Below are 72,089 nucleotides of genomic sequence, written 5' to 3'. Positions count from 1 at the left end.
TTTGTGCAAATCAGATTTTGCATACAGAATATTTTTTAAAGGTTAGAAATACTAATTGTAAAAACCTGCAATAGCAATCCCATTGGCTCATTACAGCACAATAAGCTGCTTTAACATTTGTTAAAGTCTGACATAACACAAGTAGTAAGACGTTCGCATTCAAACAATGGGCAAAGCCTGCTGTGTGAACGCAACACCTGAGTTTACTAAAATGTATTCATTTATTCATTCCATTTTTGTGACTGCCTGCTTCATAGCAATGTCATGAGGAGATTGATTTCAACATAGACAAGATTTGAAGAAGAAATAATAGATCCTAACTTTTAGTGTGTCATTGTGTAATGGGGACTGTTATTCCTGCACTCTTGCTGTGTCATTTGCAAGAGTGCAGGAATAACTGCCCTCATCACATTAGCGTGAGTGTTTTTATTTCGAGGTAGGTAGTCACACAATTTGGAAGATGCTTGGAGCTGAGTAGCCTGGGGTTTAGTCTGGAATTTAAGAATTGCTTTTCTCCTTGATTAATTTGCGCCCATTGCTTCTTGTCCTGGGTGCTTTGGAGAATACCTTGACTCCCTCTTCTTTGTGACAGCCCCTGAGATATTGGAACACTGTTATCATGTCTCCCCTAGTCCTTCTTTCTATTAAAATAGACATACCCAGTTCCTGCAACCGTTCTTCACATGTTTTAGCCTCCAGTCCCCTAATCATCTTTGTTGCTCTTCTCTGCACTCTTTCTAGAGTTCTCCACATCTTTTCTACATCGTGGTGACCAAAACTGAATGCAGTATTCCAAGTGTGTCCTTACCAAGGCATTATAAAGTGGTATTAACACTTCATGTGATCTTGATTCTATCCCTCTGTTGATGCAGCCTAGAACTGTGTTGGCTTCATCTGAGGCAGAGCATTCCATTCACCTAAATAACCTAGTTATCTCCTGGCTAAGTGGAGTTGGATCTTCTGTTGCAACGCCAGAACTCCATGACAACAAAATTCAATCATGGTTTGTGATATGGGAAAAAATCATCAAGGCTATGGGTCCTCTGTAATCACAAAAATCTCCTAACATGAGCTAAGGGTCTAATACCTTTTTAGAAATCTCATGTGTTTTCTACTAGTTGTTATTCAATTCGAAGGAAAAGAACTTGCTTCAGAAGTTGATTTTAAATAACATTGATGAAATCCTCTTGTTCTTTTGTATATGTTAGTCCAAGCATTTTTCTAAGTGTCTTGTGATCTGCAGCTTCTTCAACTTCCTATGTTTCAGTAAAATTCCAGGAAGGACCTAATAATGAAGGAATTCCTCTTATACTATAGGGATGTTTCAATAACACCATTATTTCTGCTGAAGTAAATCTTCTTCTTGAAAAATTGTTGGAAAATTTCTGCTTCCCCCTGGAGAAATTCAGAAAAATGCATCCATTTTCGCTGCCCACAAATTGGTAGTGAAATTCCAATGTGTTCAGTTCAATTTCAGAACCACCTGTGCAAAGTGGAATTGAGTTGGGAACTTGTTTTATGAATTATGGCAGAAGGAATATACTTTTGATGCTGCTTCTAATAGGAAAAATAATTTCTGGAACTGTACTGCTATAGGTCTATGGAGATTCTCAGTCATCCTGGTCATGGTTGTCCCAAAGATGTTTTTTCAGGAGGCAACTGGACTTCCTTGCTTTTTCTTTGAAGAAGTTTTGCTTCTCATCCAAGAAAACAAGAAAGTCCAGTTGCCTCCTGAAAAAGCACCTTTGTACTTCTGTAAGCTACTTGTCAGGGTTTCAAATAGCATCCCAAAGTAAATCAGAGTCCAAGGCAAAGTATTGCTCAAAGTTCCAATTTATTAAGAGAGCCATGTTGGCACATCTGGGAAAACCCGAATATGAAAGCTTCCTGGTTTTCCCCACCTAGTTGAAAGTTCAAGATCTTGCCCCCCACACCCACAAGTCCATCACGTGGTCCAATCTCCCACTGCCATGCTGGTAGTTCCACCCATCCAGTTCCAGTCAGGTGCAGAGGCAAAGGATGACTTTGACTTTCTAGAAATGATTTTGTTGTGGCTACATAGTATGTGACTCCTTACAATCCCCCCTCCCATTTTCCCACAATAGAAAATGCATAGCAGAATAATAGAAAGTGTAGCAGGCCAAAGACCCAAAAGAAAAGATGGCTGCAGGCCTGACACTGCTATGCAATTTAGATTAGATGTTATTTGTATCTTACGTTTATTATTTTTACAAACAATTCAAGGAAGTGAACATATCCAGTATTACCTTTCTCTCCTGTGAGATGGGTTGAGGGGACTGGCCCAATGTCACCCAGCTGGCTTTCATGGCTAAGGTGGGCTTCAGCTCATGATCTCCTGCTTTCCAGCCTGGTGCCTTAACCACTGGCCCATTCAAAAGAAGCTCATGTCCACAAAAGGCATCAAAGTCACCTTGACCATCTAACTGAAGAATGTTCAGACCATTTGTGCTCTGCGGAAGCATTTCCTCTCTGGATTTTAAAGAGTCCCCTTGGCTGTCTGTGACTAACGTGACTGCAAAATAGCCCATATCGTATAACTGTAAGATTCTGTTCTTTTCCATTCACTTGCTGAAGCATCAGCTGAACCTCAGAAGAGTAAATAGGGCTTTGATTGTCACCTAATCTGTTGCTAATATACTAAGAGAAAAGAAGACGGGGAGGTGGGAAGAATATTTGCCCTCTAATAAGGTTGATTTATTTTTTTTCTTAGTGGGTTATTCTAATCATTGGCTCCCATTAACTGCAGACCCTGATATTTATCAGAATGTATATGACTCATCAGCTATTGGGAAACGGGAATGAGGAGTAATGGGAAATGAATGAGAAGTAGGGAGTGGAGTGGAACGAGGTGAAGCTGTTCAAATCATTGTTTTCTCAGAGCCGTCACTGATGACTTTATTTTTAGTATATTTTTTGAAAATAGCAATAGACACACAGAAACCATTCACATCCAGGGAGGGGCGAGAAATGAATCTATGTGTACAACTCTGCCTCGTCTACGTGGCCTAGTTAAAAGGCACCAGGTAGCGAAGCTGAAACGGGCCTGAGGCAAAGAGAGCTAATGAGACTAACCGACCCTCAATGAAGTAATCTTCAAATTTGTGATCATGGTAAAGAACTACAGACTTAGGCAGGAGCTCTGTAGGTTTAGCAGGAGGTGCAGTTCAGTGGTAGAGCATTTGCTTTGCCCATTTAGACATAAAATGTATTGGCCGCCCCTCTTACCATAGGGTAACTCTGGGTGGCTTGCAGTTACATAAACTGTAGATCTGTTCCTGACTTCTTGCCAAGTAATTGCTGCTACAGCATGTCATTTGGAAGATATCGGCCAGGCAACTCTCCAAGCCTGGTAAAGGTCTGTAGTTATGAAATCTCACGAAAGACTGTTTATCGGGACTTTGCTGGAGAGGAATCCCCTTTAGCCAGGGGTGGGTTCCTACCGATGGTTGGTACCAGTTTGCTTTGCACGCGCTTCGTGCGCGTGCGCAGTTCACTGTAAATTGTTCTGCACATGTGAAAGTTACCTGCGGGATCGCATCCTGCCCCATACATCCCTACGACCAATTCGCTCGCACAGAGAGGGACTTCTCCGGGTGCCGTCCACTAAACAGTGTCGGGGGGCGACACCCAGGAGCAGGGCCTTCTCTGTGATGGGCCCAGCCCTTTGGAATGACCTCCCCCTTGACATCAGGATCCCTTCCGATCTCCGCTCCTTCCGTGTAAAGCTCAAGACCCACCTTTTTCAATTATCTGGCCTGGCTCAACCGTAGTTTCATCCTATTCCTCCTGACAGTCTTTTTTAAATTTGTAATTTTTAATTTGGGGTATTTTAATTGTTAATTTTATTACTATTCCTCCTCCGTGTATGTGTATGCGTGTATGTGTATGTTTATATGTATATATGTATGTGCTCTTGTTGTACGCCGCCCCGAGTCCCTTGTGGAGAGGGAGCGGCTAACAAATTAAATTTTATTTATTATTATTAAAGCTAATAAAAACTAATAAAAAACATGCCTGCAATGGCAACGGAGACCGAGGAACCATTCAGGGATGTGGCCAGCCTGGGTCACTGCCGGTTCTGTGACCCAGGCCAAGTTACCACTAGTTATCACCTGAAGTGGTGCGAATCGGTAGAAATCCACCTCTGCCTTTAACCTAAATAAAAGAGGTTTTATCAGGACAAGGAGTCTGCTTCATGATCTTGGGAGGCCTATAGAACGCCTGTGTGGCACAAAATCTGCAGGATCACCTTTACCTCAGGACATCTACCAGTCCTTCCAGTCAGATAAAGTGGGCACGCCCGTGATTCCTTTCCCCAAATATTGTCAGCTAATGGGAGTGAGAAAACATACTTTTTCTGTGGCAGCCCCTGCCCTATGGAACATCTTGTCTCTGGCCTCCACTCTTTTAGCCATCCGTAAGGCTTCAAAGGCCTGCCTTTTCCTCCAGGTGTTGGGAGAAGATTAGATAATGGCACGTTAGCATGGATTGGCATCAAGTTTTCGTTGTTTTTAAGGTTTTATGTTTTACCTGGTTGTATTTTATAGTTTTAAAAATTAGTTTATGTCTTTTAATCTTTAATGGGTGCCTCCCAGAATTGGCTGAATGGTGGATGGCTATATAAATGTTTTAAATAAATAAAATAAATAAGTGCCACAAGCTATAGCCAGGGAAAGGTATCTCTTTGCCTCATCTTGGTTTAATCTCTGCCAATCAGAAGCAGCAATGTGTTAGATCAGGTCATTCATGTAGGTTTCATAGCACTTATGAGCAGCCGCCTCCAGCTAGGACTGGTTCTCAGGCAGTAAGTGGAAATGGATAATACCTGAAGGCCAGGAGTAGAGAGGAGAGCAGAAAGATTAAATTTCTAATTAGTCTTTCAAAGCACCTGCAACATTTAAAATGCAATTATTCCAATTTCGACTTCAGAAAGCATTGCATTAAAAAGACAGCAGCTAAAAAAATGCCTCAGGTACAATATAATTTAAAAGCAGCTGGAAGAAGAACATCTTCAGAGTTTCCTTTTAAAATATGCAGTGATGAGGTTATACACATTTCTCTCCCCAGGTTAAGTGAGCACTAGGCATAGGCGTCCACGGCTAGTCACAATAATAAACATATGACAATTTGCACACAAGGTGATCATGACACAACCACAAGGATGTCATTGCATCTTTGCATCCCAACATCTGATGTAAGTTGCAGGGTTTCAACTGTAGCATCATGGTTCATGTTCAATCACTTAAAACCTCCACCTCTGCTCCATACATTTCTCTCTCCATGATTCACTAATAGTGCTTCCTTCAGATAAATGTCCATCTTTCTTCTTTGTCAAGAGTGGTGAACATCCCAATGACCAGCAAAGTAATGGCTGGGAATAACATTGGCAGATTGATGGCTGCTGGTCCAGGGATGGGCTGCTGGGGGCTTGCAGAGATTTGGGAGAACCTCTAGCTAAGATCCTGTGCAGTTCAGAGAACCCCTCCCCCCAAATCCCATTCCTCAGGCTCAGGGAGGGTGAAAAACGGGTCTACTAGAAGTTCAGGAAGGCCGGAAATGGTCCTAGAGGGCTTCCAGAGCTGAGGGAGGCCATTTTCGCCCTCCTGGAGGCTCAAGAAAAGCCTCCGGAGCCAGGGGAGGGCAAAAATGTCTGTCCCCGCCCCGCTGTGCTGATAGAGGCCAACTAGGCCACACCCACCACACCCATCCCCACCCAGAGAACCACTTGCTAAATCATTGAAGCCCAGCCCTGTACTGGTCCCTTCCTGGTAGGTACAAAAAATAAGAAGGAAATTCACATTTATGCCTTTAGGATAGGATGGGATGGGATGGGATGGGATGGGATGGGATGGGATGGGATAGGATAGGATAGGATAGGATAGGATAGGATAGGATAGGATAGGATAGGATAGGATAGGATAGAATAGAATAGAATAACTTTATTGTCCAAGTGTGATTGGACACACAAGGAATTTGTCTTTGGTACAAATGCTCTCAGTTTACATAAAAAGTCAAGATACTTTTCTAGTGAACTTCCAAGTCTATTTGTAGCTCCCCACAATTCTATTCTTTCTCCCTCCCAAAACAGCAGTTAATAAACTCCATCTCCTTGGAAAAGACTTAATGACCAAAAAAATCAGTCAAGGCGTGATCACTTATACAGCAGCAAAAACAAAATGACATCTCAAAGGCTTGCAGAACGTATACACCTACACTTTCTCTGGGTATTGTTCCAAGAAATTATAGAGATAAAAATCTCTCTGCTACCAGCAGGTTTATTGTGCAATTTCACTTGTTGAGGCAAGGAAGGTACTTTTGCTGTCAATGGAAGCCATGGGCTCTTTGAAACAAGTGAAAGTTTTGAGATTGATTGTTGTTATGTTTGAAAAAAGCTGGGCAAAGTTTTTAACAGGCAGTTAATTTGTAGCAGACTTTTGTGGACACCTCATTTTGGCTGGTGACAATGAAAAATGGACTCACAAATTTCTTCCTTATTTCTAAAAAGAGACCCTGCAAGATAAGAAAATAAAGAGTTCAGTCCGTTAGCTGTTAAATTAGATAAGCATTTCTCAGTTTGGACTCTTTAAATTTGGGGGATACAATTTATAGAACTCTCAGTAAACATGACCCAAATAGCTGAGAATTTTAGAGGTTTTAAACTCAATCAGGGATAGCCACAGGTCAAAGTCGAGATGGTGTCTGCAACTGTGTGATCAAAGCTAGCATTTCTGCTTTATTAAAAAAAAACCACTGTGGACATCTGTGATTATAGCACACCTAGAGAGCACCAAGTTGCAGAAAGTCACATTGGTTGACCAACTGAATATTCTAACACTAAGAGTATTTCTGTTTTGCAGCTTATGGAAGATCTCAACACAATTCTAGCATCAGGGTGTTTCCTTCTACACACTTTATTCCAACCAGAAGCTTGATAGTGCATTAAAGAGAGACATAAAATAACTTTTCTTGGTTTGATTTTTAAACATAGTTATCCTGTGTTTCCTGAGACCAAATATTATATGAGAGACCTGTAACAACATAGCTGGAAAGCCTGGGAAAATTATCAGGGCAGACATATAATTGATATGCCTGTGATTCTCCAACTTTTCATAATCTTGAGGATACTACAGGACAGGGGTGTCAAACTCAAGGCCCAGGGGCCGGATCCAGCCCATGGAGTGCTTAGATCTGGCCCACGGGGCCACCTTTGAAACAGCGAAGGACTAGTCAGCAGTGTCTCTGTCAGTGAAAACAGAGCTTGGGAGGGCCATATGCAGCTCTCCCAAGCTGTTTTCCCTGGCAGAGGGTTGCCAGGAGGCCATCACAGTAGAAAACGGAGCTCGCGAGGGCCATGTGCGGCTCTCCTGAGCTCTGTTTTTGGTGGCAGAGGGTTGCAGGAGGCCATCGCAGCTGAAAAAGGAGCTTGGGAGCCTGTTTTCACTAATAGAGCACTCAGGCCGCCACAGGCACCCTTGACCTGAGTGACATCGAGCTGGCCATGCCCACCTTAGCCACAAACACGCCCACCCACCCCAAGGTTAAATGCAACCCTGATGGGGCCCTCAATGAGTGGAGGACCTGGTAGACTCAGTGGAGGACCTGGTAGACGCATGGAATAGTGCGACTACCGGGGCCCTAGACCGGGTGGCGCCTTTGCGGCCTCTCTCGCGGCGACGAACCACCCTGGCCCCTTGGTTTACCGAGGAGCTAAGGGTGATGAAACGCCACAAGAGACGCCTAGAGAGTCGTTGGAGATCCTCCCGTTCCGAATTCGACCGAGCACAGGCACGAGCCTATTTGAGGACGTACCTCGTGGCATTAAGAGCGGCCAAACGTCAACATTGCGCCGCTCTTATTGCGTCCGCAGATAACCGCCCTGCCGCCCTGTTTCGGGTGACTCGCTCCCTCTTGTTTGAGAGACCGCGGGAAGCCCCTTTACAGGGCAGAGCAGAGGAGTTTGGGAAATATCTACAGGACAAAGTCGCTCAAATCCGGATGGGATGGGCCCCTTTCAGTAGTTCAGTAGAGACGCCCGTGGCGAGTCTTGAGGGACCGCTTTGGGAGGAGTTTGACTCGGTTGCCATCGAGGATTTGGACAGGTTGCGTGGACGTCTGCGACCCACCACATGTTTATTGGACCCGTGTCCCTCCTGGCTTGTACTGGCATCCTGGGAGGTTACGCGCGACTGGCTCCTGGGCCTAGTGAACGCCTCGTTGGGTGAGGGGTCTCTACCGGCCGCCTTGAAAGAGGCGGTGGTGAGGCCCCTGCTCAAGAAGCCTTCCCTGGACCCAATGGACCTAGTCAATTATCGTCCAGTCTCCAACCTTCCTTTCTTAGCGAAGGTTGTAGAGAGTGTGGTGGTACAGCAGTTCCCACGTCACCTGGAGGAAAATGATTATCTAGACCCGCGCCAGTCCGGCTTCCGTCCCGGGCACAGCACCGAGACGGCCTTGGTCGCATTGGTTGATGATCTCTGGAGGGCCAGAGATAGGGGTTGTTCCTCTATCCTGGTCCTATTAGATCTCTCGGCGGCGTTCGATACCATCGACCATGGTATCCTGTTGCACCGGCTAGAGGGGTTGGGAGTCAGGGGCACCGTTTTACGGTGGTTTGGCTCCTACCTCTCTGACCGGACGCAACGTGTGTTGGCAGGGGAACAGAGATCGACCCGGAGGCCACTCACATGTGGAGTGCCACAGGGATCGGTGCTCTCGCCTCTCCTGTTCAACACATACATGAAACCGCTGGGCGAGATCATCCGTGGTTTTGGGGTGGGATATCATCTGTATGCTGATGATACTCAGCTATACATTTCCACCCCGAACCACCCCAATGAGGCCGTCGAAATGATGTCCCGGTGTTTGGAGGCCGTACGGGTCTGGATGGATGGCAACCGACTAAAACTCAACCCTTCCAAGACGGAGTGGCTGTGGCTTCCGGCCTCCCGGTTCAACCAGGTGCTTCCATCTCTGGCCATCGGGGGCGTGCAACTAGCCCCCATGGAACAGGTGCGCAATTTGGGCGTCCTCCTAGATGCCCGGCTGTCCATGGATGACCATGTAACAGCCGTGGCAAGGGGGGCGTTCCATCAGGTCTGCCTGATGCGCCAATTGCGCCCCTTATTGGACCGGGATGCCCTACGCACAGTCACCCATGCGCTAGTGACGTCTCGCCTGGACTACTGCAATGCTCTCTACATGGGGCTTCCCTTGAGATGCACTCGGAGACTGCAGTTGGTCCAGAACGCGGCCGCGCGGGTGATTATGGGGAGGACTAGATACTCCCCTGTAACACCTCTCCTGCGCGAGCTGCACTGGCTTCCTGTAGTCTACCGAGTGCGTTTCAAGGTTTTGATTATGATCTTTAAAGCGCTTCATGGCACAGGGCCTAGTTACATGCAGGATCGCATCCTGCCCCACACATCCCTGCGACCAATTCGCTCACACAGAGAGGGACTTCTCCGGGTGCCGTCCGCCAAACAGTGTCGGGGGGCGACACCCAGGAGCAGAGCCTTCTCTGTGATGGGCCCAGCCCTGTGGAATGACCTCCCCCGTGACATCAGGATTACTTCCGACCTCCGCTCCTTCCGTGTACAGCTGAAGACCCACCTCTTTCAATTATCTGGCCTGGCTCAACCGTAATTTTTCTCACTCCTCCTGACTGTCTTTTTAAATTTTAAAATTTTAATTGTACATTGGGTCTTTTACAATTGGGGTATTTTAATGGGGATTTTAACTGTCTAAATGTTGTAATTGGTTACCTCCTCCGTGCATGTGTGTCTCTGTATTTTTGTATGTTTATGTGTTTGTACACATGTTTCTATGTTCTATATGCCCATTGTACGCCGCCCCGAGTCCTGCCTGGAAAGGGAGCGGCTAATAAATTCAAATTTATTATTATTATTATTATTATGAAATTGAGTTTGACACCCCTGCTACAGGACAAATTCACCAGTCTTCCAGAGTCATCTGCCCAGTGTTGAAATTCACAATGATAACAGTTGCATGGACATAGCATATGGATCAGAGGTGGCATTCAGCAGTTCTGACCAGTTCTTGAGAACCGATAGCAGACATTTTTCATACTTCAGAGAAACGGTAAATACCACCTCTGACTGGCCCCGCCCCATCTATTCTCTGCCTCCTGAGTCCCAGCTGATCGGGAGGTAATGGGGATTTTGTAGTAACCTTCCCCTGGAGTAGGGAGGGAATAGAGATTTTACAGTATCCTTCCCCTGCCACGCCCACCAAGCCACACCATGGCCACCAAGCCACACCCACAGAACCGGTAATAAAAAAATTTGAATCCCACCAGTGATATGGATAATGACCCAGGGTTTTTGCATATTCTATGGAACCGATTATTAGGTTAAGGAGCAGTATAATGTATTTGTGCATATCATTTTATACAGAAAGACAGTAATTGGGTCTTAACCTGGGCTTAGCCATTGCAACCTCTTCAGAAACTCAAAGAAAAAAGTGAATTAAAAAGTTAATAAAAAGTTTGAAGATTCTCAAGGATTATGAACATTCTAAAGCAGACTACATGATAATTTCATTTAAAAGTGACATGCAATTATCTAAATTGGGAACCATGTGGATAAATGACAGTGATAAAGTGTGAAATGAAAATGGCACTCTTCAAAACACCCCTAAAAAGATTAATCCAAAGGAAGGAATGTGCAGAAGTCATCCATTTGATTCAGTGGAATGTGAATGGAAGAGGAAATTCAGAGAGTTGAAGCTGGAGAACAACTGGCTAGAAGAGATAAATCAGAACCAGGCTCTTACTGGCAGCATCCAGAACAGGAAAAGGGATTTTTCTCTCCTGAAATAAATAAACAGAATTGCATGCATTGAAAGGTAGTGTTGTAATGCATCCATGGACACATTCCAAGACATCTTAATTTTTAAGAATCTTTCCAGAAGGAAAAGAGAAAAAGGAATGCCAGACACAAGAACATGTCAACTTCCAATATAATTTCCCCCCCATTCAATAATCCCCACTGGTGTTATTAGTAAATAAAAATAACAAATGACTACTGCCTAGGAAAGGGAAGAGAAGGGAGGGAGAGGAGAGAGAAAGAAAGGAAGGAAGAAAGAAAGGTGATAGGAGAAGTTATAGGGACCGTGATGGCAAACATATGGCACACGTGCCATAGGAGGCATGCAGAGCCCTCTCCGTTGCCAGCTGCTCTTCTGGTTTCCAGTCTCCACATGCGCTCTGACCCACTAGTCTTTGTGGATGCCGGAGCACTGGAAAACAGCCTGAAAATGGCCAAAACCAGGCATGTCTGTGCTGGCCAGCTTGTCTTTGGGTTTCCAGTGCTCTGGCAGGCACAAAGACCAGTTGGCTGGCATGCATACGCATGCCGGAAAGTTAACCCAAAGACCAGCTGGCTGGTGTGTGCATGTGCACCGGTCAGCTGGTCTTCAGGTTTCCGGCACTCTGGCGCATGCACGTGCCTTCCACTTTGGGCACTTGGTGCTGAAAAGGTTCACCATCCCATCTTCATTGTTGAAGAACAACACCATTTTTCCCCCACCACCACTTGACAGCCCCTGATGAATAAACAATAGCCCCCATTTTGTGAGAACACCTACAATATGTTCTCAAAATCCCCAATATAATTACAGTACTAACCTGACAATTTGGAGATGGTTGTTTTAGTGTTCCCACCTGTCTATAACTGTTTGGGAAGAAATTGCCATTGCAATTGTGGTTTCAGAGGGTACAGCTCCCTTTTGTCATTTAGTCAGGGTTGCAAACCATCAAAAGGAGTGAGATACAGTACATTGTTTCCAGAAGATTAGAAGATTCCAAAAAAAAAAAAAATTCTTTTCAGAAGATTAGTGCCTGCACACAGTAAGAAGGAACATGCAAATTCCAAAACAAGAATATCCCCTCAATTCTTAGCAGGATAAGAGTTTTATTAGGACCATCCAAAATGGTGTAAATACTTGGCTTCTCTGGAATACTTAATCCTATATTAAGGAGTCAAACAGAGCTGTCCTCCTGCACCTTCCTTATTTAATTTTTATATGAATAATGTTGCAATTGCCCTGCAGTTACAAAGATTCTTCCCTTCCTCATTGAACAGGCTGAAATTTTAAGTTTTAATGTATGGCTAGGACACAGTGGTGGGTTTCAAAATTTTTTAGAACCTCTTCTATAGGTGTAGCCTGCATTGTGGGAGTGGCTTGCCAGCCACGTGACTGAGAGTGGGCGTGGCCAACTTGTAAAATGTGGTGAAACTCACTTAACAACGCTCTTGCTTAGCAACCAAAAATGTTGGCTCAGAAACTCTGGCATTTGAAGCACACAAGTCTTAAAGCTGTCAAGTTACAAGACCCTTGCACCCCTAACCCTTTAGAAACCCCCACACCCCAGGGGTGTTCAAACTTGACAGCTTTAAGACATGTGGATTTCAACTCCCAGAATTCCTCCTCGAGTCATGTTGGCTCAGGAACTCTGGCATTGAAGTGTGCAAGTCTTAAAGCTGTCAAGTTACAAGACCCTTGCACTCCTAACCCTTTAGGGAAAACAACCCAGGGGTGTTCAAACTTGACAGCTTTAAGACTTGTGGACTTCAACTTCCAGAATTCCTCCTCTTGCTCTTCATCTTAATGATGTGCGGACGGGCAAGGGTAGGGAGCTGGAACCGGTTCTAAACGGCACTGTAGATTTGTGGAACGTCTTCTATAGAAGAGGTTAGAACTGGCAGGAACCCACCCCTGCTAGGACATGACTTTCGTTTCCTCTCCTAAAATTGGCTTTAGAGGATTATACAATACAATACAATAGCAGAGTTGGAAGGGACCTTGGAGGTCTTCTAGTCCAACCCCCTGCCTAGGCAGGAAACCCTATACCGTTTCAGACAAATGGCTATCCAACATCTTCTTAAAGACTTCCAGCATTGGGGCATTCAAAACTTCTGGAGGCAAGCTGTTCCACTGATTAATTGTTCTAACTGTCAGGAAGTTCCTACTTAGTTCTATGTTGCTTCTCTCCTTGATTAGTTTCCACCCATTGCTTCTTGTTCTACCCTCAGGTGCCTTGGAGAATAGTTTGACTCCCTCTTCTTTGTGGCAACCCATGAGATATTGGAAGACTGCTATCATGTCTCCCCTAGTCCTTCTTATTGGTCAGATTAACTAATAGCTGATTACTGTAAAAGGAAAAACTGGGGACAAATTATGAAAAAGAGTACAGTAATGGCCTTTGGTAGAACCAATATCATACTCAGATGGGCTGAAGGCTAAAACAGTTGTAGGAGTTGGATATGTCTGATCTAGAGAAAAGAAGGGCCAGAAGTGACATGATAGCAGTATTCCAATATTTGAGGGGCTGCCACAAAAAAAAACGTGAGTTAAGCTATTTTCCAAAGCACCAGAAGGCAAAACAAGAAACAATGGATGGAAACTAACCAAGGAAAGAATGGGTGGGCACCTGCACACCTTTAGAAAAAGGTTAGCCATCACTGGACTAGAAGTTCTTAATCATAGTCCTGGATTTTTTCTTGTTTTCACCTCTTCGTATCATACTTTTTATTCCTTTGTTCACTAAAATGAATATCAAAAACTCAAAACATTTTTTTAGCCAACCCATCCATCCCATCTAAAATCTAACTCTTATTCAGAAGTAAATTTACATATACAAATGTATGTATTCCTGATTATTGTGATGTAAGAGAGAACCCCCATCAGAATTTCTACATGTCTAACAGTCCCTCCCCTCCTCTCTTGTAACATTTCATTTTCTACATATTTTCCAGTTCTACAGTATTCTTTGTGAGGGCTGTCAATCAGATTTGGGTATGTCAATCTAAAAGTCATTGCACTACAAATGTGTATAAAGGTATTATGACAAGTCTGAAGTCAATCAATCATTTTGCACAATTGATTGTGGTCTTAAGTTTAAGTTTTCCCAGTTCTAATCCAATACCTTCATAATTATCTGATACTGGCTCTTATTCTCTGCTATCTCTTTTTCAATTAAAGTTTGCACTATAGTTTTAGTATAAAAAACAACATTGCTGTAAGCTTTTTGAAAGTCCAAGTAAACAATTTCCACCTCTGTTTAGATACCTGTAGACATTCTAAGAAACAAAGAGCTCTAAAAGAGTATTGGCTCAGAGCTTACTTTGGCAGAAGCTCTAGCAATACTCTGTCAGCTCAATTTATGTTTCTGTGTGTGGAAAATGACATTTGGAATCCGTGTTCATAGTTGCAAATGTTGAATTTTAAAAATCCCACTAGAATAGCCAAAGTGTAAGTGTGTTTACCATATTTTTCGGAGTATAAGACAAACCTTTTTCCCTCAAAAAAGAGGGTGACAATCTGGGTGTGTCTTATACAGTGAATACAGCAAATTTGGCCTACCGAACCCCACCCCTTTTGCAAAAATGGATGTGCAGAAGGTTTGGGAGCCTTGCAAAGTGCTCCTGAGGGCTGGGGAGGGGCATTTTTGCTTGTTTTTGACCCCCTCCTGCCCCTAGGAACACTCTACAAACCTCCCAAAGCCTCTGTATGCACTTTTTTGCTCGTTTTTTTTGGGGGGGGAAGCCCCCAAGAGCACTCTACAAATGTCCCAAAGCTCTGCATGCCCCCCCTTTTTTTGCAAAAAATGAGGCTTGCAGAAGGTTTGGGAGGCCTGCAGAGTGCAAAACCTTTTTTTTTAAATTTACCTCTTCAAAATCTTATACTCTGGTATGTCTTAAAGTCCGAAAAATATGGTCCCTCCTAAAATGCTTGATAATTATTTGACACTACTCTAGTTGCAAACCGATTCCACAAACATGCCCCAATGAAGAGTATTTTTAGAACATTTTTGCCCCAATTTTAACATTCCAATAGTGACCAGAAATTGAGGAGAAATCTAGAGGGATTGACATTCTCCAAAGCAGCAGAGGGCTGGACAAGAAGTAATGGTTGGAAACTTGTTAAAGATAGATCCCACCTAAAAATTTCTGAATAAGGGGAAATTTCTGGATAGTAAATTAATTAATCAATGAGTCATGATGGCTTAGTAGTTAGAATGAAGTATTTCAGGCTGACTCTGCCCACTGCCAGAAGTTCAATCTTGACTGGCTGAAGGTTGGCTCAGCCTTCCATCCTTCTGAAGTTGGTAAAATTACCCAGATTGTTGGGGGCAATCTGCTGATATTTGTAAATTGCTTAGAGAGTGCTATAAAGCCCTATAAAGTGGTATATAAGTCTATTGCTATGGCTAAGGAAATAGCTTGCCTCCTAGCTCATTGGAGGTTTTCAAAATTGGATTTGCATTGTATGTACAATCATTGGATCAGGATGGTATAAGGTCTTCTGCCTTGAGCATGGGGTTGGATTAGAAGACCTCTTGAGGTCCATTCCAGCCCTGTGATTCTGTGTTCTATTTTGGGGTTTAGTTATAAATCACTGGTCCCTTCTATACAGGTTTGCATATCTACTTCAAATGCCCAGGACTTCCAGAGTACAACCAGTATGCTTTTCTCTGACAGAGATGGGTATTTCTTAAATACAATCAATCAATCAATCAATCAACAAACAAACAAACAAACAAACAAACAAACAAATAAATAAATAAATAAATAAATAAATAAATAAATAATAGGATAAATAAAATAAATAAATGTTTCACAGAAGGTAAAGCATCTAGATTTCCCCAACTGATTCATACCAAATATTTTAGCTAACTGACATGGTCAATGGGAATAGTAGTCCAAAACTCCTGGAGGCACCAAATCGAAGAAACTAAAGTAAACAAAGTCTACCCACCCGCCCTCAGTTACCTGTCCATGGTCCTGACCTTTTGTTGGGATTGTTTTCATGCTTCTCCGCCTGGGGAACTCAGAGCACTGACTTGAGAACTCCTGGAAGGAAGAAAACTAGGAACACTGCCATTTATTTCAAGGTACACAGAGGGACCTTTTAGGTTTCCTACTCATGAGCTCACTGATGGGAAACCTAAAAGGTCCCTGTCTATTTTTGTAACCCCCTACAGCTACTTCAGATTGAGCTGTCAGAATTTAACAGTTAAAACGGCAGTGGGTGGTTTTTTTTGGATTTTTAAAAAGATGTGATCCCTAAGATAAATATACTATATTTCTCGTTTGGCTTGATTTGCTGATTTTTAATTTGATTTAAAACTCAAAGTCCCTCTTCCTAAAAGCGGATAACCCACCAGTCTGAACATTTCAGTTCCATTCTTACCTGTGGCTTCACTCTGCTACTGTTACATCCAATTCTGGTGCAAAAAAAATTAAAATACCGTATTTTTTGGAGTATAAGACACACTCCCCCCCCCCCACACACACAAAAAAAGGGTGAACATTTGGGTGAGTCTTATACACCTAATCTAGTTTAATCAAAGTTTGTCAATCAGAAGGTCGGCAGTTCAGTGGTTCAAATCCCTAGTGCCGCGTAACGGAGTGAGCTCCCGTTACTTGTCCCAGCTTCTGCCAACCTAGAAGTTCGAAAGCATGTAAAAATGCAAGTAGAAAAATAGAGGCCAGCTTTGGTGGGAAGGTAACAGTGTTCCATGCGCCTTCGGCATTTAGTCATGCCGGCCACACAACCATGGAGACGTCTTCGGACAGCGCTGGTTCTTTGGCTTTGAAATGGAGATGACCACTGCCCCCTAGAGTTGGGAACGATTATCACATATGTGCGAGCATTTACCTTTACCTTATACACCGAATATACCCCCACCCACCCACCCCCACCCTTTGGCCATTTTCAGCTTCCGTGTATCACGTTTTAGACCTGTTCCAGGCTGCAGGGATTGCCACAAACCACTGCCACCTTCCTGCCTCACCAGTGAACCGGTTGTTAATGTTCAACTCTGGGAACAGCTGATTGGGAGTATTCCGGGGGGCCGATCCACCCGCCAATCAGCTACTCATGCTGATTCAGGCTGCGATAATGTGCTGAAGCTGACCAGGCTGTTTGCTAAGGATGCTAGCCAGATGAATTCCAATAGATGCTGGTAGGCAGAGGCAGAATTTGTTTTTCTTATTTTCCTCCCCCAAAGCTAATGTGTGTCTTATACTCCGGACCGTCTTATACTTCGAAAAATACAGTAGATCCCTTGACCAGAAGAATATTACCAAACTGTGGTTTTCTGCCTGCTCACTTCTTTAGTGGGAGGGGAGAGTTATATTGTATAATTTGGCACAAGGGAGAAGAAAAAATGAAGGGAGGGTAAGATCAATATGGGAAATACATTACAAGTATGATGATTTAAAATATGTTAGTAACAGAAGAGTGAGCTAATTTGGAGTAGTAGTTAAAGCACCAGGGTAAAACAGGAGACCAAAAATTCTAAGTCCTGTCGGTTGCGTGACCTTGGGCCAGTCATTCTCTCTCAGCCCTGGGAAGCAGGCAACGGCGAACTACTTTTTAAAATCTTGCCAAGAAAACTGCAGGGACTTGTCCAGGCAGCTGTCAGGAAACAAAAAGTAGGAAAGGAAAGGAAAGGAAAGGAAAGGAAAGGAAAGGAAAGGAAAGGGGAAAGGAAGTTGGTTAATGGATCAAATCATTATTAGGGGAAAAAACAGGAAAATGTTCTTTTTGTAGTTTGTGGTTGGAACTGAGGTATAGAATATGCCTGAGATGGCTTATTAGTATGTGAGTTAGGTAGACTTTTTCTTTGTACACAGAGATTTTCCATTCTGTTGTCCTTCATGGATGAAAGGCAGCTACAGCATATCTTTGGTTGCAGAAGATGCCAGCTCTCAGTTCCTGGGGTCTCCAGTTGAAAAAAAAACCATGTAGCTAAGTATAGGAAGGGACTTTGCCCCTCTTGTGACAATGGAAGAATGGAGTAAGAGAGAGCACTTATGGGGGAAACCCAGCCTGCCATCTCATGTCCTCGGAGTGCCACAGAAGTTTGTTTGCTGCCAGAATTTAGCTGCAAATGACCCTCTTAATAATTATCCTTGGTTCTTATTCTTTCACTCTTTTAAGATTTTGAGAATAAAGGGGCAGGCATGAAATGCTATCGTCTTCACTACCGGTTCGGACCTGGGAGCGTGATTGCGTGATTTGTGCACGTGCGGCACTTCTGAGCATGCACAGAACCTTCTGCACATGTGCAGAGCATCTTTGATGACTTCTGGGTGGGTGGGTGGAGCCTCCTGCCGCTGCAACTACCGGTTCACCCGAACGGGGGCAAACCGCCAGAATGCCACCTCTGAAGTGGGGGAAAATGTTTCTTACTATTCTTTTTTAATCATGTCCATTTTCATGTCGCAGCCACAAGCACAGTCACCTTATTGATTGCTGAATGCAACCTTTGGCCATAAACATTTAAGCAAGGCTCTGAAAAACTGCCTGCCCCAGCCTAGCTTAAGCAACCATGTGCCTGGTCTATGGCAGCTTCCAAGAGGTATGGAAGCATCACATCCTATCCAGACACCTCATCAGGGATGCTTGAGTGAGCCACTCTGTTATTATCCTTGCAGCCAGAGGTGCGAGAGTGTTATCTCTCAAACAAAGCATGCAGTAAAAGCCTTGCCTAGATGACTGTGGGCTGGCATGAGAGGGATGTGTGTATTTGTGTGCGTGTGCGTGCACATGTGCCATTGTTTCAGTTGCTTGAAGTGTGACAAACCCTTTCTGGGAAGGTTTCATTGGCGGGTGCCAAGGGGTATCCAGCTGTTAGGCAGTGTGTAAGTCAGGTGGCTTCTTCAGAGGGTTGGACTCACCGATACACATGTTAATGGGCTGGGGAGGTGTGTGTGTCTCTCTCTGTGTGCCTTCCCTGTACATATATAAGGGCCACGCTGACAGAGAAACAGTGCAAGGTTCGGACATCGGAAGAAATCTTGGGATTCAGAGCGCACCAGCAGGTAGGCAGCTTCTCAGCCAAATTGCCAGCATGCTCCTCTGTGTTCTCTTTGTCTTGGGGTGCCTTTTAACAGCTTGGGAAATGAGTTTCTAGCACTGCAGGAGCCTTGTTTTCCTAACCTAGCTCTTTGCAACTGGCAGATTTCAATGGGGCGGACTGGAAAGAGGGTGTTTTTGGGGGGAGTGCATTTTGGGGATTTTTCAATGACTTCCTCCTGTGTCCAAAATCCTTGTTTCACAGGGTTAAGCCTCTTGAAGATATTTTGGTGTGAGAATAGAGCTGAAAGGAAGCTGTCTAGCTGAATGTGAACTGCCCAGGATGGTTCAAACAGAATTTGTCTTTGTCAAATGAGTGTTTCCTTTTGAAAGAAAAGTAGGGACCAGGATAAAGGAGCCATGTAGAGAAATTTCATCAATTCAGAGAGGGGGAAATATGGCTGTGTGCATTGAAATGTATTAAGTATTGGTAGGCATTTGCTAATAAGATGTTTCTTGTGCCCCCCACCACCACCACCACCAGTAAGTGCTAGGTATTTATCTCGCCTCAGTCACCTTTTACTTTTCTGTTGCTCTTTTTTTTTCTCGCTCCTACTAAACTATTTATTTTCCAAAACATTTGATACTGAAAATCTGTTTTGAACTGATTAGAGAAAGCGTGTGATGCTTGCTTGCTTGGTCCCTTTTCCCTCCGCTTCCTTCTCTTGAAAAGGGATTATAATGCCTCCGGGAAGATGCCTTTGTAGATTTGTTATTGCTAATCTCCCTTCAATAGAGATTCCTTTCATTTTTCAATATTATCGTTTTCCTACAGCAAATGTTTTCATCCTGCATATGAACCAATTGTTACCTTCCTCTCCTCTCAAAACTTTGAAACTTTAGTATGAGTGCTAAAGCTGTATTCTAAGAAGTGATTTAACCAAGAACGCAGCTTTTTTAGAAAAAGAAAAACCTGCAAAAAGAACAGATTGCTACTTAAAGATACTGTGTAGAATGAACCAAACAACTAGAGCTTTGGTGGTGTCTACAAGGCAAAACAAAACTTCATTGGTGTCCCTTTTTCACATCTGATTTTTCTGGAAGAGCATTTCTATATCTCAGTCTCTGATTCTGGCTTGCCACTTTCCCTGCAATATGTAATATAAGCAATAATTATTAGTTTTACACACAGTGAACATTGGGGTTGTTTAAATTTCTGTTGGTATCTAGAGAAATGTGTGGCAAATACAGATTGAGAGTAATTTTCAGGGCTTTGTTGTGAAAGAATGCAAAGGCACTGTACTTGCCCAAATTTCAGCGCAGACTGAACTCACATTCCTGAATTGCATTAAAATACCATAAAAGTTTCAATGCTCTTACGGTGAAATGCAGCTCATGTTTATTATATTCTGAAGCCATAAACCTTCCCCGCCTCCATACGCAAATAAACAAAAAATGGATTTTTAACAGGATTTGGGCAATGCAGTCTGCAATTTTTGAAGGTGTCTCAATGTAGCTTCTTTGAAATAATCATTGCCAACTTGCAAATAAATTCATTGACATTTGATATGTGATAGATTGACTCTCTGACAGACAGGAAAGCTAATTGCAGTTGCGCAGGAAGGAGAGAGAGAGATTAAACATGGCAATATGTAACTGGCATCATCTAAACAACATTGTTGGACCATGCCCACCTATTAACAAAACCATCTAATTTCTTTTCCAGTTCTAGTTCCATCTTCCACTAGTTTGGCATCTTGTTTGGCAGATGTACTGTATATTTTGAAAGACTTTGATATATTGTACATAGGAAAGGAGAAATACATAATTCTAGATTTCAGGATTATTTTTCAAATGCACTCCAATATAATTGAAGGCAGAATGATTTATTTCCAAGCAACTTGTGTTCAGACTGAATGGGGCTTTTTTTCCCTGTGCTAAGAAAAAAACACACATCTAGATCAAATTGAGTCCTTTAGCAGGATAAACTGCATGCTGAATTCTTCCATAAGATCAAAGTACTTTAGCGTTCTGGAGGAAAAGGTCCTTTCATACTGCTTCCTGACCTCCCTTGTAATTAGGTATATCAAACCTTCAAGGTAGGCTAGGTCATAAGGCCGACACTGCAGAGATTTCAGGAAAACTACTATATCGTAGCAGGGCAAAAAAAAAAAAAAAAATTGAATCTTGAAAACTTTCCTAAGTTTCTCTCTGCTTTCTCTGATGGTAACCAAGATGAGGTTATTCTGAGTTTCTTTCTCAAACTTTCTTCAACTTCTGGACTATGGGATCACTTCTCCAAGTCCCTTCTGAAGAGGTATTTCATATTAAGATATCTATAAATTATTTCACAGTATGTTGCTTCTGGTCCAAAGGTTGCACTCATCATTAGTAGCTACTGATGGACGCTTCCAATCAAAGCAGTCTTATCCCCTTTTTTTTAAATTGACAGATTATGTGTTATTTTAGCAAATCCATACAGATTTTCTCCAGGATGATTTGGCCCTAACCTGGTATTTCTGATCTTCCAACAGTGCACCTATCATGCTGTTATTGAATTCTTTCACCGTCTTATTCCTTTTACTACTAATGTTCCATGCCAGCAAATTCCACAAGTCAGCTATGCACTGGGTGAGGGAAAACTCTCTTTGGTCTTTCCTGAATCCCCCTGCCACCACTTTTATTGGTTGAAGTAATACACTTATGAATTGAGATGATAGGAAAATGTTTTCTTTTCCCACTTTATGTGCCTTTTCTGAACAATTTACAGCTGTAGAAGATCACATTGATGTGACAACATTCCATCTGAGAGCAGGCAAGCGCTCAGAATTACTTTAAGCATCAATTTAAATATGCATCAGGGGTACAAATTATGACATGCCTAGCCATTTAATTGCACCTGCTGTGGATGCCGGCTTTGTGTTTTGACTATCCTGCCAATGAAAGAGGAGAATGCTCTCACATGTTTATGCACTTAATCAAAAATTATGAAAGTCAAAGAGGCAGATTCTCATCAGACTAGGAATATATAGAATGTCCCACCAAATTTCTGTAGCCTGGATGTCCTCCAAGATGCATGGATCTCAACTTCCAGAATTATCCAGGCAGCATGGAAATTGAAGAAAATTCTGAGGATTTAAGCCCATCTATCTGTAAGGTTCTCCCGGTGAGCAGATGCCTGGTGTATACAATAAATAAAATAGGATCAGGCAGAAGGAAAAATTAACTGCTTGAGATCTTGGGGTGCAACTTCAATAAGCAATGGGCTAAAGAGGCCAAATAGCTTAAGCTGATGTAAGGGAATTTCCCATGTTCTTAAGGTACAGTAAATGGTTGTCTCTCTGTTTGCCCACTGTGGCAACGTTTAGACAATGCACTTAACCAGGGTCATTTAACACATGATGCATTGTTTTCTTTGTGTCTTGCTAATAATCCTCTGGATTTTTGCAGCCCATATCCAATTTAAAAAAAAAACCCTGAAGGACTGAAGCTACATGCAGCCAATCTTGACAAATAGCCTTGTAGATCCTTAAAAATGAATGTCTTTATAGTGAAACATTCACTTCCAGGAAAGGGGGAATCTTCACCCTGTCACTTTATTACCACCTCAATCTCCTCTCGCAACCTTTGTACAACTTCAGCCATCCACAGATCTGCTCCTTCAGTTGTCTCTGCCCATTCTGTCTTATTGCTCCTTTATACCTGCAATCCCTTTCTGAGCATCCCCATGTTATCTCTTGTCATTTCAAGTCCCCAGGAGAAGATATTTTGGTAGAACCTCATCACCCTCATCACTTGCTAAAGGGATGTGTAATAATGGAACCAAACACGTAATTCTTTCAGTTGACGCTTGTTTCATTTTCCTCCCCTCCCTCTGAAGCTTTTTCCTTTACTCAAACAAATTGGTATTGACTTGGTTTGTAATCCCTTTTTTCAGATAGGTCAATGTGGCCCCCTACTTTTCCAGTGTTATCTTCCCAATGGCCCTATATAGCTGGTTAGGCTTAGAGAGAGAGAGACTGTCTGTCTCTCTGTCTGTCTGTGAGAGGGAGAGGGAGAGATAATATCCCTAGCTCAGGAATATACAGTAAACTTCCTGGCTTAGCAAGTAGTTGAATCATGGTTTCCCTAATTGTAGTCTAACTCTTTAATCATTGTACCCTAGTTAAGGACTAGTCTTCAGTCTCTACAAAATGTAATGTATGTAAATGAACTATATGTATAATAAGAATTATATGCACCTGTCTTGCTCAAAAAATATACTGCATATAATTATAGGAAAAATGTAAAAAAAAAAAAACAACCAACCCAGTATCTCTTTTTCTGTCTTATAAAGAAAATTATGTCTTTTTTCTTTGGTATTATGCCTTCAGCTGTAAGCACTTTTCAGAGGCAAAAAAGTTTTAAAAGGGAGGGCCAAAAATAGTTCAGAGGCTGCTTCTTTGAGGGTGGGTGAACAGATGTGAGTGAAAGAAGCAAATCGCATTTCTAAGTTACACTGAGTTCCTTAAGAGGAAAAAATCTTATGCCATTAAAAAGACTCAATAAGCAACACTCCTGTACACTAATCAACATTTCCCTTGGATACTGGGAAAGATGTTGTTGTATGGGCTGAGAATTTAGATAGTTGAAATTCAACCAACCTAAAGTGAAGGTTCCCCTCGCACATATGTGCTAGTTTTTCCCAACTGTAGGGGCCAGTGCTCATCTCCGTTTCAAAGCTGAAGAGCCAGTGCTGTGCTAAGCCGTCTCCATGGTCATGTGGCTGGCATAACTAAATGCCGAAGGCGCATGGAACACCTTCCCACCAAAGGTGGTCCCTATTTTTCTACTTGCATTTTTACATGCTTTTTAATTGCTAGGTTGGCAGAAGCTGGGACAAGTAACGGGAGTTCACTCCGTTAGGCGGCACTAGGGATTCGAACTGCTGAACTCCCAACCTTTCTGATGGACCCAACCAACCTAGAGAGCACCAAATTATGAAAAGCTGCTCTCACCAAAGTGACTAACAATGTTACAAACAGAATTACTCTTATTTGCAGGACCATATTTTGGGGAGGGGGATGAAGGCAAGATGTTGACTTCATGCAGTTGAATCCCCCACCTTGCTGCTTTTTTAATAAGAGACTAATTTCTACATAATGAGTTTGGAGTAAGTAGGAGTCAAAGCAGGGGCTTCCTGTTTCCAACCCCAGGCTCTTACTCTACTTCCTAGCAGGGTTCCTACAACACATGGTATGCTTCGGTTTGACTTAGTGTGAATTCTCTGTTCCTGGTAAGTAAGTCATACTCAATAGCTTAATGTACTACTATATGAACCTAATCAGTACCGATTTCTTTCATAAGTCATGGTTAAGCAAATCATAGTTCAATGTGTGGAATAAATACGATTAGTATTAAAGCAACTTCCAACCTATTCACTTAAGACATGTGTTAGCTATGCTTACGGGCACACATCTGCAATAGCTTGTTGACAAAGAAACAAAGGCAGCAGTGTTCCTTCACTTTTGTCCTATCTTATTTGTCGAAACTGTAAACTAACTGGCTGAGACTTTCCTAGGCATGGTTCAACAATCTGACTCACCAGCAATCATAAAAGAACAGGTTAGAGTCTGGCTGTGTGGAATGAAATGGAAGAGGAGTACACATCATGAAGGAAATTTGATTGCTGAGAAAGAACTGCAAAGTCATAGATCCTCTCTTCCTCCTCCTTTAAATTTCAAGGGGTCTGGACAGAAACTGTAAAGAAGGAACAGTCTTACTTTAGGTTTTAATTTATGCTCCATTGGCTTCAATTATAGAGAATTCAGGTTCTGGATAGTATTTTGTTCACAATACTTGAAAAGTGTTGATTGGCCTTCCCAAACATGGACTACCGAATGCCTGAAAGCGATTCCGTGTGAGTGCTAAAAATTGTCAGCCAGTCTCTATGTGCAGCTCAAATTTTGACATTTAATGTCTTAAACAGTTTGAGTGTGACTATTTAATGGTTTTTTGAGCTTGAATGGACCCCAGAGGATGGTAGAGGGCAGGAAGGCCCGGAGGAACGTTGTCCATGGGGTTGTGATGGGTCGGACACAACTTCGCAACAAACAACAACAACATTTAATGGTTTCTGCCGTGTGTGTGTGTGTGTGTGTGTGTGTGTGTGTGTGTGTGTGTGTGAGAGAGAGAGAGAGAGAGAGAGAGAGAGAGAGAGAGAGAACACAAAATTCTTTGTTCAGTACTCCATTTTTGCATGACCAATAAACTGTTTTTCCTCCAGATTTTTTTTTACTCTGAATGCATGTTTGTTCCTGCATAAGCTTAAAAGATTTTTTTTTTTGATAAGCTGGTTTGCATGATTTTTCCCCCAAAATGACTTGTTGCAAACTGCCTGAGCAGCTAAAAACTAGGAAAAATGTGATACCTCCTCCAGTGACAATAATCACAAGAGGACTGTTTTCACATGGGGAAAAAAATCAGTACACCATTGAATTTATGTTTAATGCAAATATCAGACTTACAAACCCTGCTTTGGCAGTTCCTTTCTCATTTGTACTTTGTCCTGCTGTGTCTATAATGAAGGTCAGAAAGTGAGACTCGGGAATCAGCCCAAGGTTTGAGGTGATTAGAAATAATTTTGCAAAAGTGGACTTTCAGAGGTTTAAAAAAATGATTGATGGAAAAGGCAATGCTTTTAGCATTTTAGATGCCCCCATAGGAGCTCACTCAACTCAATTTAGTTAATGCTGGCATTTAGACTGAAGAATGCAAGTGTTGAAGGGGGTTAGAACAGCATTTGGTACTTGCAAGGCAATTGTTGTGAATGGGAATAAATGGGGAACTCATCAAATTTGCAGATGACACCAAGCTGGCAGGAATAGCCAACACTCCAGAAGATAAGCTTAAGATACAGAAGGATCTTGACAAACTTGAACATTGGGCACTATCTAACAAAATGAAATTCAATGGTGAAAAGAGTAAGGTTCTACATTTAGGCAAGAAAAACGAAATGCACAGGTACAGCATAGGTGGTACCTTACTCAATAGTAGTAACTGTGAAAGGGATCTTGGAGTCCTAGTGGACAACCATTTAAATATGAGCCAGCAGTGTGCAGCAGCTACCAAAAAAACTAACACAGTTCTAGGCTACATAAACAGAGGGATAGAATCAAGATCACGTGAAGTGTTAATACCACTTTATAATGCCTTGGTAAGGCCACACTTGGAATACTGCATTCAGTTCTGGTCACCACAATGTGGAAAAGATGTGGAGACTCTAGAAAGAGTGCAGAGAAGAGCAACAAAGATGATTAGGGGACTGGAGACTAAAACATATGAAGAACGGTTGCAGGAACTGGGTATGTCTAGTTTAATGAAAAGAAGGACTAGGGGAGACATGATGGCAGTGTTCCAATATCTCAGGGGTTGCCACAAAGAAGAGGGAGTCAAACTATTCTCCAAGGACCTGAGGTTAGAACAAGAAGCAATGGGTGGAAACTAATCAAGGAGAGAAGCAACATAGAACTAAGTAGAAACTTCCTGACAGTTAGAACAATTAATCAGTGGAACAGCTTGCCTCCAGAAGTTGTGAATGCCCCAACACTGGAAGTCTTTAAGAAGATGTTGGATAGCCATTTGTCTGGAATGGTATAGGGTTTCCTGCCTAGGCAGGGTCCCTTCCAACTCTGCTATTGTATTGTATGTTCTGACCATTCAAATTTACTTACCTCGTATGCTTTAATCTTCCTTGTATTCCTGGGGAATTAAAAGGAGTGGAGGTGATCCACTAACCAAGTAAGCTGTTTCTATTCTTCTAATGCATTTAATTACAAGCTGAATTGGAATTCAATTAACCTGTTAGAAACAGATTATCTCTCTTTGGAGATTTGCCCAAACCAAAGATTGGGCATCCTCTTTAGGAAGTAGCATAGCAACTGCAATCTTTGCATCATTTTGCATACTGGCAAGTGAAACTTAAAGTCCTACTGATATGCTAAAGGTTTTTTTTCTCTCTCTCTAGTAAATGTGTTTAGATTCGCAGCTTGTACTATTTTTATTTCAGGGCGGTCCTTTGGTGATCACAGATAAGATGCGATGAAGATTTAATTGCTACAATCATAATTTGCTCCATGATTTCAGGATGAGGCATCACACATTATAAACAGACTTTTTCTGTTTTCCAAGTAAAGGAAGAGATTATAGCACAAGGATAGAAAATGAAGCCTTGCTTTTTGAAGACTTAGAAAGATGGGCATTTGAAGAGCCAACCGATTGGCTAAGCTCCATTTTATCTTCTTTCGAAAAGTCCTTACATAGCCTTAGTAACCTAAACCTGAGCTGATCAATGGGGATGGCAAAACAGTGTTCCTACAAATGTAATTGCTCTCACATCACATTTGGGGAAAGGGTGCCTCTTCTTACAATGGGCTCTTGTATTTACCTTATGTTGCAATGTATACATATTAGCTTTTTCTTAAATTAAGAAAAAAAATTACACAGCACACTTGGGTTATACGTGAAATAGAGAAGTTCAAACAAAGCCAAGCCAGCAGATGGCAGGGAGGATACAGTATATTTCTGTACTGTTGACAAGATAACTCCAGAAGTGTGTCTACAACATTAGACTTAAAGAATGTGAGCAAGCAAAACTGAAACCATACCTCACCCTGGTCTATGGAGAAATTGCCTTCCACCAAACTGGTCCCTCATGCCAAACAGATTGGGGACTGTTGCTATCAAAGAAAGACTTGTAGAGATCCATGCAATACACTGCACTGGACTGGGGCCCCGGAAAATTCAGGTTCAAATCTGTCTTCAGCTATGGCTGCTCACTGGATGACTGTAGATCAGTCTTTATCTTTTGGTCAAACCTACCTAACAGGTTATTTGTTGTAAAGATTAATTGGAGGAGGAAGAAATGCCATGAAAATCAACTTCAGCTCTTGGAGGGAAAGATGAATTTACCCTCCGTTGGTGATCATCTCTTCCCATCTACATGGACACAACTATCCAATTTTCTCAGCAATAATACAAAAGTAGTTAAGTCTCTGCGGTGGGACAAAAATACAGAACAGCGCACCTATTATGCTCTAGGAAGAACATGTGTTCATTGATCAAGGTTACTCAACTCTATCATAAAGCCAGAGGGCATCATTTGAAGCAAGAGTGCCAAAGATCACAGCTCTGGACAGCTGTTTCTGTGATTGCATTTTTTTAGTCATCTATTTCAACAGGACTTATTCCCAAGTAAGTGCACTGGATTGCAATAAGGAGTCTAAGCCTACGAATGCCTAGTCAGAATTAAGAGTTGTTTAGATTTACTCAGAGGATGGAAATCTGGCAGCAGATAAGGCTTATCTGTGCTCAAACAACCGGCTAAGCCATTGCAGAATATTAATAAGCTGTACGTAAAAGGGGATGAGATAGCACTGCAGTGCAGTTTCACCATAATTTATGGGCCATGCTTGCATGACATGCCAAAACACAGATTAACTAGCCATATTTTAGGCTGGGGACTTGGGGGAAGCCTCCGGCCTAGCTTGGCCAACCATGGCTAGTTTATAGTTCAGTGTTTGGCATCAAGCCAGAAAATCGAGTTAACTGGTAATGTGAGGTTCAGTTAAGCATAGCTAAACATGCTGTACAGTAGAAATGCATCCTCATGGCATAGGCACAGACAACCACGTACCTTCAAAAGGTAGGGCCCAGTTTCAAACAAGTTTGCGGAGGCTTGAAAGCTGTAGCTAAATAGCCCAGTTCCTCAGATCTTTCCTCTCAGTTAAATAGTCTTCGTAGATTGTAGAATTCTAAGCTGAAAGCAATGCTTCAATTTCAGAGTAATTACAGTGGCACAGTTATTTCTGAAATAGCTGGCAAATGGAGATGCATAACCATGAAAATTATTCCCAGAAAATCTGCTTTTGTCGAGCCAAACTTGGGGGGTGGGGTTTTCCAATTATTTTTCTTAAGTAGAGGGCTGGTGAATATCTGAGCTGCAATTCTGGTTGCCTCATTGTTACACTGCCGGCATTAACTTGTCTGCTGAAATGTATTTAAAGAAGTCTGTGAATAGTAGGCAACATATTTCGTAATAATTGTAAGAGAGGACTGGGCTGTGAGGAGATTGGCAGATTTCCATGGAATTGGTGAGAAGAATGCATTAAATTAGACACACTCTATGGACCTAGCCCAGTCCACATGGTCATTCCTACATCAGCTCCACTGAGTAAATCAAGCTCCCATTCAGTTCAGCAGAATTTAAGGAGAATAACTTTCTGGAACCAGAACAGTTGGGTGCAGGTTGTCTCCTTATAGCATTTCACAATCTCTGTGATTAACCAACTGCAGGGCAGATGAATCATGCGCTGGCCATGCCCATGCCCAAGTGGCAGTTGGAACAGAGTTCTTTTCAGGTGGGGAGGGGGAGTAGAACATCTAACTCCTTAGCATCAGAGCATGTTGATAATGATATAAGCCATACTAATGATCTGATGGTCATTTCAAAAAATCCTTTGTTAGCAAGCACCTAGAAGCCAAGAGGAACATATGTGCCAAATTTCAAGTTTGTAGACTTCAGGGTTTTGGAGATTTTGTGATGATGTATGAGTGGTATTTCGCTTGTGTGTGTGTGAATGTATGTATGTATGTATGTATGTATGTATGTATGTATGTATGTAGAGAGGGGGAGGGAGGAGAGGGAGAGAGAGAGAGAGATTTAGGGTTTGGTGTGCTGTGCAAACCTCAAGCAATTATATTAGGTAAAATAATGTTAAGATAAGCATGGGTTGTCATGTCCTTTTGACAGTCTCCATGAAGCTTTATGGACACTCTCACCATTTGCTATAAGTTTTTATGCCAGATACGTTGAACAAATAGCAAAAATCCATTTACTGCTAGAATAACAGGAAGATCTTAGTGTTCATGGCAGTTTTCAATGAACTGAAAATATACTAACCCAAAGGGTTTATAATCCAAAATAGACAAATGGAAAAAGAATGGATGCTGGGGATAAACTGGAGAAAGGTATGCGGCTATGTCAAAGTTACTTGTATTTAAGCTCCAAAGGAATAGACAGGATGTGTGTTGGTTGAAAAAGTTGGGTGTTGGATTTTATGAAAGCAAGGGAGGTGGCAGTGGCACCTTCTAGGATCTAGAGCAGTTCCAGATATAAGTATGATCAAGTGGAAATCTTCAAGGAAAGACAAAATTGGATGCCATACTGGCAAATATTCAAATATAATAGAATGAGGAGCCTGTGACTCTCCCGAGGTTGCTGAACAGAACTGCAACCTCCAACTTTACTATTTGTCATGCTCACTTCCACACAAACTTGGGAGTTCAGCACCTTCTGAAGAGCTTCAGATTGAAGATTAGACTAGAAGAGGAACAAAATAAGCCCTAGGGCAGTGTTTCTCAACCTTGGTGACTTTAAGTCCTGTGGACTTCAACTCCCAGAATCCCAGAAGCCAGATGTCAGAAGTCAACTCTTTTTGAGTTTTCTCTTCTCTAATAGTGAAATTCAGCTCACCAATGTCAACACACTCTCTCTCTGCTCTGCTTCCGTTTCAGGGGGCTGTCCCAACCTTCTGCAGCTTCATTAGCTGCTTCTCTTGTAGCTGGAAAAAAAGGCTTTTCCTGGATCAATCAGGGGCTTTCTCTATCACCGTCTCTACGGGATGGTTTAGGTCCAAAAAGGACTGTCCAGCAGCAGAGATATAAACAGTAATCCTGGAGCCCCAAGATTGCATGTTGTGTCGTAGCGACGCCAGCCCCGCCCTCCAGCAGTCCAATCTCTTCTTGAAAGTCTCAAGTGATAAAGCTCCCACAGCTTCCAAAGGCAAGCTGTTCCATTGGTTGATTGTTCTCACTGTCAAAAAAATTCTTCTTATTTCTAGGTTGAATCTCTCCTTGGTCAGTTTCCATTCATTATTCCTTATCTGGCCTTCAGGTACTTTGGAAAATAGCTTGACCCCTTCCTCTCTGTGGCAGCCCCTCAAATATTGAAACACTGCTATCATGTTTCCCCTGGTCCTTCTCTTCACTAGACCAGTTCCTAGATATGTATATCCTTCTGCACAAATACCTGTGCATTTGTTGTTTTCTAGGTATAGAACTTTGAATTTATCTCAGTTACATTTCAGGCTATTATATTTAGCTCATTTCTTGAACCCATGAAGAACATTATGAAGAACATAATCATACTATTTATGTTTTCTAAGGTATTAGTTATCCCACTCAATTTTATGTCACCATGAAAGTATTCCGTCCAATTCTTTATCTAAGTCATCAATAAAAATATAATAGAGAACCGGCTAATCATTGCCCCCCACCCCCATTGAGTCTTCAGTGTCATGTGAAATCATTGAGGAGGTCTCTGAATACAATTTTAGTGACAGCTGGGTATACATTTACTTGTGATACCATCCTACCCAGAACTGCTAAATCAGAATGTAATGGGATGCCTTCTAGGGTGCTTTATTGAAGTCAAGATATCATGTGTGCAGGTGTGTGAGAGAATTATATTGATTTTGTATACAACCCAGATTCTTTTAGATAGGGTGATATATAAATGTTGCTAGATAAACGATACCTGACCACACAGGAGATAACATTGGTCTTGCAAGATTTATTCTTGACAAATCTATGCTGACTTCCAGTAATTTTCTTCAAGGTGCTTATTGATAAAATCTCATTATAACCTGCTCTAGAATCTACACAGGCACTGGTGTGGGCTGGTTGGTTTGATTGATCTTTTGTTTCCCTCCATTTTGAACCTAGGAGACATTCAGCTCTCAATGCTTTCATCACAATAAATAGTATCATAGTGTCATGGTGCAATTTCCACTTCTGGGAAGCACACCGTGATGCTCTTAGAAAAGACGTAGGGTTTGCATCACAATGATGCAATTACATCGATCTGACTCCCTTTATCTCTCCCCGCCCAAGAGATGCTGTTGTGGACATTTAAAGATAAGAACATTTGCTCGCCAGCTAGTGCCAAGATTTCTTAAAGAAATTTACATAAGGAGTTGGTTAGAAAATTAACTTCGAGATCCTAGGGTGTGCAGTTATTTGAAGTAAAGAAATAATCTTTGACCCTGTTTGTTCCCATCTCAATCCAGCCCTTCATTTTGCTCTTCACAATTTCTTGGTGCAAGACGTAACTTTCTGTTGGAGATGACAGAACCACAAATTGGGTAGAATAGCTCTTCCTTTTCTTGGTTGCTTATTAACATCTTTCCATTTTTATTCGCTAGATTTTTTTTGTCTTAAACGCATCTAAATTAGCCATTTTTGTTATTCCTAACACCCTTTGCTAACTTATCTCAGTCTGAATTGTCTTGGCATAGTTCTACAGTTCTGAACTACCTATGCATATTATTTCTTTGTAAGTCCCCCGCATTCAGCACCATTGTAACATTGAACAGTTGCTGAATGAGTAGTCATTAAGCAAGTCATCTTTTTCTCATTCTCAGCCTTACCTAATTGGGTTTTTCCAATAGGACATAGAATGAATGTTTTCTACCTTTCCCTGTTGTAAGTCTTGTCGTCTACACAATTTGTGTGAGTTTAGCAACAATTGCTGCAGTGGCTGGAATCTGCCCAGGTCCTATTGGCTCTTTTCACTGCTGTAAACACAGCTATTCAATCACTGCAACTTCCCTGGATGCCCTTTTTTTTTTCTTTCTTTCTGCTGGAATGAGATAACACCTGAAGAGAAACAAGGCCACTCTCTCTAGAAGAAGTGGTAGGCCAGGATGACACTATAACAACCTAGCTGTCTGAGATACCTTGCTGTGTAGCTTTCTCTAGGGCAGGGGTGTCCAAACTTGGAAACTTTAAGACTTGTGGACTTCAACTCCCAGAATTCCCCAGCCAGCATGGCTGGCTGGGGAATTCTGGGAGTTGAAGTCCACAAGTCTTAAAGTTCCCAAGTTTGGACACCCCTGCTCTAGGGGGTTTGGCCCCGCTTTAAGAATTTAGAGTTCTGCTTTGCCTGGTATCATCAAAGTACCAGCAGATTGATAAAGAAGGGAATAGCCCAGGATCTTTCTAAACTGACCTCTCAGTGCTCTGTGATGTACACTTTTTCCTATATGGATCTGAGAAGCAGTTACATCAGCATCATTAGTCTCTGTCACAGTACATGCTCTTTGTTGATGCAGCTGGCTTCCCATAAAGACTTGAAAACCTGGTTATTCCCCCAGCACTGGAATTCTCAGATGCAAAGAGTAGGACCGTTTGTAAGGTTATAGCATAGAAGATTTATTCAAGCCTATATACAAGAACCTGGTTAATTAAATTTCAATATTAAACTGGCACCAGATAAGGGTCAAGAGAACTCAGGAGGCATTGGACTTGGAGCGCTTCTGGGAACACAACAATGCTAAACTGAAGCTGCACTTAACTCTGCCTCTCTAGCTCTGCCTGATCTTCTACAGGACCAGAGCATTGTTGAGCTTGTACTGTCATGGTTTCGGGATTGGAATATGCCTGTGCCTTGGCCTTGGTTGTGCTATGTTGAGGCATGTTTCTGTGTTGTTGTCTTTGGTTATGTTGTTTTGAAATTTTTAACCAAATGTTAGCCACCCAGAGTTGCTATTTGCAGATTAAATGGCCATATAAATCTGTAAACATATGCCCCCTCTCCCAGTCTAAATTAGGGGAAACAGGTGTATGCCTTGCTTGCGCAGGGATGGGAAAGTTGCCCTGTGAGAAATCTGACTCCCTGGATTTCAGATCCTCCAGCAGCCAGGACGCAATGGGCAGGAGAGGTAGCTATGATTGCATGAGAAACTCTCATGGGGATCAGAAGCACTGTAGTAGAGATGCCCAATTGGTATTGCTATCTGGAGGCTTTCAGGGACCGGAAGGAAAAAAGAAGGTCATACTAAACTCTAGCAAGAGAAAATTGCTGTACATCTATAGATATCAGGGTTAGCTGATGATGTCAGAATTAATAATTAATTTTGATGTAATAACGCTCCTCCTGAAGAAGCTAGTCTGTGACTTGGGGAGTCTTCCTGGAATCAGGATTCCTGCCCAAACAGCAGGTGGAGACCATGACCCACAACACATTTGTCCACCTTTGCCCGACTGGACTAAAATGCTCTAGCAACTGTAATATATAGGAATAGCACTTAGACTTATATACCGCTTCACAGTGCTTTTACAGCTCTCTCTAAGCAGTTTACAGAGTCAGCCTATTGCCCCCAACAATCTGGATCTTCATTTTACCAGCCTCGGAAGGATGGAAGGATGAGCCAACCTTGAGCCTGGTGAGATTCGATCTGCCAAATTGCAGGCAGCCGGCAGTCAGCAGAAGTAGCCTGCAGTACTCCATTCTAACCACTGCGCCATGGTGGCTCTTATATATGGCCTAATGACTTTGCAGGTTGAGTGGTGCAAATGAGTTTTATGTGGGGTTGCTTTTGAAGATGAGTAATGATACAAAATGCCACAACCAGACTTACGCTGCAAACTCATGGCCATCTTGAGGTAGATGCATTGGCTACTGTTAGGTTTCTAGGCCCAATTCAAAGTACCTATTATATCTTTAGAGTTCTGTATTGTGGTGCTGGTGTGTGTGTGTGTTGTTGTTGTTTTGGTGCTTCTTCCACTCTCTGAAGGAGAAATGTATCCACATGCCAAGTTTGGACTTCCTTGGAAGGACTGTTTTTGGTAGTGTGTTTACTAATAAATGCCTCCCAGCACTGTAATTTCATCCCACTTGGAGACATTTATTTATTTATTTATTTATTTTACTGAGCTTCTAGACCGCCCCCTCTCCCAAAAGGGACTCGGGGCGGTGTACAGTCCATGTAGAAAATATACAAAATACAACAAATAGAATTGAATATGTACAGTAGGAATGGAGGAGGTTAAAATAAAATTAAAAGAACTGTACGGAGCCAGTATATAAATATAATTTTAAACCCTAAAACGCATACAAATTAAATTAAAAACAATACCCCTAAAATAACCAGTTACTAGTACATTTACCAGGAGGGACAGTTGTAGTTATGCCAGGCCTGCTAATCGGAACAGGTGAGTCTTCAATTTTTGTCGGAAGGAGCGGAGGTCAGTAGTGGTTCTGATATCGGGGGGGAGGTCATTCCAGAGGGTTGGGCCCATCACAGAGAAGGCCCTACTCCTTGGTGTCGCCCGTTGGCATTGCCTAGTGGATGGCACCAGGAGAAGTCCCTCCCTGTGTGAGCGAATTGGCCGCAGGGATGTATGTGGGAGGATGCGATCCCGCAAGTAACTAGGTCCCGTGCCATGGAGCGCTTTAAAGATGGTAATCAGCACCTTGAAACGCACTCGAAAAACCACAGGTAGCCAGTGCAGCTCGCGCAGGAGAGGTGTTACGTGGGAGTACCTCGTACTCCCCATCACAGCCCGCGCGGCTGCGTTCTGAACTAACTGCAGTCTCCGGGCGCGTCCCAAGGGCAGCCCCATGTAGAGAGCGTTGCAGTAATCCAGGCGGGACGTCACCAGCGCATGAGTGACCGTGCGTAGGGCATCCCGGTCCAGTAGGGGGCGCAATTGGCGCACCAGGCGAACCTGGTGGAACGCCCCCCTTGCCACGGCTGCCACATGGTCATCCATTGACAGGCGGGCATCAAGGAGGACGCCAAATTGCGCGCCCGTTCCACAGGGGGCAACTGTTCGCCCCCTATGGCCAGCGAAGGAGTCAGCTGGCTGAACCGAGGTGCCGGTAACCACAGCCACTCAGTCTTGGAGGGGTTGAGCTTGAGTCTGTTGTCCCCCATCCAGACCCCGACGGCTTCCAAACACCGGGACATCACTTCGACAGCCTCGTTGGGGTGGTTTGGGGTTGAAATATACAGCTGAGTATCATCAGCATAGAGGTGGTACTCAACCCCAAAACCACGGATGATCTTACCCAGCGGCTTCACATATGTGTTGAACAGGAGAGGCGAGAGGACCGACCCCTGTGGCACCCCACAAGTGAGTGGCCTCGGGGTCGACCTCTGTCCCCCTGCAGTTTGTTTATGCAAGTCCACATCTTCTGCTTGATTGGGCAGACTGGGGTAGATATCAACAACGGTATTGATTGTGTTTGTTTCTGCACTAATTTTCACCCAAATGCTATCTGCAGAATTACCAGGTTTGTTCATTTTGCTTTCTGAGTAGAAACAGCCATTTTTAACATGTGATGTCATTCCGCCTCCATTTGTTTTGCTTCTGTTTTTTGTGAACACATTATGACCTTTTGTTGCTATATTTCAGTCATGGGAATATCCCAACCAATTCCAAATGCTTCTAGATAATGTGGTTTCTTTCCCAACCCAGTGTCCTTCTAATATATTAGATTACAACAGTCTAACGGTTAGGCTCTAGCCCCGGGGTGTCAAACTCGTGGTCACGGCGGCATCATGTGACATATCATGACTTTTTCCCCCTTCGCTAAACCGGACATTGGCATGGCCAGTGCATGACACATCCTTCCCACGGGCCGCAGATTTGACAGCCCTCCTCTAACCATTCTAAGGAATGGTTTTCTAACGCATCTGAAAATGGCTGCTACAGATTATAGGTTCTCAAGGTGATTTGCAAATGCAGAATTTTAAAGCAACAAATGACTACAGAAAACCAAAGTTAATGTAACTTGGGAGTAGTTATCATAGCCTCAGTGGAGCTACAGCTATTGACTTTTTCTATTAAAGACATGGGAACTCTGTCAGTAAGAAAGGTGACAAATTGAATGTAGCTGGTGGACTTCAAACGAATGACCACAGGGGGTATTTCCTGGATTCTTCAGTATCTCTAGTAAGGTTATTGATCTTTATCCAAATGGCATTTACTCTTGCCCCTCATTACATTAACTGCAAGAAAATAAATTCAATAATTACCGCCAAATCCTTTTAAATCTATTTTAATCAAATCTATCCAACTAACCCTTCCTATTACGGTCTGTGCCTCCCTTAGTCCGAAAGTTTGGGATAAGCAAAGGATTATGATAGACTAATCACAAATGATTAAATAATCCACTTAAGGACTGCAAAAGTCCAGAAAAACAATCCAATGACATCAAGGAGTTAGTTTTTGTATTTTTTTGCTGCCAGATGTTGCAGTTCAAGGATAGGAGACTTGCCTTATTCCAATCTGATGGTTTCCAGATATGTTGGAATTATAAATCTTAGAATGCCCTAGGCCAGGGGTGTCAAGCTCACATCATCATGGCAGCATCATGTGACATATCGGGAATTTTTTCCCCTTCGCTAAACTGGGCATGGGTGTGGCCAGCGCATAACGCCTGCAGCCCATAGACCGGAAGTTTGACTGCCTTGCCCTAGGCAGTGTAACCAAAAACGAAAGTGGCTGTAGGAAAACTGGCTTGACCATAACATTCTCCCTGGTATAAGCTATTACTAAAAAAATTCAAGTCTTCAGAAAAAGGAGATTCCAAATCTGACTTTTGTTTGTTTATTTAAAGAGGGGGAGGTAATTTTCTTTCCACACCTATTCTGTTTCTTATTTTGGTGAAGAACATTGAAAAAATGGGTCACTGAATTATGGCACATTGCCATCAGATTTTGGCAGAGCAGTCTGGACAGTTTTGGAAGGACACGCAGTCTGAGTCAGAGGCTGCTCATCCATATTTATAATTGCAGGGGATGTTTAGGTACGAAATTCTATAAGCTGCTCCTCATGGGATGCTTTGAGGTCATACCAGAATACACCAGTAGATGTTACCTTTTAGGAATGCTGGAGAATATTATTAAGGTTATTAAGGTATTCTGCAACATTTGAAAGGAAATCTATGGGAAATTGAACAGAGACAACCCCCCCCCCCCCATGTGGAAGGTAGTTTGGATGTATAAAATATCCCATTGTTGAGAATTAAATGACCTATTGGGACCTGTTACACATAATCAGTTCTATGAGCCTCCTTGGAAATATTATCTTGGCTTTGCATTTATCAGCAGATAATAGTCCTGCTTATTATCTCTTTGCGTCATAATGCAATCAAAGGGAATTGAGTAGATTTTAGTTGTGTTTTTTTTATTGTTCTCCATTTAAACATTTTCACATGTGCCCAAAACTAGGAGTTCCAACTTAGCTTTCACTGACAAGCAGCAGATGATGAAGATGTTGTTGTTGGTGATGATGATTAAAAGCAGTCAGAACCCAGAGTGTCTATATTCTCATTTATAATTCATCCTTTACTTGATCTGCCATTTACAAATTGCTTTGCCTCTCTGGATCATTCCAGTTGTTGTCAAAACAGTTATTTCTTTTGGCACGTAAGTGGGAGATGCAATTGATTCTTTTTTAGAAAAGATTTAGCTTATGAGTAACGCTGAATTTTAATGAAGCAGAAGAAGAATCAAATGTACAAAACAGTGTATCAGGTAGAGAAAGTGGATAGAAGTAGAGCAACAGATATTAATTAGAAAGAGAACATAATATTTTCAATCCATTATGATGGGTTGATGAGTTCCAATGTAGACAATTTTATAAGGTAGCAGGCTGGGACCAACCCTAGCATCAGACAAAATGAAGCAGTCCACTGGTAGATAGAGAAGAGTACTATCTCAGAATCACCCATTGTACATCTCCCAGTCTCTTAATCTGATAGCCAACTTTGTTGTTGTTGTTAGTTGCGAAGTCGTGTCCGACTCATTGTGACCCCATGGACAACGTTCCTCCAGGCTCTCCTGTCCTCTACCATCCTCTGGAGTCCATTTCAGCTCATGCTTACTGCTTCAGTGACTCCAGCCAGCCACCTCATTCTCTGTCATCCCTTTCTTCTTTTGCCCTCAATCTTTCCCAGCATTAGGCTCTTCTCCTGTGAGCCCTTCCTTCTCATTAGGTGGCCAAAGTATTTGAGTTTCACCTTCAGGATCTGGTCTTCTGAAGAGCAGTCAAGATTGATCTCCTCTAGGACTGACCGGTTTGATTGCCTTGCAATCCAAGGGACTCACAGGAGTCTTCTCCAGCACCATAGTTCAAAGGCTATGAACTATGGTGCTGGATAGCCAACTACCTTACTGGATATCAGTAAAACTTCTTCACAGCAAGGCGCTTGGGTCTCCAGAGTGGCCACTCTCTTTGATATCTGCCTATGGCGATTCTCAAATCAAGACATCAATATTTTTTTCAATTTAATGAAAAACAATTTTCTTTTAAAATTCCTCCATAGGAAAAAATAATTCAATAAGTGTGGTTGTAAGAGGTTTATTTACAGTGTGGCCAGATTGTATTTTCTTTCTTTCTTTCTAGCTATCAGGATTCTCATGCTTCAATTCAATCCCAAGTGAAATCATCATAAGGAAACGTTTCCCATGCTTCTCCAGAAGAAGCTGAGAGAAATCATCTGCCCCATTTCTTTGCCTGCAGATATGATGGAGAATATTTAAGGATCATTTGTGTCCTGTTATCAACAGCTATCAATTCCAATGGCTATATCTTCCCTCCAGGAATGGAAGTAACATGCCTCTCCATTGTAGTTGTTAAGGAACTAGGTTAAGCAATAACATGTCAGGTGCAAGGAAAGCCAAGTTCAAGTCCATCTTCACCCACGGAAAATCACAAGATGATTTTAGACTAGTCACTCTTTCTTAACCCAGCCCAAGATTGTTGTTATGAGATCAAATAAAAGATGATCCCACTATGAGCCTCCAGTGGAATATATAATAAAATCCTAAAATCCTATTGGCCACTATTGAAGGTGAATGTGTGACTGGCTTAGTCTTTAATTTTATTTGGGACAAGTATGTTTTTATTAGTGTTATATTGAGCTTTGGATTTAAAAAGATAAATGTGTTTAGGGGGTGCAACCTGGATGTGATTACAGTTCCATGAACGGAAATTTTTAAACCAAGCAAATAATTGTGAGAGCTGTGGAGGCTACTCACCATTCCCACCATTCTGAGTTAATAAATGCACCACAACTAAAATTTAAATTCTAAAACAAATACTGCAAAACAGAGTTGGCACACAATCTGGGGCTTGTCCTGGATTCATGGCTCCTGGTCAATGAGCAGTGGCAAATAATGGCCAGAAGGGCCTTTGCATAAATACATCTAGTGCACCAATTGCACCTGTTTCTAGATCAAGAGGTACTGCTTATAGTCACTCATGCTTTAATCACCTCCTGAATGGACTTCAAGGGTGCAATTTAAGGTGCTGATTGTGATATTCAAAGCCTACTTGACACAGGTCTAGAATACTTGGGCGACTACCTATCCCCATTTGTTTCCACCTGTATTAGCAGATCTGACAGAGTGGGGAAGATTGAATCACTGTTTTCCCTGGTGGTTCCTAGGAAGCATACCTTCTCTTTCAAGACCTATGGAAGAAACTTCTCCTAGATATGGACAGTCCTATCCCCATAGCTCTTTTGAAGGTCTTCTCCAGAAATTTGGGGCCACGATGTCACTTATTGGAGTTTTTGGAGTGGATGTACAGTATATGACATATGTACTCTGAGATATTTATAATGAAGGGCCTCAACTTGATTTCCATGTTGGTCTTCTTGATGGTCTTTTTCTTTGTTCTCCATCCAGAATTTCATTGGCTAGATGGGCAGCTAATATGATGAATAAATTAAATGCACAATTAAAGAAGGCCAAAAAAAACCTCACGTCTAAAATAAAATCTGGTTCCAATTATCTTATATCATAAGATGCAAAATTATTCTACTGAGGTCCTCAGCTTACCTTCCAATATGGTGATTCCTGATCACCCAAACTTGGAATACAGTTAGAGTAGGAAACATTGGGTTCCCCCCTGACTTAACCTGAAGTGGCTTTTTCTGTTCTGCCTGTTAGCCCTGGGACTTGCTTTCGAGGATCTTCTTGCAATCCATAAACAAAGGAAATAGAGAGATAGAAGCAAAGTAGGACAAAGGTTATTAATATTAAACTATGCGAGTGTCCCTGAACTACAACTCCCAATATTCTCTATCCCTGTCTATACAGGCTGGAGGTACTGGGAATTATAGCTCAGCAGTAACTGGAGGGTTTCTCATCTCCTGTTTGATAGTTCAAATTATCAATCCAGCCATCCTGTGCCTCCAGGAGTTGATGCAGTTGCAGTTTTTCTTTACTTAACACCTTCGTCGAATCAATATATCAAATGCAAAACTACAAGGCTGAACAAATATTATCTCCTGCCGTCAAATATCTTTGCAGCATCACCCACTGTGCTGATGAATGCTGAGCCATAAATGGAACTCGGGAGATAGGAATATATGGAATTGCAGGCAGGAAATAAAAAAATAAATGCACACGCATAACATTTAGGGGTTAATTGGCCAAAAAGCAGCACTGCAGAGAAGTAATTTGAGAGGCGAGCAGGTCACAAAATGAAGATGACTCAGTCAGTATGATGATCCTATGGCACACAAACCATTTGTCCTTTGCTGTCAGGATATATATTGTCCAATAGGGAAGACTTGCCTTCCTTGATTAAAACAATAGGCCACTGCTACAGAAGGAACACGGAGTACTGCTACACAACAGCATCCCACAATCAGATGCTTTTTGATCTGAACAGCAGAGAACACCTTTGTACATTCAGTTTTAGAAACAGGGAGTGTGGATTCCTCAAAGATGCAAAGGAACAAAGTCATGTAATCATATTTTTGGAAGAGATCATTCAAGACTAGGGGAGACATAATAGCAGTGTTCCAATATCTCAGGGGTTGCCACAAAGAAGAGGGAGTCAAACTATTTTCCAAGGCACCTGAGGGTAGAACAAGAAGCAATGGGTGGAAACTAATCAAGGAGAGAAGCAACTTAGAACTGAGGAGAAATTTCCTGACAGAACAATTAATCAGTGGAACAGAAGTTTCCTCCAGAAGTTGTGAAAGCCCCAACACTGGAAGTCTTTAAGAAGATGTTGGATAGCTATTTGTCTGAAACGGTATAGGGTTTCCTGCCTAGGCAGGGGGTTGGACTAGAAGACCTCCAAGGTCCCTTCCAATTCTACTATTGTATTGTATTGTAAGTCACTAAATCTAAGCACCTGCAGAATCTCCAAATAAAACGCATGCGCTGGCTGAGGAATTCTGGGAGTTGAAGTCCGTAAGTCATAAAGTTGCCAAGGTTAGAGACCCCTGATCCTGACTATCCAGTTTCCGTTTAAACATATCCCCCATTGGCAACCTGCTCTCTATCTATGTGGAGAGGCAGCCTTCCCAGATTTGGAAAGGTTTTTCTAACAGCCAGCTAACAGACTGCCTTCTGAAATAAATATTTTATTCTATTACGGAGTTCTGAGTACTCCCTGAGCTTGTTTGTTTGCTGGAAGATCTTTCATTACCCAATTAGGTAATATCATTAGTGTAGGGCAGGGGTGTCCAAACTTGGGAACTTTAAGACTTGTGGACTTCAACTCCCAGAATTCCCCAGCCAGCATGGCTGGCTGGGGAATTCTGGGAGTTGAAGTCCACAAGTCTTAAAGTTCCCAAGTTTGGACACCCCTGGTGTAGGGAATATGGGATTTGCCCCACCCAAACTGGCAAGGCAAGCTACTGCATATAAACAGATAGCAAATGAGATGTTATTTATATGGATAATGAAATGTCTTGAAACAAACAACCAAGTTCTGAAAGCACCTTCAAATTCCACAGTTCAATCCTGAGCTACAGATATTCTCTTTCCTGGGTATTATTCTATGTTCTGGCCATTAGCAATAGCACTTGGGCTTACCGTATTTTTCGGACTATAAGATGTACTGATGTATAAGATGCACCAAGATTTCGAAGAAGTAAGTAAGAAAAAAAAGTTTGTGTCTTCCCTCAGTCCCCAGCAGCCCTCTGTAGGCTTCAGCAGGGTTGGGCTGAGGCAAAACAGCCCATTTTTCACCAAAACAGGGGAATTTTTCCCTTCCCCCAGCCCTGCTGAAGCCTGCAGAATGCTTCTGGGGAATGGGGGAAGGCAAAAACAACCCCTTTTGGGTGAAAAATGGCCTGTTTTTCACTCATTTTTCACAAAAATAGGATGCAGGGGTGAGGCTTTGGGAGGCCAAAAATGGCTGTATTTGATCTATAAGACGTACCAATATTTCTTTCGGGGGGGGGAAGGTGTGTCTTATACTCCGAAAAATACGGTATATACCACTTCGTAGTGCTTTTACAGCCCTCTGTAAGCGATTTACAGAGTCAGCATATTGCCCCCAACAATCTGGGTTCTCATTTTACCCACCTCGGAAGGATGGAAGGTCAACCTTGAGCAGTGAAGTGCGGTGAGGTTTATGACTGGTGAGGCACTGACACAGTGCTGAGTTTCAAATATTTTTAGACTTGTGGACTTCAACTCCCAGAATTCCACAGCCAGGCATGCTCAGTTCCAATTTAAAGCGACAGCATTTGTTTTTCTCCTTTGCTCCTTCTTTCTTTTTCTTCTCCTTCCCCTCCTTCCTCCCTCTCTCCCTTCCTCCCCCTCTCTCAAACACACACACTCACACACACACACACACACACAGACACAAAAGTTGGATTGGACTATCTCTCCTACCCCTTCCCTCTCTCACTCACTCTCAAACAAACCCCCACACACACAAAAGTTGGATTGGATATCTTTTGCAGTGGCTTGAAAGCAGCTCCTCTGCCATCCCCCACCCCATTCCCCTGCTGCCTTTCCCAAACACCTCCACCATTGCAAATGCAGCCTGCTGTCTGGGTGGGAAATGCCTGGAACACAATAAAGCCCACCCACCACCTCCTGCTGGCAGGCTGGGGTGAGAGGAGAGGCAGAGAAGCCGGAGGGGAGCCGAGCAGAGCCTTCCAAAAGAAAGAGGCTGGGGGGAAGGGTGTGTACTACAGCATGGCTCTTTGCCTGGCTTCCTGCCTCCTCCTGTGGTCTCCTCAGTGCTCACTTGTGCTCTCCCTCCCCAAGTGTAGTTTGATTGCAGGTGGAGCCACGTTGCCTTTTCAAACTTGTAATCAGTGAAGCTGGGCTAGATTTTTATATAGTTTTATCCAGCTGTGTGTGTGTGAGAGAGAAATGATGATACTCAGCTGTACTTTTCCACCCCGAACCACCCCAACGAGGCCATCGAAGTGATGTCCCGGTGTGTGGAAGCCGTACGGATCTGGATGGATGACAACCGACTCAAACTCAACCCCTCCAAGACGGAGTGGCTGTGGGTACCGGCTCCCCGGTTCAGCCAATTAATTCCATCATTGGCCATCGGGGGCATTCAACTTGCCCCTGTGGAGCGGGCGTGCAATTTGGGCGTCCTCCTGGATGCCCGGCTGTCCATGGATGACCATGTGACAGCCGTGGCAAGGGGGGCGTTCCACCAGGTTCGCCTGGTGCGCCAATTGCGCCCCCTACTGGACCGGGACGCCTTACGCACAGTCACTCATGCGCTGGTGACGTCTCGCTTGGACTACTGTAACGCTCTCTACATGGGGCTTCCCTTGAAATGCACCCGGAGGCTACAGTTGGTCCAGAACGCAGCCGCGCGGGTAATTATGGGGAGTACTAGGTACTCCCATGTGACACCATTCCTGCGTGAGCTGCACTGGCTTCCTGTGGTCTATCGGGTGCGTTTCAAGGTTTTGATAACAATCTTTAAAGCGCTCCATGGCTTAGGACCTAGTTACTTGTGGGATCGTATTCTGCCCCATACATCCCTGCGACCAATCCGCTCGCACAGAGAGGGCCTCCTCCAGGTGCCGTCCACCAGACAGTGTCGAGGGGCGGCGCCTAGGAGTAGAGCCTTCTCTGTGGCGGGCCCAGCCCTGTGGAATGACCTCCCCCCGGATATTAGGAATACCTCTGATCTCCGCTCCTTTCGTGTAAAGCTCAAGACCCACCTTTTTCAAGTTGCTGGCCTGGCTCAACTTTGATCCAACTATATCGCTCCTGACGGGTTTTTTATTTGGGGTATTTTAATTGCATTCAATTTATTTAGGGGTTTTTAAACATTGTGTTTTTACTTGTTTTTATCTATCAGTTCACCTCCTCCTTGTATATGTCGTATATATGTCTTGGTATATGTTTTGTTATATGTATGTCGATATATTTATTTCCTATGTTTTGTTGTACGCCGCCCCGAGTCCTTCGGGAGAGGGTGCGGCTAAGAAATAAATATTTATTATTATTATTATTATTATTATTATTATTATTATTATTATTATTATTATTATTATTATTATTATTATTATTATTATTATTATTATTAAATGAATGGGGGCCTGGGGAGGAAGTCACTACACTTGGGGAGGGAGAGCACCAGTGAGGTTAAGCAGAGTCATCCACGTTGAGGCAGCAACTAGCTCAGCTTTCTCCTTTTACTTTTTTTTTCATGATGAGAGTGGTGAGGCTGTGCCTCACTTGCCTCACCTGACTGCACATCACTGACCTTGAGATTATACAGAGGAAAATGTAGATACATCTGGTCTCCTTGGGGGGTATTTAAAGTAATTAACTTGAGCTGGAGTTTCAAAATAGAACGAATGTTTTGGATGCCTCTGCACCGTCCAATATTTTGATATCACGAACAATCCATAAAACATTCAGAGCTGTAATGGCTCTATACTTCCCAAGGTGAGTGGACAGAAGAGAGACTGTAATCGGCAGATCCTATGTTTCAATCCATGACATACCTAATATTTCTTCCTCCTCCTTATTTTTTTTTTTTTTTTTGCAACAACAACACTGTTAGGTAAGTTAGGCTGAGAGAGAGAATGTCTGGCCCAAAGTCACCCAACTAGTTTTCATGATTAATATGGGACTAGAACTCTCAATTTCCTGGTTTCTAACCTGGCTTTGGGAACTTTTCTACAAAATTGATAATATTCTTCTATTTTGATTTGCCTCTTCAGTGAAGTAATGTTGTCTGAATGGGGTGCAGCCTTTCTAGAGAGTGAACAACCGGTTTTACTGTGAAAGTGAACTTGCGAAATGTTGCAGATTGAATGGAAAAGCTACCAAATCTCATGTGAATGCCTTCTCCAGGATTTTATTCTGCCAATTTTTCTACCCCAGAACCACCACTCCATGGGCTAGTTTGGACTGAGAATCAATGATGGCTATCTAGTGAGCTTAATGTCAGGGTTCCAAATAAAACCCCCAACGAAAGAAAACTCCAAGGCTTGAGATTCCTCAACGTTCCATTTTATTAGAGATGTCATCTTGGCACATCTGGGGAAACCCGAATCTGAAAGCTTCCAGGTTTTCCCCATCCAAAAGAAAGTTCAAGACCCTGCCCAGCACCCACATGTCTTTTACATGGCCCAGTCAGGCACTGTCCCAACTGGAGATGCCTCCCAGTCACACCACTCCAGGTGTAGGGCAAGATGTCCTTGACTTTTTGAGAAAAGAATATTATACTCCCATACTCAATATAATCCATATAATCCCTCCTTCCATTTTCCCACAGACTAAATGTGGCAGGCCTGAAGGTCCAATGCAAAAGATGGTGTCCAGGCCTGATAGGCCACCCCACCCCCTTTCAGTAGAAAAGATATTTCATGACAAAGGGTGAATTTGAACTTCCATCTCTCTGTTCCTACATAAATACTTTAACCACAACTGTTGAATTTGACCAATGCAAAAAGCTGAGAATTCCTTACTAATTTGTCGGGGAAACAACTGCAGGCTTTTCATAATCAATGCAGAAAGAATTTGAAATAAATTCACATGGAGAAGAAAGCAGTATGGGCAAGAAGAAAGTAAGTTTTCTCTCCCCTCACACCAATTGTCCAAATTGTCCATTGTGCTATTTCTCATATCACCAAGGTAAGCTTCTCCTTGAACCACCCATATCCCACCAGAGTTAAGTTGCAAGTCCTCTGTGTGCCACAGTAATCATCACCAAATCTTGCAAGCATTGACCCATCATCTCCAAAGTTAAATCACCCGCAGCCATGATTGACAGAACAATAAAATCTTCCATTTCACACTTGCACCTTTGAGCACCCTAGCCATGAGCTCTTGAATCCATTTACCAAATTAGGGGCCCATTGCCCACCACCCTATGCATTGTCATCTGTCATTCACCTACTATTTTCACCTAATCAAGCTGTTAATCAATCCCACCAAACATACATTTGGGCTCCTCAATGTAAACCAAAGGGAGTCTTTAGTCATCTTTTCCTGACATGATTGAACAAGTTTGCTTAAAATCAAGAAGTTCAAGTGGGAGTAGAGGGCTGTGAATTTGTGGCTCCTAATCAACCATGAGCAATTTTTATCCTAGCTTGTCTCTCTCAAGGCTTCTTCCCAGCAATTGCAAAAAAAAAAAAAAAAACGTTGCTAAGAGGCAGGCAATGGTTTGAATAATATTCTTTGAAATAGCAGCATGTTACTTCCCAGCGCAAAATGTGCTGTCCAGCAGAGAGTTAGGCACCCTCAAGTGGACTGAAATAGAAGGTCTTGATGATATCTAACTTTTTACAGGATAGTGCCATCGCATCAAGCTATGTTCTTTATTAATTGAACATGGCCAATTTATATATACTACAGAGCAATAGTTTGCTAATTACAATTCTTTTGGTCAAATGATAATGACAATTGATACTGTCATTAATCAAAACATTATCAGCTAAAATGGAATGATTGGCCATATTCACATGGCACAGAAAGGACAAGCAAAAAAAAAGAAATAAGAGATGTACAAGCTACATGAAATTGAATGATGTTCAAAATAACTTCATATAAGATAATCTTAAACTGTTCTTGAAATCAATTTAATGATGAGTAATTGGTCACCCTCGGACAAATGTAATAAGAATCATTAATCATAGTAGGCAATTAATAGGAACTGTTATCGAATTTAAGAGTCCATTCTTGTGATAGTAAAATAAGTTCTAATGTTTTAATTTAAAGCCTTATGTGAAGAGAAACCCAAATTTTGGATGTGATAAAGTCGATGCGATGGTTGCAGTATATGCTTAAGCAAGATATTTACACAGGCTAATTTAACAAAATTGATGCTAACTGTAAAAAAAAAAAAAGTCCTAAGGATATGCTTTGTTTTCTCAAGATGTGGATTGTTGACTTGTTTTGCCATCCTGGCTGCAGGGCAAGAAATAATAGTCAAGTTATAGAGAGGCAGTTATGAGTATCTGGAAAAACATTCTAATGATAATGGCAATTTGATGGTGGAATACAGTTAGTTACCCACAGAGTTAGTAGATTTCTCTTCTCCAGATGGGTTTAAGCAGAGTCCTGACAGCCATCTGTCAGGCCTGTTTTCGTATGGATTCCTGCACTGACCAGAAGGTTGAGTTTAATGGCCCAAACAGCCCATTTTGATGCTCTGATGGTACCACATCAATACATTAGGAGATCACGCTGTTTGCTGTAAAAACGAACAAAAAAATGGGTAGATTTTGCAGTACAGAAAGCAGGGCATCCTGTTGGTGCTTTTCACTGACTGGCTGCCTGATTGATTGATTGATTGTCTGAGCTGAAGGAGAAATTCATTCATTCCCAGTATGTGCGAGTGCACTTTCTACATAATGACTTTTAATGATTGCATACTTTAGTAGCATTCAACGGCTTGATGAGTTTACTCATCCCATTGGACATATTGCTTCCACTGATAACCTGTTGTTACATTTTATCACACTGCTGCCTTTTTATTTTTATGTCAGTGGTTTGAAAATGTGCCATAAACTCCACATATATATCAGGGAAAAGCTATGCCGAACGCAGTAATTGGCCCAATAATAGTCAACCACTAAGCCTTTTTTAATGTCTCAAGAACATTGCACAGTTCTTGAGAGATTTAAAGAGGGAGGCGATTGCATTTTCTTAATAGCTAAAGGGAATATCCTTCAGATGATAGACAGGTCTGCTCTGTGTTGGTCCAGACAGCAGACTTAATACTAACTGAATGCCTAGAAACAGAGCAGTCACATCAAACATTGCTTTTATTTACAGAAGAGCCTCCAAGGCCCCATAAAGGAGATAAAGATTCCTTCAAGCTGAGCTCAACTTCTGGTGACTCAAGGATGTGTCCATGTAGTTTTCTCAGAAACAAGAGGAAGTCTGATCAGGTTGGCCAGATTTCTAGAATTATGCAGAACTATCTAGTTTGTTAGTTTATTCCCCCGCCCCCCTGGATTGCCCTATCTGTTTCCAGTCCCTGGCAATCTTACTTTTTCCACTTTTGTTTTTTTGCCTCATCCGTTTCTTTCTCTCCTATGAAACTACGTATTAGGGTTGCAAAATTTCAGAAAAACCACTGAATGGCAGCAAGGGATTGAACTACAGTATTGTTTGCTGCTCTCTAGTACCTCCCCCCCTCCCCCAATGTTATCATTTCTCTCGAATACTTGGAATAATAAGAATCCAAATGGGTACAATGCTGATCTGAACCAACGATCAGGGCAGGAGGAAAGCAGGTGAAACAAAACAAATGGCTGCATCCTGGGACACCTTCCAGAACTTTCTTCTTCCTCTTGTAGCTGTCAGTGCCAATTTTTAAAGATCCTTAGGAAAAGAACTGATGCTGCCATAATCTAAATCAGTGGTTCTCAACCTTCCCAATGCCGCGACCTTTTAATAGTTCCTCATGTTATGGTGACCCCCAACCATAAAATTGGTGTCTCAGTTCCTAAGACCATCAAAAATATGTGTTTTCTGGTGGTCTTAGGTGACCCCTGTGAAAGGGCCGTTCGACCCCCAAAGGGGTCCCGACCCATAGGTTGAGAACCACTGATCTAAATACAATATACCATATACGATATACCGTATACCGTATACCGTATACCGTATACCATATACCATATACAACATACAACATACAACATACAACATATAATATACAATATACAATATACATACCTACATACATATATACATACATATGCATGAGTGGAGAGAGATTGTGTACATTTAGCACTATTCCTAATTGTTACAGGTTTTTAATTGGAGATCCATTGAATTGTAAAAAGAAAAAGTTAACAACCTTCCTGCTTTAGAATTAGAATAGAATAGAGCTGGAAGGGACCTTGGAGGTCTTCCAGTCCAGCCCCCTGCTCAAGCAGGAGATCCTGTACTATTTCAGATAAGTGGCTGTCCAGTCTCTTCTTAAAAGCCTCCGGTGATGGAGCACTGCAGTGATTTCCCATTGCAACTTGCTCTTTGCATAAAATTGCCTGAATGAAGAGATTTGTAAATTTCAGGAGCGTGCACATTTGTGCAACCTTTCATTAGTTGGGCTAATGCAGTCATTGTTCTGATATGAATTTTATAGCAAGAATATCTGATACGCAGTCAGTTGTTATGTTAGAAAATAGTTCCAAATGTCTCTGTCTATCAGGAGTATTATTAAAATGCACATTTCCTGCTGTATTCAGAAAATAGTCTTTTTTAACATCTCTTTCCCTGGGGATGAGCAAATAACATCACTGTTTTATGCCTGCTGCTTTACACAATGTTCATTTCAAAGCTTTGGCAGCAGAGAGGTAGGATTATGAAGAGTTTATAAGTAATCTGTGGATTATCAGAAGAATTTCCTTGCTTCCAGGCAGGGAGCACTTTTTTCAGTCTTCTGTCAAAAGGTCCTGAACCTAGTTGGCAGTCATTGTTCTCTTATTCAATGAAACACAGAAGAGAAGTTCCACAAAAGACAGAAAGAGACAAGGAGACACAGAGAGAGAAATGAAAAGAGCAGATTCTCATGAATACGCAATACAATTTAGCCTTTTTAACAGTCTTGGTGGAAGAATTACCTGGGGCTATTCTGCTAGATTAAGTGAATGTATAATTGCATAGCACTTTCTTCCTGGATTGTTATACAAATGAAACAAGCTGGGAGAGGACGCATCTTCCACTCCCCACCACCAGTGATAGTGCTTTCCCTAACAGCAGATACAATTCATCCATTGAATGTTAGTCTTTGCACAGCTTGTTCACAGATTCCTTGCATTTCCAATAATGCTGACATCTCTCTTACCCTTCAAATCCATCTTCACAATCTAAAATTTGCTGGCTTAATTTTGGAGACCCCAAACCAGATTCAGCTAACTGAAAGGCAGAGCCTTTTGATGTTCCAGTTGTCAACCTTGTAAATCACACAGGGGTGGAGAAAGAGATGCTTGTAGAAAGCTATAAAAGGGCTCTGTCCATGAGTAGATGAGCTGCTGGGTCGGCTTGATCAAACCCAAATCTGGTAGCTATGTGGCCTCTGATAAATTAGTAGCAAAACTGATTGGTGGGTTTTTTTTTTAGATTTTAGGCTGCCTGATTCCCAGGTAGCTCTGGGAATTTTGAATTATAAAAAAATTAAAAGCAATAACAAGATATTAATGTGAAGATAATTCCTTTTCTCTCTGGATTACAGAGGTACACTACATCTACATAATAAAGTTCCATTTATCTATCATACCTATATATTCACAGATCATTCCTACAAAAGTCTGCATAGCTCCATTTAAGGCAGACTTATTTCCCCCCTAAAATATAAATAATAAACTCCTAGGGACTAATCTCTTCTGCATCTGTTTTCTATATGCCATTGCCAGTGTATTTTACAGGATCTTAATTGCTTTCAAGATTACATCTTTGCAATGCAGCTAATGGGCTAATTTGAAAACCAGTAAGATATTGAAGAACTAGTGATAATGTGGGATAAGTATTTGTGTATTAGGGGTGTGCGATGCTTCAGAGTAGTTTCTAAAAAGGTGATTTGGAACATAAGGAGGTCCCCCTTTGAAAGCAGCTGCTTTGTTTCCTGGATTACACAGCAGTTGCACAGAGGGGCTATGTTTGGGCCTCAGGTGCTTCAAGCATCTTTTTTTCAACTATTTCCAAAATTTTGCACAATGTCTGTGTTCATCTGCATGCATAAAATCAGAAAAAGGAGGACCACACAGTCTTTTGCTCCTGAATAGCTGTAACTAGATAAATATAGATGTAACCTACCCATGTAAGCTTACCATAGGGTAACCATAGGGTTACTCTATGGTAAGATGGGTGGCCAATAAATTTTATAAATAAATAGATAGACAGCATTTAAGAGCTCGGTTTGGATTGTAACATGATGATCCAGAAAAAAATGATATGTAGGTAAAAATGCCAAATCCAGTCTCAACATAGGGTTGACTGTGTGACAAGCCATTTATGCTGGTTAAGGACGATGAGATTTATAGTCTGACACAACTAGGCACTTATTGGTAACTTTTCAAAGTACAAAAGTAAAAAAAAATTGCCGAGTCCCTCTGGGGAGAGGGGGCGGTCTAGAAATCTAATAAATTATTATTTATTATTATTATTATTAATGTTTATCCTAATAAGTGATTTTATAGAGTTTGAATTAGAAATACACTACATATTATTAACCAACAAATTTAAGAATGCAACTTTTTGGTTTAAACATTAAATACTTATAATTAACCACTTTTGAAAAATATTTGTTTAGAATAGTCCACGGGAAGAGATTTCTAAATAAAACCAATTTTTATGCAAACACAGTAATTCAATATGATGAGTTATAAAGCTCCCTAATAGGATAAATTTACCTTTATTTTTTTTTTGTTTAGAGTCATGCTGTTTTATAAAGACATTAATAGACTTGCTTTGAATGTACATTTACATATATTTATAAAGCAGTGCCTTTTAGGCATGAACAAATCCTTGCATTCCCACAATACTCTTAATCAAATCAAACACTTAGGAGATATATTTGCCCAGCATGGTAACCTCCATTAGGGCTTAAAGCGTGCATGCACACACATACACACACAGGGAGATTAGTTTAAGATTCAGTGTTTGTGCAATCCCAGAAAAATAGAGTAATTTAGTAAGCAAATCATATGAATGAGCCAGTATGTAGCATCTTTCTTATTTTGTGCTTATATTTTTTCTCAGTAGTGCAGAAACAAACCTAGGCAGGAAAATGACAAATGATGAAGCAAAACCTATATCTCCGTTCTTTGTTTGCCTTCAGTTCAAAGGACAATGAAATATGTCTTCCTATTCCAGGATGGTCCTCCTGGATATGTCTGGAATTTTAAGAACAGGTGCTGGGCGCCCTTACAAAATGGCTTCTAGAGGATATGGGGAGAGAGACTTGACTGTTCACAAAATAGCTGCGAATGAAGTAAACCAGTGAGTTTATTTCCTGTCATCTTCTGAAATCCCCGAAGATGGTGGTTCTCACCTACATCTTACTTTGGGGGATTTCTTTCTGAGTAGGTGGGCGTAGTCCTAAACAATATACTTTCTAGTAGCCATCAACTTTCTTATTTTCTAAAAATTCTATGTTTCATGTGGAACCAGAAGCAGTTTTGTAACTAGAGGTGATGCGGGAGGGTAGTTCTTAACTTGGTAACATGCCAGTTTCCTTAATATTTTCATGTTTCAATGAAAAGAATAAAAACCAGAGAGCAAGACGTCTTGCAGGGAAGCAGGAAGGTGGCTGTTGGTGTGGTGTGGCGCCAATGTTAGTACATTGCCAAGCTTTTTCTTGCTGGAAATAACCGTTCTGTAATTCCTTCTCGTGTAGCTTCCAACGTGACACCATGAGGATGCTATTGTGGGGGATCTTGTCATTCTGCTTGCTGGTCTATGCCCATGATGACTGCCGGAAGGACTGCCTGAACTGCCACAGACATCTATACAGCCACCAAGATGACTTCAGCCTTCTGGTGAGTAATCCCAGCAATTACCTTTGCATATATGTTCATGTTCTGGGTATGTCTAGCCTGCCTGCCTGAACTCTTGTCAATTGAAAGGGAGGGAAGGAAGGAGGGAAGGAAGGAAGGAAAGAAGGAAAGAAGGAAGGGACTTTCCATTAAATAAGCTTATTCTACACTCCAGTAGAAGGCATCTGCCTCTCCCACAATATCTGAGAGAATAGTCATGCTTTGGGTTCCTTTCATAAAACAACGTCATCTAATAGGAACCCGGAGGCTTGCATTTCCCTCTAGCAGTAGCATATCTCTGAGATTCAGATGACCCAACCCTGTTGTTTTTCCCAAACTTAAAAGTTTTTAAGGGTTTTTTTCCCCATGCAGGTACTGGGTCTGACTTTAGAGTGAGCCCAATTAGTAAACAGCTTGAGTTGTTGAATATGTTGCATTTGGCTTAAATTTGTGTTATTTTATGTTTTGTTTTCATGGTTTTTATGTTCATTCTTAATCTTGCTTGTGTTTTTAAGTCTACGTTAGCCACCAAAACCATAATTTGCAAGGTGGGTGGATGGGTGAGACAGATGGACAGTCAAGCAGATATTGTGTGCCTTTAGCAAGTGGCTTGAGATTATGACTACCACGATTGTTCTTTTGGTTCATTACTTGTGGTTCAAACTAACACAGTAAGATGTAAGAATGCGGTCATTAATGCTGTTCTCAACATTAGGAAATGTAACCTTTCATCTGTAACTTCAATTGCTAATTTTCTATCTACTGACATGGCTAGGCAGTTTAAGAGTCAGAATGAATGAATAAAAGTGGCTAACTAGACCAGTCTTCATCCTGCTGGCAGTAGAACCTCTGTACAATTAGAAATTGCAATTGACAGATCATTAATATTCATTTGAATAGCCTTTCTGCTCTGTGCCATGACGCATGGCCTCCTCATTATACAGCAATAACAAATTTCCATAATTGGCTCCACCTTGAGTCAACTTCCAAGGGCACTGCAGAAGGAACAGACCTTTTGCAAGCTGCCCCCAGGAGAGTAAAGACACGAGGACCATGTTAAATGAGGTGGAAACAACTGGTTTTTCTTAATTTGAGTATAGATAATGATCAGTAGATTACCGGAGCCAAATAGATCTTAAGGCAGTTTCGTACAGGCTCCTCTGAAAGAGCACCACCATGAAGAGGTTTTTTGTAGGTAATCTAGAAAATGCTATTGTTTCAATTTCACCTTCTTTGGGCAGTCATACCTTCTATTCTTCAATCTTTTGGTGCTTGGGATCCACAAGGAAACCTTGGAAGATGAAGACTGTACTGGTTGAGATGAGGCCAACACTGACAAGGTTTTTTGATATATTTTTTTGGAGGGGGTAGAGGTAAAATGAATTATTTGCTTTTAGACTGCCCACAGCTACCCTGTTTCCCCCAAAATAAGACCTCTCTGGATAATAAGCCCAGTCAGACTTTTGAGCACATGCACTAAAATCAGCCCTCCCCTAAAAATAAGCCCTCCCTAAAATATTGCAACGCAGCAGCAGCCATGAGGTGACCATGCTTGCCTCCTCCTGCACTTCAAAAATAATAAGAGCCCCCCAAAAATGAGGCCAAGTACTTATTTCAGGGGTCAAAAGAAAATGAGACCCTGTCTTATTTTCAGGGAAACACGGTACAGGTCAAGTTAAGTAGGGGAGGGCAAAGATGCAAGCAAATCTTGCTCATTCCCAAAATATTAGTTCCCTTTTGTAAAATCATTTAGTATACGACCACAGAGGCAGAGTCCAAAAGGTGCTTTTTTCCAAAAGGGAACTGGAGTTTCGGGGGGGGGGGTGTTCTTTGAAAATGTTTTGCTTTTCATTCCAAAAGGTGCTTTCTTTCAAAAGGTAGCTGGTTCTGAGTGAGTGGTGAAGAACTGAAGAAGCTTCTTGGATGAGAAACGAAATATCTTCAAGCAAAAAAAAAGTCCAGTTGCTTTTGGAAATCAAGCATCTATGGGAGAACCATGACCTGGATGACTGAGAATCTCCATAGACATTCTCTTCTAAGAAGCTTCTTCAATTCTAACTGTTATAGTCACCAAACATACCATGCCCACATAAATAATCGGCATTATAGCTTAAAATGAAACCTCAGAATTGATTTCCCCATGCAGCATCTATTGATTGCTCCTCACACCTCATTCCACATTCACCAGAAGATTCAGAGGTGTCAAATTGGCCCGCAAGCCATATGCGTCACACACGGGGCCATGCGCACCCCAGCTCCGTGAATGGAAAAAACATCACGAAACGTCATGTGACGGCAACGTGACACCACAAGTTTGACACCCATGAGATAGGTCATGTCGAGGGGAATGGGCTGAAATGAGAAGATAGGGATCTCTCCCAGTGGTCCTCACAAAACCTATAACAATTGAACTGTTTCTGAAGACCTGTGTAATGCTGGAAGAACCGTAAATCCTACAAGAACATCCTAGTTATTCTGTGGATGTGGCACTGGGGCAAGGCATAAGGCAGAATGAAGAGTCATAGGTGGACATAGGTATAATTTACATAGGTTGTGAATGAGGAGTTTGAAATCCTGAAGACACTTCCAAATGACGATTTTCGTGCTGGTTTAAAAGCAGCTCTTAATTTCTGTCACCATACGATGACAACAGAATGGTTCAAAACATTCTAAGCTTCTGCAAGGGTTTGAAATGTTTTCCTCTTTTAAAAGGAATTGTTACCCACCTCCCATTCCTAGCAAGACCTTTAAGGGGAATACATTGGCTTGATAATTTCTACCCTTCAATAGTCCTGATGAAATAAAGTGGATGAGGTTGACAAATTGGTCAGTTTCCTCCTTTTCTTTGACACAGGACCAGTAATTACGAAGTTGCTTTGCTCGTTCTTTCCCTCTTTATAGATCTTTTTTTCTCTTTCTCCAATCCTTTATCTGAGGCAGTTCAGGTTCAGGAAGTGGTAGTCATTCCTCCTTGTTTGACTCCAAGAAGTAAAGACAATTGCTGATAATTTTCAACTCTATCTGAGAGATCACCAAGTGAAAAAGATTGTGATGCACAAATGCCCTCAATTATTGACATTCACTCTAGTGGTGACACTTACTACGTACTCCAGAAAATCCCAGTTCCAAAATAAGGCCTGTTATTTCTGGTAATAGTGATAGAGAAGACCTTTTCTGACTCCAACCATATTGTTCAAGCATCTTCTCACTACAGAGCTAATTCATCACAAATAGCCATTTAAAGAGGTTGTTAGCATCTAACGGAAAGCAATTATGAGATGGCAACCAGGGCTGACACTTCCCTTTCATTCAAAGGGAATTGAATTCACAGTAAGAGGTTATTAAAAGCCAAGTGTGATCAACCCCACTTTCGTTTTTCATGCCCACATTGCTAAACCTTTACAGTCATGCTTAGTATTTCTAAAAGCAATTGTTTTCTCTGTTAGCAGTTGGATTAGCTGCCTTTTAACGGTACACAAGCTATTGTTTTCATCATGTTTTGGGGTTGTTGGTTTTTTGGGTACATCTGCAGACATGAGTTTAGACAAACAGCCTATCAAGAGTGGCAGAAAATCCTGGGATTTGATTTGATGCATTCATTTATAAGAATATTTATACTGTTTTTACATAACTTTGTTAAAAGTTCTTGGGAAATTGGTGGTACATACACAATGAATATAAGTTTAAAAAAATAACAATGCAAAATCTATCATTTGACAATATGTTTTTTTGAACATAGATACTTCTCTAGAATTCTTTATTGGGAAAAATGATACAAAGACCACAAGCCCTATTTTTGTTTTAGAGAGGTAATAAGCATTTCAGATATGCATTTTTATGTTCAAACCCTTGGAGAACCAGTACCAAAGAAAATGCATTTTTCCTTGCAGAGTCTAATGGAGAGTAGTTTCAGTGTTAGGGGATTGATTCCAAGAAACAGAAAGAACAAGAAATATTCTCCAATCCATAGCCAGAACCGGGTACAATCGGTATTCAACAATGTTTTATAGGAGCAAACATTTGAACATTGGCTTCTAGTGGCTGCAAAAGTTACCATGGTTTAGTCTTTCAAGATGCTTCCTTAGGAAATCAATGCCATTAGTGACAAGTAGAATCTACCACTTCCTCATTCCCCTGAATTAAATGTTTCATCTCTTCAAACTTTTAAGATAAAAATAAAAACTACTTAATTCAAATTAGACAAACTGATGTCCTGCATCTATTCGCCAGAGCCGTGGTGGCACAGTGGTTAGAATGCAGTATGGCAGGCTGACGCTGCCCGCTGCCAAGAGTTCAATCCTGACCGGCTCAAGGTTGAGTCATCCTGCCATCCTTCCGAGGTGGGTAAAATGAGGACCCAGATTGTTGGGGGCAATATGCTGACTCTGTAAACTGCTTAGAGAGGGTTGTAAAACACTATGAAGCAGTATAATGCTATTGCTATTGCTGGAGTGCAGTTTCCAGAACCTCCTTTGACTGGGCACACAGCTAGATTCTTGAAGACATCCTGGAGTGGCTGTTCTTATTAATAATCACCACCAGGGAAGAGACTCCTAATTTCTGACAGATCTGGTGATTCAACAGCAACACAGCCTGAGCATCTGGCTTCTGAGAATTCTGCACATAGATCATAGATCCATGATTAAATCTACAGAAGAATGAGCAAGACTAAGCGAAAAACAACAATTTTAGAAGATTGGATTAGAAAAAGAAATCAAAAGTTGTAGCATATTTAAAGATTGATGGCATTTTCTCACCAACCTCCTAGGAAATAATGGAACAATTCCATTTTGAATGACCATTCTGATCAGTCTTCAATGGCCACTATTCATATAATAGGAGACTGATTTGAAATTGTCTTCTGTTTCTACCACTACTACTATTAGATTACCATTATCTGTCAGATCATGAGTAAAAATTCTTAGTGAATTCACTGTAAGGACCAAATCCAAATGGATGTATTGACTTCTGAATTAGTCTGTAAACCTGTAGGACTTAAGGAAAGTCATAATTTCCAGGAAAGGAAATCAGAAGGAATGTTATATTCTCTATTGCAGCCATGGATTCTGAAATTCACTCTTTGTAAATTAAGCTATATGTCTAAGAAAAAGCAGAAACAGGATTATTTTAAAACATAATTTACTGTAATATACCTCTGACTTTCTTCAGCAAAGTGTCAACTTTGAACTGAATCTGGCCACAGCCACCTTTATGTTCCTCAGTTGCCACCCAGAGGTAGAAGAGCGGAAGGGGAATGCATTACTAGACACAACAAAGAGCTTTCTCATAAGAACCAAGGTCATCTCTACTGGCAACAGATAAGGTTGGGGAAGGAGCCCGCCAATTAACCCAATTGGCCAATGTGACCTGCAACACTTGGGGATGGGGTTATTTCCTAGTTTAATTATACTGAAACTGCGGGAAAGATTTAGATTCGGTTTTCCTTTGAAACTGTGCTGATATGATGTACTTATTAAAGAGGACCTTTGAGAAGGAGCCAGGTCTCAGAGTTCTGATTTGCTTGAGTTTGTTAGTCAGAGAGCCTTGACACAAAGATTATGATGTGTACCTTTCCTTACATTCAGAAAGTGAGGCATATTACTAACTGTCCTTGTTTCCTCCCTACAGATCTGTGTAATGGAGTGTGAAGGGAAACTGTTTTCCAGTGCTACCTGGGGACTTTGCAATAAAGCCATCAGCAGAAAAAGTTCTTTGTTGCTAGACCACAGTAGCCTGGAAGAAATGAAATGGCCACTGGAGATGTGGGATGGCAGCCTGAAAGGAGCCAGAAGTAACCTGAAACATCACAGTGACCTGACCAGAATGCTGGATCTCAGCGATGGAGAAGATAAGCAAGTGTCCAAATTGAGTGGTCTCATCCGTCAGCCAAAGGCAGAAGATGACACTAGTGATGGAAGCCAAACTCCACTTGGGGATTTACAGGATCAGCTCAAGATTCCCAAGAGGGTGGGCGATTTCCTGAGGGGCCCATTCAACTACGGGGAGATGGAAGAGCCCGAGGTGCAAGCGCTCCAAAAACGATTTGGAGGCTTCATTGGTGTTCGGAAATCCGCCCGGAAGTGGCACAACCAGAAAAGGTTCAGTGAATTCCTGAAGCAGTATCTGGGGATGTCCCCACGTTCCGTTGAGTACGATGGCTTGGCTGATGACCTGAAGGAACCGAATGAGATTTGAACAAATTGACTTTTCCTGGATTGTTGTCGTTGTTGTCGTTGTCGTTTCCTTCTCAGATTATAAACATGTTGTGAATTGATTTCAGAGCTGCCATGGCCAAAGAAGCCAACCCCATTCGTACTATTCTGCTTTGTCAATGATCAGCCAACCAGTCTTAGCATCGGAAGGGAAGTCTATTTTCTTTGAAATAAAATTCAGAATCGCTTTGTTGTAATAATATTTCACAATTTTTACATTTGTATGAATAAAATTGAAAAAAAAATCTACATTTAGTATGGTTAACACGCTAGAGAGCAGGTAATGGAAACTCTTTCCTTCCATTATATTACCTTACTATGTTTAGGAAAAATCATTTTCATCGGGGAAGTGAGCTTTCCAAAATGCAGCAGCCGACTTCATTCTCACCAGCAGTTTCCATGGATCCAATTCAGAATCTTACCAAGCCTGTTCCTTAGAAAGAAAACCAAGTTTTGCTCCTGTGCATTTGGGGTGTTTTTGACCACTTAGGAAAACTGGATATAAAACCAGATTCCAACTCCTGGTTTAAGGCTTCAGAGTTTTTTTTAGAACTGAGATTTACCTAGAATTTTAAAAAAACAATCCCTGATTGGCTTCCCACTGAGGTTGACATCTTTGATATGGCAGTGCTATGGTATTTGTGAATTTTTATTATCAGTTCCCCATTTTCTTTCTCTCTCCATGGCATGTATTTTGTCAAGCCTGCTGTCTCCATGCTGTCATTTTCAAAGATGTGTTTTATTAATTGCCAGGACCAGGAGCAAGTGAATTCCTCTTCACTGCTGCCTGCTAACAATTTTCGGACAAGTCGCATGATCGATAAAGAAATAATGTAGCTGGCTTGGGTATTTTTCTTCTGTTAATTATTGAATGTTAAATATCTAAAAAGGGGAACAAATTCTGTCCTTTTTGATTTCAGGCACAAAGTTTTCTCCATTAAACTTGTACATAGCAAAAAGAAAAAGAAAAGATTAATAAATTAGTTTTCTATTTCTACTGTAGCATTGTGATCGACACACTTTCAGTGGCTACATGCTTTCTCATCACAACTTTAAAGCTCTGCTTGCGCATCTTATAAACATACGAGTTTCTAATGCTAAAATCCAGACCATACTTAGATGGCAAACAATTGGGAGGAACACTAAAGGATAGCAAAGAAATAGATGAAAATATTGTCATTTGGAAGTCATCTAGATTGTTGCAGCCCATAACTAAAAAATAAATAAAAGCTTTCCTTAACTTGATGCTTAACTTGATGCTCACCAGAAACACTGAACTTCCAATACCCAATACTTCTACCTAGCAGAATGATGCTAATTAGGAATTCAATGAGATGTAGCCTTAGAAATAGAAATATTATTTATTATTTTTATTATTTCTTGGATTTCTAGACCGCCCCCTCTCCCAAAAAGGGACTCGGGGCGGTGTACAGTCAATGCAGATAAAAATACAATCATAAAACAATTAAATGCAAATTAAATAGAAATTTAATTTGTTAGCCGCACCCTCTCCGCAAGGGACTCGGGGCAGCGTACAATAAAATATACATACATACATATAAACATAAAAATACACACATATACATACATATACATACATGCATGGAGGAAGTAATAATTAAAAATACATTACATTAATAATAATAAAATTAAATTAGTCATTAAAATACCCCGAAATAATAATACAATTTAAAAAAGGACTGTCAGGAGGAAAAGGATAAACTACGGTTGAGCCAGGCCAGACAGTTGAAAGAGGTGGGTCTTGAGCTTTACACGGAAGGAGCGGAGATCGGAAGTAATCCTGATATCAAGGGGGAGGTCATTCCACAGGGCTGGGCCCATCACAGAGAAGGTCCTGCTCCTGGGTGTCACCCCCCGACACTGTTTAGCGGACGGCACCCGGAGAAGTCCCTCTCTGTGTGAGCGGATTGGTCATAGGGATGTATGGGGCAGGATGCGATCCCGCAAGTAACTAGGTCCTGTGCCATGGAGTGCTTTAAAGATCATAATCAGAACCTTGAAATGCACCCGATAGACCACAGGAAGCCAGTGCAGCTTGCGCAGGAGAGGTGTTACATGGGAGTACCTTGTCCTCCCCATAATCACCCGCGCGGCCGCATTCTGGACCAACTGTAGTCTCCGTGTGCATCTCAAGGGAAGCCCCATGTAGAGAGCATTGCAGTAGTCCAGGCGAGACGTCACCAGCGCATGGGTGACTGTGCGCAAGGCATCCCGGTCCAATAAGGGGCGCAATTGGCACACCAGGCGAACCTGGTGGAACGCCCCCCTTGCCACGGCTGTTACATGGTCATCCATGGACAGCCGGGCATCTAGGAGGACGCCCAAATTGTGCGCCCGTTCCATGGGGGCCAGTTGCTCGCCCCCGATGGCCAGAGATGGAAGCAACTGGTTGAACAGGGGGCCGGAAGCCACAGCCACTCCGTCTTGGAGGGGTTGAGTTTGAGTCGGTTGTCATCCATCCAGATCCGTACGGCTTCCAAGCACCGGGACATCATTTCGACGGCCTCGTTGGGGTGGTTCGGGGTGGAGATGTATAGCTGCGTATCATCAGCATACAGATGATATCCCACCCCAAAGCCACGGATGATCTCGCCCAGCGGTTTCATGTATGTGTTGAACAGGAGTGGCGAGAGAACCGACCCCTGCGGCACCCCACAAGTGAGGGGTCTCAGGGTCGATCTCTGCTCCGCTGCCAACACACGTTGCGTCCGGCCGGAGAGGTAGGAGCCGAACCACCGTAAAACGGTGTCCCTGACTCCCAACCCCCCCAGTCGGCGCAACAGGATACCATGGTCGATGGTATCGAAAGCCGCCGAGAGATCTAATAGGACCAGGATAGAGGAACAACCCCTATCTCTGGCCCTCCAGAGATCATCAACCAACGCGACCAAGGCTGTCTCCGTGCTGTACCCGGGCCGGAAGCCGGACTGGCGCGGGTCTAAATAATCATCTTCCTCCAGGTGACGTGGAAACTGTTGGGCCACCACACTCTCTACAACCTTCGCTAAAAAGGGAAGGTTGGAGACCGGACGATAATTAGCTAGCTCCGTTGGGTCCAGGGAAGGCTTCTTGAGTAGGGGTCTCACAACCGCCTCTTTCAAGGTGGCCGGCAGAGACTCCTCGCCCAACGAAGCGTTCACTAGGCCTAGGAGCCAGTCGCGTGTAACCTCCCAGGATGCCAGTACAAGCCAGGAGGGACACGGGTCCAATAAACATGTGGTAGGTCGCAGACGTCCACGTAACCTGTCCAAATCCTCGATGACAACCGAATCAAACTCCTCCCAGAATGGTCTCTCAAGACTCGCCTTGGGCGTCTCCACTGGACCACTGAAAGGGACCCATCCCATCCGGATTTGAGCGACTTTGTCCTGCAGATATTTCCCAAATTCCTCTGCTCTGCCCTGTAGAGGGGCTTCCCGCGGCCTCTGAAACAGGAGGGAGCGGGTCACCCGGAACAGGGCAGCAGGGTGGTTATCTGCGGACGCAATAAGAGCGGCACAATGTTGACGTTTGGCCGCTCTTAATGCCACAAGGTACGTCCTTAAGTAGGTTCGTGCCTGTGCTCGGTCAAATTTGGAGCGGGAGGATCTCCAACGACTCTCTAGGCATCTCTTGTGGCGTTTCATCACCCTTAGCTCCTCGGTAAACCAGGGAGCCAGGGTGGTTCATTGCCGCAGGAGAGGCCGCAAAGGCGCCATTCGGTCTAGGGCCCCGGCAGTCGCACTATTCCATGTGGCTACCAGGTCCTCCACCCGAGGGCGGGTCAGGTCCACAGGAGGTGGCCCAAGCTCCGTCTGGAACTTATCTGGTTCCATCAGGCGCTTGGGGCGGAACCATCTAGTGCCTTCCGGTTCCGCCTCCCCCCAGCGGGGGGTAGCACCAGGGAAGTCAAGTCGGAGAAGTGAGTGATCTGACCATGACAGGGGAGTGATAGTTAAATCCCCTATTCCCAGATCACTCGTCCACTGGCCAGAGACAAAAACAAGGTCCAACGTGTGGCCCCCCTCGTGGGTAGGGCCCTGAATTAATTGGGTCAGGTCCATGGCTGTCATGGAAGCCATGAACTCCCGAACCCCCTCAGACGCTTCTCCCATCGATGGCAGGTTGAAATCCCCCATCACTAAAAGTTTGGGGGTCTCAACCGCCACCGATGCGATCAGCTCCAGGAGTTCAGGCAGGGCCGCTGATGTATAGCGAGGAGCCAGGTATACTATCAGCAGGCCCAACTGCCTCCCTGGGCCCCATCTCACGACAAGGGACTCACACCCGGATGTCTGCGGCACAGTGAACTCTCTCGGCTCTAAGTCTTCCCGGATAATCACTGCTACCCCACCGCCCCTTCCCTGGGCCCGAGGCTGGTGAAATGCTCGATAACCTGGTGGGCACATTTCCACGAGGGGGAGACCTCCCTCATGACCCAACCAGGTCTCAGTTATTCCTGCGAGGTCCGGCTCCCCCTCCAGAATTAGATCGCTGATGAGGGGGGCCTTATTAACAATGGACCTCGCATTGCATAACAACAGTCTCAGGCCCTGGGTCTGTAGATCCTGACCACCTAGTATGCGGGGGTTGGTACAAGTGACCGGGTATAACCAGCACCCCCGGTCTCCCAACCGACTACGAGTTCTTAATCTGTCCTCCCACCTGCCCCTCCCCACGACCGTTGATATCAGAGAGCCCTGTAATGGAATGCTGTCTTCCGTCTCCTCCCCCACTCTGCTCCCTCCTCTTTCAACCACACCTAATCGCCTGGCTCTACCATCACTCCTGACCTGGTCCATCCCCCCCCCCCATCCCTGGAACCCCTTACAATTTTTAGAAAACAATTAGTTAAAAAACCCCTCAAAGAACGCTTCCTCCACCTCTCTGGGTTAATCAACCCGTCCTCGAGGTGGGCCCTTGAAAGGGCTGGAGGCCATAACTGCGAGAGGGGGGACTCTCGCAGCCGCAGTAGGTCTAGCCTCGAGTATAACATGTTAGAACAGGGCTAAAACACATCAAGTGGGAGCTGTCGATGTTAGTATGGGTTAGTGAAACCACAGTTTCCCACTAGGGGATAAATCCACATCCTAGATGGAACAGATGGAATAGTCCTGGCTGAGGGGATAGGCAGATGGATATAGTCCGCATCTTGATGGAAATGATGGGCTGATGGAATAATAAGATAAGATAGAAAAAGATAGCCAACTGGTAAATAGAGAGGACTGGGTGGTAATGGGCGGTAGGGGCAGGTAGCCCAGGTAAATGAATGGTAAATGCATGGGGGGGGGTTGTGATAGGCATGGCAGGGGTATAAAGTCAAACCTTCTGCCTAGGTCGCTGATGATCCTGCGGCCGCTGATGTTCCTGTGGCCTGCAGCCTCTCTGCGGCCCTCCTGCTGATCTTTTCAATTCCCTCCGGCGCCTCGGGCCTTGCTCTCCTTCCCTTCCTCCTTCCGGCGCCTCGGGCCTCTCTCGGGCCTCTCTCTCCTCCCCGCGGCCCCCCCCGCTGGTCTGGGCTCACAGCTGATCGCTGTTCGAGCCGCTCGGTTCTTATGAGTCACCGCCATCCTGTCATGAAGCTTCCCGTCCTTCCAGTGCAGACCAACTCCATCTTCCAGCCCCCCTCCGTTCAGGGCCTTCACCGCCTCGCCGCTCCATACCGCTCCGTTCAAAAAAACGCCAGTCACCACGCCAGCCAGCACACTATCCACCTTCTGCCCGGCTGCCAGACCGATCTAACGGGCCAGCCTGGGTCCCGGGCGAAAGCCAGTGTGGTCAGCAACAAAAATCCCAACCCTCAAGCTGGAAATGAGGGTCAGCAGCATCCCTGCCCGTCAGAAAGCCCATCGCAATAAGCGGAGCTCAGAGGCAGACCTCCATTCCTCCGGAAGCTCCTCCTCCTCCTTGCATGTTTGAGGTCAACAATTTGTGGAAAGTTGTCAGAAAACCCTTTCACAGGTAGCACCTCTTTGAAGTCCAGCTCCTCATCATTTCTGAACAAAAAACTGAACAAAAAATTTTCAAGCAAACAAATTAAGCCTTAAGTCTGAGGGGTTGTCATCCTTGCTTGGTAGTTTATTCTCCTTTTTCCTGATTCATTGCCACCCATCAATGATATGGGTCAGTGGGGGGATTCATTTTTTTTACTATCAGTCCTGTGGGTGTGGCTTGGTGGGCATGGCTTAGTGGGCATCACAGGGGAAGGATACTGCAAAATCTCCCCACTCCAGGGGAAGGTTACTGCAAAATCCTTATTTCCTCCCAAGCAGCTGGGACTTGGGAGGCAGAGAATAGATGAGGGCAGGGCCAGTCAGAGGTAGTATTTACTAGTTCTCCAGAACCAGTGGTGGGATTCAAATAATTTAACAATCGGTTCTCTGCCCTAATGATTTCCTCCAACAACTAGTTCACCAAACTGCTCAGAAAATTAAGAAGCGGTTTTCCCAAAGTGGTGCGAACTGGCTGAATCCCACCACTGTCCAGAACTGGTCAGAACCTGCTGAATTCCACCTCTGATATGAGTTTGATTGCACCAGGAGCGGCTCTACTTCTGGAGCATTATGTGTGCAGGTAGAATAAACTTTTATCTCTTTAAAGTAGTTCAGACAAGAAGCACAACAGTGAATGTCTCTATTTTTATTGAATAGTTGCATTAACAGAATCATGCAAACTTGAATGCACCACTCCCACCCCTTACTTTTCCTCTCCAAAAACTAGGCAGAGTCCCTTCTGAGACACATTCTCCACCCTACCCTTCCTAACCCCATCCCTCAAAATCCATTTCTGGTTTTCTAGGCTGCAGCTCTTTTTCCTCTCTCCCAGGGTCAGGCCTACATACCATTACACCTCCTGTTCAATTTTGTCTTCAATTATGGTTTTTATTTACAAAGTAAATTGTCTGAGGTAAGCCCATTTGCTAATGCAAATACGCATCCTCATGTAAGAGTTTCTTTACAGACAGGCCCATATTAAGATACTTCAATCCTCTGCTCTTTTCTGAGCTTTTACTTTAATATTCCATTATTATCTCTTCCTTTTGTTTACAAGCATATTCCCAACTTTTTCATTGCCAAAATCCTCTTCTGAGTCAAACCCAACATCCTAGCTCTATTTTCACAACATGCCTACCTGGGTTAATGAGGGAGCTAAGATATTATAAAAATACTAAGAATGGATCAATTAACCTAGGCAATTCATTCCCAAGGATTAGACATTGTAGGAGGAAGTGTTAGTCCATGGTGACAAAAAAAACCTCAAGAGTTTGGTAGTACCTTTACCAGCTAACAAGAGTTTGTGCCGTTGAATAAAATGTGTTAGCCTGAAAAGAGGCTACCAAATTTCTCCCATGGGTTAAAATTAATTCAAAACAAGTTACGTTAGCACCATTTGTTGATTGTCTTATGGCAGGGGTGTCCAAACTTGGGAACTTTAAGACTTGTGGACTTCAACTTCCAGAATTCTGGGAGTTGAAGTCCACAAGTCTTAAAGTTCCCAAGTTTGGACACCCCTGTCTTATGGGAACATTTAAGTTAAGGGAGAACTTGGTGCGTCCCAAATGATGGTTTTTGACCCGGTTAAAGTAATGATGTACTCAAATACAGAGATTTGTCTGAATTTTTGCTGACTGGCATGCTATGAGAACAGGACAGGACACCTACGTATAATTGGTTGGAATACAGTTATTACAACCAATTGGAAATTATGTTTTACTTCTCTGGAGTTCACTGCAGACTATTGAAGTTAATTAGATTGTCATATGAAATAGGCTAGGAGTGTATTTTCTAAGGTAGAAGGAGTTTGGCTTATTTTAAATTATATGCATTGAAATTTATTACTCAAATAGATAGTTTGTGACCCACTAACTGCTGCTAAATTAAAACTGCAGTATTCTATATTGCTGGGCATGTTTACTAGGGATGTTGTGAGCTGTAATTCAATAATATTTAGTATCTGGATAGCTACAATTCTCCCTGTTTAATTTACAATTATACAAAACAAAAATTAAGGGAACTTAGTCAAGGAAGCATGTGATTCCTGTTCTGAAACAGTTTGACTAGGTTTATACAGCCTGCTAGATTAGACTAAAATGGGGTTGGGTAAATTGAGATAGTGGTTCATTATCTTCACATGTTGTATAAATCATATCAAGTTATAATATGGCTTAATTTTGGGGGAGGTAGCACATTATATGAATGCAGCTGTTTGGCTTTTGCTCTACAGCTAACTTAAGTCTTTCCAAAAAGCAATTATTTATTTTATTTATTTATTTATTAGCGCTTATAGACCGCCCCCTCTCCCAAAAGGGACTCGGGGCGGTGTACAGTCCGAAGCAAAAATACAACAAGTTACAATTATTAAATAAATAGATACATATATATGTATATGTGAGGAGGATAAAAGATATGCGAAACTGTACAGCTAAATAAATAAATCAGAATATACAAAACTTAAAATCCCAATATCCTGTAAAATTAAATTTAAAAGAGACAATCCCTCTAAAAACCAATAAAAGTGTGTATGCCAGGAGGAAAACGTTATAATTATGCCAGACCAGCCAGTCGGAACAGGTGAGTCTTCAATTTCTGTCGGAAGGAGCGGAGGTCAGTAGTGGTTCTAATGTCTGGGGGGAGGTCATTCCAGAGGGTTGGGCCCATCACAGAGAAGGCCCTACCCCTCGGTGTCGCCCGTTGGCATTGCATTCTTGCAGATCTCCTTATTTCTAGCCAGCTGCAGAATTTGGGCTCACATTTTAAATTGACTGAATAACGAAGAAAAGCCCATGGAACACAGTGGGACCTACTTCCAAATATAAATGGGTTAAATTGCACCAATTGCACCACTTTCCCACTCTCTGCTATGGAAATATAAAGCAGCTTTAAGTAAAACTTAACCGCCGTAGGCTGCATCCATGCAGTTTTCTTGTGCTCTCCTGGGTTGCTTATATAGAAAACTGTGAACAAAACAAACTCTGTTTTTTCTTTCAACTCCCATTTTCCCAACCAAGTCATGTAACATATCCAGGAGTCATAAGTATTGCTTTCAGGTAGCTAAGCCTTCCAACCCCTGCAGATATACTTGTCTCCCGCTTGGCAGTCTAACACAGTACATTGTTCTTAAAATGGCAGTACAGGACTTCAATACTCAGAACGCTTGGCAATGAATTGGGTGGGAATTTTGAAAGTCATCAACCAGTATTTCTAGAGGACACCAAGCTAGATGGTACCAGAGAGACCACTCGGTCTCATTGAGCTAAGATCTAATTTTCACAACAAAATATCTCTACAATAGTATAATAAGAAAAACTATTTTAAAAATCCAGAAACTAGCAGGCATGTAGCAGAAATAATAATTATGATGATATAGAGTGATGATTGCAAACATGTACCAAATCTCTCTCTCTCTCTCTCTCTCTCTCTCTCTCTCACACACACACACACACACACACACACACACACACCACAGAGGGGGGGGGGTTATATCCCATCAAGTTACCTGGACCAGCCAATCTTTCCATGATCATACGCTATATTCTGTGTTACAATACATTGCTTACATCCTTTTTTAATCTCTTGGGTTTTGGAGAAAGGATTATCTCCATCCCAGAGAAAATGGTCTATTACAAATGTCAAAAAAGGACAAACCAAGATTAAAAACTCAATTATAAAGAGTGGGCAAATGTCCTCTTCACAGACGTGTATTAGAAGTTATCTCTTGCAGGCAGACATGGTGGGATAATAGCAAGATGAGTTAATCATAACATTTTCTCTTAGTCAATTCTTAAAATGGTGACTTCTTGGAACCTGGTGGCAGTCATATCATCTACCCAGAGATGTAGAAGATAGTCCACTCCAAGGGAAAGAGATTTGATGGTGGATAGAGCAATATTATTACCTTTTAGCAAAGAATCAACAAACCCAACAATCTAGAAATTAGGGCAGAAGAAAAAATGAGCAGCTGATATTCAAGCTATCAGATTTTCATTTATTTGTCCACTTATGAGAGGCATTGATATTATGCTCTACCTTAAGTTTAAGTTTATTTGATTGTCATTGCACCTTCATATAATGAAGTTAAATGCCATCTTCAGTGTACATCCTACATAAGAAAACTATAAAAAATAAAACAAAAACACAAATCCATCACACTCTACACAATTGAATTGAAAACCCCTGATACTGCATTAATATTGCACTATACAGTAGAATTCAGCATAGTTACTGTTCTGGGATAGAAGCTTTTTCAGCCTATTTGTCCTTGTTTGTATTGTCCTCTACAGTCTGCCAGATGGCAATAGTTCAAAAAAAGGGTGCCCCGGATGAGTTGGATCTTTAAAAACATTTTGAACTTTCTTAAGGCAGAGGGAGCTATGAAGCTCTTCCAAGGAGGGTAGAGGGCAACCAATGATCCTCTGGACAATGATGTTGACCCTCTGGAGCGCTATCCTCTCTGCCTGCCACTGTGCAATTAGTAAACCATACACAGATGCAGTAAGTTAAGATGCTCTCTATAGTGCAGCGGTAAAAGGTAATCAACAATTTTTAATTCAGTTGTTGTTTCCTGAGAAGTCCCATGTAGTATAACCTCTGCTGGGCCCTTTTGACCAGTGCGGCAATGTGAGCACCCAATGTCAGGTCCTCTTTTTTGATCACACCCAAAAACTTAAAACTGGCCACTTGGTCCACTTGGTCTCCATTGATAACCAAGGGCTGGATGTCTGGTCTATTCCTTCTGTAGTCAACTATAAGCTCCTTCGTCTTATTGGTGTTAAGGACCAAATTATTGTCTCCACACCCTGAAAGCAACTGGTCCACCTCATCTCGATAGGCAGACTCAGCCCCCCTGGAGATGAGTCCTACCACTGTTGTATCATCTGCAAATTAAATAATAGTATTACTGGTGTGAGTGGGAATGCAGTCATGTACATGAAGAGTATAGAGTAGGGGACTCAGCACACAACCCTGTGGTATACCAGTGTTAACAATAAGGGTTATGTTATGACATTTTTGTTTCATCCACAACAGAATGTTTTATCAGGGTTTTTATCAGTTCTCCCTCAGAAGGTGTCCAATCCCATCCCTGGGGGAAGGGGGGGTTCCACTGTTTTCCTCCTCATACTTGCTTTTGCTTGGTTTCACACAGGGTAGATTACATTTCTTTGGGTATGGCACGGAATGAAATAGTTGAAGAGCGCTGATAAACACAATTTGTGGAGCCTTTACTGTACTCTATCTCAGGATCAGCTGGAGGTAGGAGGAGCAGGTATCAAAAAGACAGGTGGTGTCTTCAACCATGTAGTGAAAACCTCATCCCTTTTTAAAATGTTTGCAGAGTTTCGAATGTGTGGTTACAGGCTCACTCTTGACTTTTTTGACCCCTCTACAAATAGCCTTGTTCCTGCTCTTAATAGGAGCTGCTTATTCAATTGGGGGGGGGGGAGAGAAGCAGTGGACAAGTCCCATAGCCCTATAGGTTCAGATGAGAGATTTTTCTGCTCCTCCCACACCAATAAGAACACTATCCATGTTTTTGGCTATGCATCAGAGGTGGGTTCTTACCAGTTCGGACCAGTTCGGACGAGTAGACAGTAACTCAGCCAGTCACATGCCTGAACTGGTTCTCTTTGAGCCATAGGTGCTGCCATCTTGTTTTTTTGCTTCTGCACATGTGCAGAAGCATTTTTAGTACTGTGCATACATGCATAGTGCGCATCAAGCACATGCACACACGAAGCACCTCCATGGGCAGTAGCAGCAGCCCGAAACCACCCCCCTGTTATGCATGTGATGTTGAGTTTGCTTCAGGATTACTAAACAAAGGCCTCCAAAGAAATACCTTGGTTGTATCTTTCCCTAGAGGGCACTTGGACCTGCAAAGATAAAGAAGGCAAGGAATCACAATTCTTTCATTTCTGAAAACATGAAATCCACCTGGAGTTAAATTTGCCTCCATTCTTAATAAAACAAAGTTTTCTTGGGAACAGAATACCAAGAAGGTGAGTGATGGGAACTTACGTTTTATATTAATGAAATTGGAGATAATGTCAAATAGGATATCAGCTTTTTAAAAAGAATCAATAGAATCCAAATTGGATAGCTTTAGCAATTTATTCAGGGGATACAATCAGCTTCAGACAATATAAAGCTCTATTTCCCCTCCCAAGAGAGAACTAAAAACTTTATGAAACTTAGCACTGGCACACTGTATTAATTGGTGCACTATTTAATTGTCAATTGGTTCAATCCAAACCCAGACAGCGTTCCACAATATGCTTAATCTGGCTGTTTAATTAAACCCTTTAAAATGCATGCAGTACATTGAAACCCAAACTAACCAATAAGAAACAAGCTGTGTTGCCATAGTAAGCCTAATCAAGCCTCACATTTACCAACCTTGTGTGACTGCATCCTTTGTGTCATGAATGGCTAAGTCCAAACATCACAATTTGAAGTATTCCAAAACAA

General features: G+C 42.4%; 1 protein-coding gene across 1 annotated transcript; it reads left to right on the top strand.

Annotated features, from left to right (window-relative positions):
- Positions 1 to 18,723: 18,723 nt before the first annotated feature.
- On the top strand, positions 18,724 to 60,583 carry PNOC (prepronociceptin). The gene is made up of 3 exons (XM_081944317.1): positions 18,724 to 18,872; positions 53,275 to 53,416; positions 59,042 to 60,583. The coding sequence occupies exons 2-3, from the start codon at positions 53,291 to 53,293 to the stop codon at positions 59,606 to 59,608; spliced, it is 693 nt and encodes a 230-aa protein (XP_081800443.1). The 5' UTR covers positions 18,724 to 18,872; positions 53,275 to 53,290; the 3' UTR covers positions 59,609 to 60,583.
- Positions 60,584 to 72,089: the final 11,506 nt, after the last annotated feature.

This window comes from Natrix helvetica (assembly GCF_964273705.1).
Source record: "Natrix helvetica genome assembly, chromosome: 2".
NCBI lineage: Eukaryota > Metazoa > Chordata > Lepidosauria > Squamata > Natricidae > Natrix > Natrix helvetica.
This window is presented reverse-complemented; position numbering and strand designations above follow the sequence as displayed.

Coding starts and splice junctions, on each gene's coding strand:
- PNOC (XM_081944317.1), top strand. CDS start 53,291: ATGAGGATGCTATTGTGGGGGATCTTGTCATTCTGCTTGCTGGTCTAT. Junction 53,417..59,041: donor AAGATGACTTCAGCCTTCTG/GTGAGTAATCCC, acceptor TCCTCCCTACAG/ATCTGTGTAATGGAGTGTGA.